Source organism: Mesoplodon densirostris, chromosome 5 (genome assembly GCF_025265405.1).
Source record: "Mesoplodon densirostris isolate mMesDen1 chromosome 5, mMesDen1 primary haplotype, whole genome shotgun sequence".
Classification (NCBI taxonomy): domain Eukaryota; kingdom Metazoa; phylum Chordata; class Mammalia; order Artiodactyla; family Ziphiidae; genus Mesoplodon; species Mesoplodon densirostris.
In genome coordinates, this window is record NC_082665.1 from 100,816,079 (window position 1) to 100,888,167 (window position 72,089).

The 72,089-nt window shown below is 37.6% G+C and overlaps 1 non-coding gene across 1 annotated transcript; it reads right to left on the reverse strand.

The window, feature by feature from the left end:
- Positions 1–25,713: 25,713 nt before the first annotated feature.
- On the reverse strand, positions 25,714–25,816 carry LOC132491538 (U6 spliceosomal RNA). Its single transcript, XR_009532744.1, has one exon. It is a non-coding gene; the product is annotated as a U6 spliceosomal RNA (small nuclear RNA).
- Between the last annotated feature and the right edge of the window lie 46,273 nt (positions 25,817–72,089).

A 72,089-nucleotide genomic window follows, 5' to 3' on the forward strand; every position in this document is an offset into this window, starting at 1 on the left:
CTTACACAGACAAAGCTTTGAAAGATTAGGAAAAGAAGGACGCTTTCCAATTTCTTTTATGAGGCAAGCACAATCTTGATATTAAACCTGATAGGGCTCTTGACTTCCGGGTAAGATGGCGGAAGAGTAAGAGGCGGAAATCACCGTCCTCCCCACGGATACACCAGAAATACAGCTACACGCGGAACAACTCCTACAGAACACCTACTGAACGCTGGCAGAAGACCCCAGACCTCCCAAAAGGCAAGAAACTCCCCACATACCTGGGTAGGGCAAAGCGGAGAGATTCCCGCACAGAGGATTGGTGCCGAGCGGCACTCACCAGCCTGAGAGGTTTGTCTGCTCGCCCCGGCGGCGCTGGAAGCTGAGGCTTGGGCTTCGGTCAGAGCGCAGGGAGAGGACTGGGGCTGGCGGCGAGAACTCAGCCGGAAGGGGGCTAATGAGCCACAGCTAGCCGGCAGGGAGTCCAGGAAAACTCTGGAGCTGCCGAAGAGGCAAGAGACTTTTTCTTCCCTCTTGGTTTCCTGGTGCGCAAGGAGAGGGGATTAAGAGCGCTGCTTAAAGGGGCTCCACAGACGGGCGCGAGTCGCGACTGAAAGCGCGGAGCCCAGTGACGGGCGTGGGACGCTGGGGCTGCTGCTGCCGCTGCCAAGAAGCCTGTGTGCGAGCGCAGGTCACTGTCCACACCGCCCTTCCGGGAGACTGTGCAGCCCGCCACTGCCGGGGTCCCGGGATCCAGGGGCGGCTTCCCTAGGAGAACGCACGGTGCGCCTCAGGCTGGTGCAACGTCACGCCGACTTCTGCCGCTGCAGGCTCGCCCCGCACTCCGTGCTCCTCCCTCCCGCCCGCCCTGAGTGAGCCAGAGTCCCCGAAGAGGCTGCTCCTTTAACCCTGTCCTGTCTGAGCGAAGAACAGACGCCCTCCGGTGACCTACAGGCAGAGGCGGGGCCAAATCCAAAACTGAGACCCAGGAGCTGTGAGAACAAAGAAGAGAAAGGGAAACCTCTCCCAGCAGCCTCAGAAGCAGCGGATTAAAGCTCCACAATCAACTTGATGTACCCTGCATCTGTGGAATACATGAATGGACAACAAATCATCCCAAACTGAGGAGCCAGGAGTCAGTGCTGTGCCTCTGAGGTGGGAGAGCCAACTTCAGGACACTGGTCCACAAGAGACCTCCCAGCTCCACATAATATCAAACGGTGAAAATCTTCCAGAGATCTCCATCTCAACACCAGCACCCAGCTTCACTCAACGACCAGCAAGCTACAGTGCTGGACACCCTATGCCAAACAACTAGCAAGACAGGAACACAACACCACCCATTAGCAGAGAGGCTGCCTAAAATCATAAAAAGTCCGCAGACACCCCAAAACACACCACCAGACGTGGACCTGCCCACCAGAAAGACAAGATCCAGCCTCATCCACCAGAACACAGGCACTAGTCCCCTCCACCAGGAAGCCTACACAACCCACTAAACCAACCTTAGCCACTGGGGACAGACACCAAAAACAACGGGAACTACGAACCTGCAGCCTGCAAAAAGGAGACCCCAAACACAGTAACATAAGCAAAATGAGAAGACAGAAAAACACACAGCAGGAGAAGGAGCAAGATAAAAACCCACCAGACCTAACAAATGAAGAAGTAATAGGCAGTCTACCTGAAAAAGAATTCAGAATAATGATGGTAAAGATGATCCAAGATTCTATTTCCCAAATCCAAAATCTTGGAAATAGAATAGACAAAATGCAAGAAACAGTTAACAAGGACCTAGAAGAACTAAAGATGAATCAAGCATCGATTAAAAGAACAATAAATGAAATAAAAATTACTCTAGATATGATCAATAGCAGAATAACTGAGGCAGAAGAACGGATAAGTGAGGTGGAAGATAAAATAGTGGAAATAACTGCTGCACAGCAAAATAAAGAAAAAAGAATGAAAAGAACAGAGGACAGTCTCAGAGACCTCTGGGACAACATTAAACGCACCAACATTCGAATTATAGGGGTTCCAGAAGAAGAAGAGAAAAAGAAAGGGACTGAGAAAATATTTGAAGAGATTATAGGTGAAAACTTCCCTAATATGGGAAAGGAAATAGTTAATCAAGTCCAGGAGGCACAGAGAGTCCCATACAGAATAAATCCAAGGAGAAATACGCCAAGACACATGCTAATCAAACTGTCAAAAATTAAACACAAAGAAATCATATTAAAAGCAGCAAGGCAAAAACAACAAATAACACACAAGGGAATCCCCATCAGGATAACAGCTGATCTCTCAGCAGAAACTCTACAAGCCAGAAGGGAGTGGCATGACATAATTAAAGTGATGAAGGAGAAAAACCTGCAACCAAGATTACTCTACCCAGCAAGGATCTCATTCAGACTTGATGGAGAAATTAAAACGTTTAGAGACAAGCAAAAGCTGAGAGAGTTCAGCACCACCAAACCAGCTTTACAACAAATGCTAAAGGAACTTCTCTAGGCAAGAAACACAACAGAAGGAAAAGACCTACAATACCAAACCCAAAACAATTAAGGAAATGGGAATAGGAACATACATATCGATAATTACCTTAAATGTAAATGGACTAAATGCTCCCACCAAAAGACACAGATTGGCTGAATGGATACAAAAACAAGACCCATATATATGCTGTCTACAAGAGACCCACTTCAGACCTAGAGACACATACAGACTGAAAGTAAGGGGATGGAAAAAGATATTCCATGCAAATGGAAACCAAAAGAAAGCTGGAGTAGCAATTCTCATATCAGACAAAATAGACTTTAAAATAAAGACTACTAGAAGAGACAAAGAAGAACACTACATAATAATCAAGGAATCGATCCAAGAAGAAGATATAACAATTGTAAATATTTATGCACCAAACATAGGAGCACCTCAATACATAAGGCAAATACTAACAGCCATAAAAGGAGAAATCGACAGTAACACAAGCATAGTAGGGGACTTTAACACCCCACTTTCACCAATGGACAGATCATCCAAAATGAAAATAAATAAGGAAACACAAGCTTTAAATGATACATTAAACAAGATGGACTTAATTGATATTTATAGGACATTCCATCCAAAAACAACAGAATACACATTTTTCTCAAGTGCTCATGGAACATTCTCCAGGATAGATCATATCTTGGGTCACAAATCAAGCCTTGGTAAATTTAAGAAAATTGAAATTGTATCAAGTATCTTTTCCGACCACAATGCTATGAGACTAGATATCAATTACAGGAAAAGATCTGTAAAAAATACAAACACATGGAGGCTAAACAATACACTACTTGATAACAAAGTGATCACTGAAGAAATCAAAGGGGAAATTTAAAAATACCTAGAAACAAATGACAATGGAGACACGACGACCCAAAACCTATGGGATGCAGCAAAAGCAGTTCTAAGAGGGAAGTTTATAGCAAAACAATCCCACCTTAAGAAACAGGAAACATCTCGAATAAACAACCTAACCTTGCACCTAAAGCAATTAGAGAAAGAAGAACAAAAACATCCCAAAGTTAGCAGAAGGAAAGAACTCATAAAAATCAGATCAGAAATAAATGAAAAAGAAATGAAGGAAACGATAGCAAAGATCAATAAAACTAAAAGCTGGTTCTTTGAGAAGATAAACAAAATTGATAAACCATTAGCCAGACTCATCAAGAAAAGAAGGGAGAAGACTCAAATCAATAGAATTAGAAATGAAAAAGGAAGTAACAACTGACACTGCAAGTGTCAAAAGATCATGAGAGATTACTACAAGCAACTCTATGCCAATAAAATGGACAACCTGGGAGAAATGGACAAATTCTTAGAAATGCACAACCTGCCAAGACTGAATCAGGAAGAAATAGAAAATATGAACAGACCAATCACAAGCACTGAAATTGAAACTGTGATAAAAAATCTTCCAACAAACAAAAGCCCAGGACCAGATGGCTTCAGAGGGGAATTCTATCAAGCATTTAGAGAAGAGCTAACACCTATCCTTCTCAAACGCTTCCAAAATATAGCAGAGGGAGGAACACTCCCAAACTCATTCTATGAGGCCACCATCCCCTTGATACCAAAACCAGACAAGGATGTCACAAAGAAAGATAACTACAGGCCAATATCACTGATGAACATAGATGCAAAAATCCTCAACAAAATACTAGCAAACAGAATCCAACAGCACATTAAAAGGATCATACACCATGATCAAGTGGGGTTTATTCCAGGAATGCAAGGATTCTTCGATATACGCAAATCAATCAACGTGATACACCATATTAACAAATTGAAGGAGAAAAACCATATGATCATCTCAATAGATGCAGAGAAAGCTTTCGACAAAATTCAACACCGATTTATGATAAAAACCCTCCAGAAAGTAGGCATAGAGGGAACTTTCCTCAACATAATAAAGGCCATATATGACAAACCCACAGCCAGCATCGTCCTCAATGGTGAAAAACTGAAAGCATTTCCTCTAAGATCAGGAACAAGACAAGGTTGCCCACTCTCACCACTCTTATTCAACTTAGTTTTGGAAGTTTTAGCCACAGCAATCAGAGAAGAAAAGGAAATAAAAGGAATCCAAATCAGAAAAGAAGCAGTAAAGCTGTCACTGTTTGCAGATGACATGATACTATACATAGAGAATCCTAAAGATGCTACCAGAAAACTACTAGAGCTAATCAATGAATTTGGTAAAGTTGCAGGATACAAAATTAATGCACAGAAATCTCTGGCATTCCTATATACTAATGATGAAAAATCTGAAAGTGAAATCAAGGAAACACTCCCATTTACCACTGCAACAAAAAGAATAAAATAACTAGGAATAAACCTACCTAAGGAGACAAAAGACCTGTATGCAGAAAATTATAAGACACTGATGAAAGAAATTAAAGATGATACAAATAGATGGAGAGATGTACCATGTTCTTGGATTGGAAGAATCAACATTGTGAAAATGACTCTACTACCCAAAGCAATCTACAGATTCAATGCAATCCCTATCAAACTACCACTGGCATTTTTCACAGAACTAGAGCAAAAAATTTCACAATTTGTATGGAAACACAAAAGACCCCCAATAGCCAAAGCAATCTTGAGAACGAAAAATGGAACTGGAGGAATCAGGCTCCCTGACTTCAGACTATACTACAAAGCTACAGTAATCAAGACAGTATGGTTTTAGCACAAAAACAGAACGATAGATCAATGGAACAGGATAGAAAGCCCAGAGATAAACCCACGCACGTATGGTCACCTTATCTTTGATAAAGGAGGCAGGATTGTACAGTGGAGAAAGGACAGTCTCTTCAATAAGTGGTGCTGGGAAAACTGGATAGGGACATGTAAAAGTATGAGATTAGATCACTCCCTAACACCATACACAAAAATAAGCTCAAAATGGATTAAAGACCTAAATGTAAGGCCAGACACTATAAAACTCTTAGAGGAAAACATAGGCAGAACACTCTATGACATAAATCACAGCAAGATTCTTTTTGACCCACCTCCTAGAGAAATGGAAATAAAGACAAAAATAAACACATGGGACCTAATGAAACTTCAAAGCTTTTGCACAGCAAAGGAAACCATAAACAAGACCAAAAGACAACCCTCAGAATGGGAGAAAATATTTGTAAATGAAGCAACTGACAAAGGATTAATCTCCAAAATTTATAAGCAGCTCATGCAGCTCAATAACAAAAAAACAAACAACCCAATCCAAAAATGGGCAGACGACCTAAATAGACATTTCTCCACTGAAGATATACAGACTGCCAACAAACACATGAAAGAATGCTCAACATCTTTGCTCATTAGAGAAATGCAAATCAAAACTACAATGAGATATCATCTCACACCAGTCAGAATGGCCATCATCAAAAAATCTAGAAACAATAAATGCTGGAGAGGGTGTGGAAAAAAAGGAACCCTCTTGCACTGCTGGTGGGAATGTGAATTGGTACAGCCACTATGGAGAACGGTATGGAGGTTCCTTAAAAAACTACAAATAGAACTACCATATGACCCAGCAATCCCACTACTGGGCATATACCCTGAGAAAACCATAATTCAAAAAGAGACATGTACCAAAATGTTCATAGCAGTCCTATTTACAATAGCCCGGAGATGGAAACAACCTAAGTGTCCATCATCAGATGAATGGGTAAAGAAGATGTGGCACATATATACAATGGAATATTACTCCACCATAAAAAGGAATGAAATTGAGCTATTTGTAATGAGGTGGATGGACCTAGAGTCTGTCATACAGAGTGAAGTAAGTCAGAAAGAGAAAGACGAATACTGTATGCTGACACATATATATGGAATTTAAGAAAAAAAAATGTCATGAAGAACATAGGGGTAAGACAGGAATAAAGACACAGACCTACTAGATAATGGACTTGAGGATATGGGGAGGGGGAAGGGTAAGCTGTGACAAAGTGAAAGAGCGGCATGGACATATATACACTACCAAACGTAAGGTAGATAGTTAGTGGAAGCAGCCTCATAGCACAGGGAGATCAGCTCGGTGCTTTGTGACCGCCTGGAGGGGTGGGATAGGGATGGTGGGAGGGAGACGTAAAAGGGAGGGGATATGGGAACATATGTATATGTATAACTGATTAAATTTGTTATAAAGCAAAAAAAAAAAAAACAAAAACCTGATAGGGATGTTCCAATAAAGGAAAATAATGAATTAATATCTCAAGAACAGAAATGTTAAAATCCAAATGAAATATTAGCAGACCAAATCCAGCAATATATAAGAGGATATGACATTATGAGCAAGTTGGATTTGTTTCAAGAATATGTTTGATTTAACATTTGAAGTTAATCAATTTAAACCCATTAATGGAATGAAGAAGAAAATAATTGAATTAGCTAAATAGAATGAAAAAATTTGATAACATTCAATAAATATTTTATGATATAAAACATTACAAAACTAGAAATAAAAGTTCACTTCCATAGTATGATACAGGGAATCTACCAAAAACAAACAAACACATGATGAACTTCATACTTAATCATGAAATGTTTAGTTTTCTTTTGGATGTTGTGGAGAAGACAAGGGTCCCTGCTATCACCACTTTATACAACATCACACTGGAAATCCTCAGCAAGACTTAGTGAAGTAAAATACTTTCTAAAAATCGATGGAGTAAAAAGTAAAGGTTTGGGCACAATTTGTCCAATAGAGATATCAAAAAATAACATAACTATGAAAAGTTGGAAAGTATGGGAGAGAGATTGTATTTCAAATTAGAGAGTCAACAGATATTGTATTTAATTAAATAAGTAAGACCATTGAGACTAACAGAACTTATCATTAGTCTTAGAAGTAAAACCAAAGAATGTAAAGTTGACTTTAGGGTGGAAGACTGGAGTGGGGGGAAGGTGGAAGGTAATACTGTGCTTTCATTAAAAGCTCTTTTGAATTTGTTCATTTTATAATGTTGAACTTTTTATTAAAATTATTTTAAAATCACATAATCATGGTATAGCTGAAAGTGTGCATGCCTTTGAAACAAGTAGCTCTGGATCCAAATCCTGCTCTACCACTTATTAATTGTTGACATTTACTATGTTACTTAAACTTCTGAGCAGAATTTTTTTTTTTTTTTTTTTTTTCGGTATGCGGGCCTCTCACTGTTATGGCCTCTCCCGTTGCAGAGCACAGGCTCCGAACACGCAGGCTCAGCGGCCATGGCTCACAGGCCCAGCCGCTCCGCGGCATGTGGGATGTTCCCAGACCGGGGCACAAACCCGTGTCCCCTGCATTGGCAGGCGGACTCTCAACCACTGCACCACCAGGGAAGCCCAGAATGTTGTTTTTATAAAGGTTATTTGAAATAAGTATTCAGAACCTGTTAGTATACCTCATGTATTTTATAATCTTCTTTTACTTAACAATACTATATAAATTATTTCTTTGTCAATAAACACAATTTTAGACATTGTTTTTAAGTGTCAAAGGAATAACCCATTATATACAATTCAGAATTTGTTCATTCAATACTCTAAGTTTAGTGACATATTTAGTTTCCATTATTTTTTTTTTTGCAATTATAAAAAATGTCATAAAAAACATTCTGAAAAATAATTTTGGTTTATATCTTAGGAATATTACTTCAGGACTAAGCATTAGAACTGGAATTCCTAGACCATATAATGTGTGCATTAGTAAGGAGTTTATTTCGGGGAATTCCCTGGTGGTCCAGTGGTTAGGGCTCTGCACTTTCACTGCCGAGGTCCCGGGTTCAGTCCCTGGTGGGGGAAGTAGGATCCCACAAGCCGCGTGGCCAACAAAACAAAACAAAACCAAAACTTCAATGAGGTATCACCTCACATTGGTCAGAATGGCCATCATTAAAATGTCTACAAATGCTGGAGAGGGTGTGGAGAAAAGGGAACCCTCCTACACTGTTGTTGGGAATGTAAGGTGGTGCAGCCACTATAGAAAACAGTATGGAAGTTCCTCAGTAAACTAAAAACAGAATCAGCATATGATCCAGCAATCCCACCCCTGGGCATATACCTGGACAAAACTATAATTCAAAAAGATACACCCCGATGCAAAAAGATGCACCCCGATGTACATAGCAGCACTATTCACAATAGCCAAAACATGGAAACAACCTAACTGTCCATTGACAGAGGAATGGGTAAAGTAGATTTGGTACATATATACAATGGAATACTACTCAGCCATAGAAAAAACAAAATAATGTCATTTGCAGCAACATGGATGCAACTAGAGATGATCATACCAAGCAAAGTAAGTCAGAAAGAGAAAGACAAATACCATATATTACCATTTATATGTGTAATCTAAAATATGGCACAAATGAACCTATCTACAAAATAGAAACAGATTCACAGACATAGAGATCAGACTTGTGCTTGTCAAGGGGGAGTGGGGGAGGTAGAGGGATGGACTGGGAGTTTGGGGTTGGTAGATGCAAACTATTACATTTAGAAAGGATATACAACAAGGTCCTACTGTAGAGCACAGGGAACTGTATCCAGTCTCCTGGGATAAACCATAATGGAAAAGAATATTTAAAAAATGGATATATGTGTATAACTGAGTCATTTAACTATCTAGCAGAAATTGGCGCAGAATTGTATATCAACTGTACTTCAATAAGAAAAGGAGTCTATTTCATATTGCCAAAATGCCCTCAATATATATTGTAAAAATGTTCCCTTCAATATCGATGCTTAAAAAGTGCTTTTATTTCTATAATATTAACACACTGAGTATTATATTTTTATATATTTTGCCAATATCATGAGTTTAAAAATATTTTCTCTTTTGAAAATTGTAAAGCACTATGGAATTTAAAGAATCATTCAATAAAAAAATTAAAAATTAAAAATAAAGTAATTAAATTAAAAACATTTTTCCCATATTCATTTATCTGCATAATTTATTTTGGCATGTCAATACTTTTAATTTTTATTTTATATTATGTTTTAATATACAGTCCTCATTTATCAATCTTCTCTTTCAATATATTCTTGACTATTCTCAATAACACTGACAAAAATAGTATTAAGTGCATCAGGCTTTCATTAATTCATTCACTTATTCCATCAGCCATGTGGTTTGACAGGAAGATGTAGTGGTGGTGTGGGTGGCTGTAGTATTTCCCAATAATGGATTAAATTTCTCTAATTATTGCAAGTATGCATAGGAAAAGGTTGAGCAGATTAAATAATAGAAATCTAGAACAAAATATATATTGGGGTATATTTTTCTAGATCTTGTATATTATAAAATGTGCTTCTATTACTTTCATACTTGACAAATTTATTGTTTATGAAATTCTTGGGTCCCAAATCTCATGGCCTTAATCCCTTATCTTCTAGTATTTAGAACAATGTTAGTTTATATCCTCTGGAAAGCAGATGATGAGATAGAGTGAAGAGAGCAAGGGGTTTATTGGTAGGTAAACCTCTGAAGATAGAAAGAAGCAGAATTGGGCAGGGAAAGTATTCAGATCATGATATGGATGTGAAACTTGTGAAAGGAAAGAAGGAAGGAAACATTACTGAGCAGGGAAAGCCTCAGACTGTGATGCATCTGACAAAGTCTTGGCCAACTCAGTATGACGCTCTAGAGCAAACAAATCCCATTAAAGGAGTCCCAAGCTGGGCAGAAATGGTCTTTTTTTTCCCCCTCCATCTGTGGCTCATCTTCTCATTCGCTTAACACGTTCTTTTGTAGAGCAATAGTTTTTCATTTTGATAAGGTCTTTCGTTCTTTCTTTCTTCCTTCCTTTCTCCCTTCCTCTCTTCCTCCTTCCTTCCTTCCTTTCCCTCTCTCTCTTTCTCTCTCCCTCTCTCTTTTTTTATTCTATGGACCATGCTTTTGGTGTTGTATCCAAGAACTCATTGCCTAACCCAAATGCTGCAATGATTTTCTACTGTGTTTTCTTATAAAAATTCTATATTTTTTCTTTTATATTTAGGTCTATGATTCATTTTTACCTAACTTTTATAAAGGTGTGGAAAACGGGTCCAGGTTCTTTTTGTTGTTCTTGTTGCTTTTTTGGCATATGGATGTTCGATTGTTCCAGCAATTACCCAATTTTTCTCCAACTAAATTTTTCTGTCCTATACCAAGTTACCATATATGTAGGTCTGTTTCTAGACATTTTTTTCAATTTTATCATGCCAATAAAACACTATTTCTTTTATCATAGCTTTATAATGTTTTGATATTGTAGGGCAAGCCCCCATCTCATATTTTTTCTTCAAAATTTTTTTGATTCTTCTAGATTCTTTACTTTTCTCTTTGAATTTTAAAACCATTTTGTCATGTACCATAAAAATGTCCTCTTGGGCCTCCCTGGTGGCGCAAGTGGTTAAGAGTCCGCCTGCCGATGCAGGGGATACGGGTTCGTGCCCCGGTCTGGGAGGATCCCATATGCCGCGGAGCGGCTGGGCCCGTGAGCCATGGCCGCTGGGCCTGCGCATCCGGAGCCTGTGCTCCGCAACGGGAGAGGCCACAACAGTGAGAGGCCCACATACCGCAAAAAAAAGAAAAAAAAAAAAAAAAAAAAAATGTCCTCTAGGAATTTCTGTTAGTCTTAACCCAAAGATGTCACAATTACAGATACTTGTCACCACATAGTTGGTATTGATTGGAAACATTTCCTGAAATGGGGCAGAAATGCATGTTTCTTTCCATGTAATTTAGGCATAGTATTATAAATAAATAGTTGGAAAAAACAATTGAATTTTAATTTGATTAATTCTCTTTAATTAATAGTGTGTGGGAATTAATATCACTATGATAATGAGTTTTTCCATCCATGAATTTTATGTATTTTCCATTTATTCAGGTCTGTTTTATGACCTTCAAAAGTTTGAGAATACTCTCCCCAAAGGTCTTACATATTTTGGTAGATTTATTTCTAGATATCTTGCAGTGTTGTTGTTGTTTGTTTTTTAAATGTCAGTCAAATCCTTTTTAAGGTTTCATTTTCTAAATGATTATTGACAGTGTATAGAAACACTATTAATTTTTATGTTCATCTTGTATTCAACAATACTGGAAAATGTTCTAATAATTCATTCTAGATGCCTATTGATTTTCTAAGTTGATAATCTTGTTTTCATGAATATTCACATTTTCTGTACCTCTCCTTTTCTTATTTCTTTTGTCTACCTCCTGATCCTCCCCCTCCTTCTGTCAAATATTCTAGTAAGATGTTGCTTAATAGTGACAGCAAGAGACACAGTTTGTCCTTGACATTAGTAGGAAAGTTGCTAAAATTTCAATATAAGGCATGTTCTTTACTATATATTTGATTGATACCCTTTAATAGATTAGGAAAGTTCTCATCTATTACTTGTTAGGAGCTCGTTGGTTTATCACGAAAAAATATTAAATAATATCAAATATTAAATCAACATAGTAAAACAAAATTTAATTATATTTTTTGTGATTCCTGACAGACTTATTTCTATACTGTGTTTTTCTATTTTCCTTTAAAAGGATTTTTGTTTTCTTTGTAACTGATATATTCCAGAGCCCATCCTGGGCCTACTGAATTGATAGCTGTTTAAAGGATGAGAGGTGGAGCAGGAATCTGTGTTAAGAAAGAGAACCTTTCCAGGTCAAGTTGATGATAAGAGAGGTTATGAAACTACATCTGCAGAATGAAGTCCAAGCTCCTTGATCCTTAAAAAGAGAACAATCCCTTCATAAAGGCTTTTGCTTATTTCTCCAAGTTTCATTGCTTGCCCTTCTATCCCATGTTTTGTGTTCCTGCAATGCTGAACTGCCTTGGTATATGCTGTCTCTCAGTCTAAATACTATTGCTTTATCAGTGCTCCCAAGATATGGCTGATATCTACAGATCTTCTTCCTCTTATGATGGGCTTATGTTCGGAAAAACCCATCAAAAGTTGAAACTATCCTAAGTCGAAAATTCATTTAAAACACCTAACCTACCCAACATCATAACTTAGCTTAGCCTACCTTAAATGTGCTCAAAATATTCACATTAGGGGCTTCCCTGGTGGTGCAGTGGTTGAGAGACCACCTGCCGATGCAGGGGACACGGGTTCGTGCCCGGTCTGGGAAGATCCCACATGCCGCAGAGTGGCTAGGCCCATGAGCCATGGCCGCTGAGCCTGTGCGTCCGGAGCCTGTACTCCACAACGGGAGAGGCCACAACAGTGAGAGACCCGTGTACCGCAAAAAAATAAAAAATAAAAAATAAAAAAATATTCACATTAGCCCACAGTTGGGTAAAGTCATCTAACACAAAACCTGTTTTATAATAAAGTGTTGAATATCTCATGCAATCAATTGAATACTGTACTGAAAGTGAAAAACAGCTGGTTGTCTGGGTACAGAATGGCTGTAAATGTATGGGTTGTTTCCCCTCCTGCCTGGGAGCTGCCACTTGCTGCCCTGCCCAGCATCACAAGAGAGTATCTACTGCATATACTTGCCAGGCAAAAGAGCAAAATTCAAAGTTGGAATTATAGTTTCTACTGAATGCATAGAGCTTTCACACCATAGTGAAGTCAAAAAATCATTAAGTTGAACCATTGTAATCGGGGACAATCTCTAGTCATCAATTAATGGGCAACTCAGTTGAGTCAGCTCAGGTTAGGCTGAGAATGAATCCGTCTTCTGTCTCTCTATCACACCACAGGACATTAGAAATCCCTGCTCAGGGACCCTGTGATTTCTTTGAGGGAGGGACTTGTGCCTATTCTCCAGTGAGCTCCCAGTGCCTAGAGTAGTGTGGACACATGGTCACCACGCAATGAAAGCTTCTGAAATGGAACCAATTCTTCCAACACAGAGTGCTCAGAATTGAACTCCTTTTTTCCTGAGCCCTCATCTGTACTATCTGGGCATGCTCCAAACTCTGACTATGACCCTGGGTCTTTTCCAGTGCTCTTTGGTAATGCCAAATGCTTATTTGATGTACCAGCACAATTTTTCCTCAGAGGGAGTTTGAAACATACCTCTGAAGTCAGTTAACTGTTTCATTGCAGCGAAATCTTTGAGTGGGAACACATTCATAAGCCAACACATATCCTTTCCACAGTGGGTGTGTGTGGAGGTGGGTGAAATGGGAGAATATATGTCTCTGTGTTTTTATACATAGAGGTACTGAAACACTGTTTTATTTTTTCCTGTTATATCCTGTGACATCCATTGACAAGCATTTTGAAAAGTAGTCATATATAAAAGAATGTAACTTTAGAAAAGTAGAAAAATGAAAAGTGTGTGGGGAGAATTTTAAAGTGTTTTTAAAAATTATCAATATTTGGCTACAGATGCCCAATTTCTATTAGGAAACAAAGTACAACTGCACCCTTATTATTTCCTAGCTCTCATTCTGAGTTAGTGAGCCTGGCTGTTTGTGCTTCCTGCTCCATTCCCACCATGGTGTGAGGTTCTGTAAGCAACACATGCAATTCTCTTTGTCTTCATGAATAAGCTTTTTTTAGACACTCACCCATAGCAATATATGAACATGCACAGCAACATATGAACATGACAGTGATCAGTCACATTTAGTCATTGTGGTTCATTAAGTCCTAGCAAGTCATTAAAATAGGAAATCTGCTCTTTAAAAGGTTTGATATTATTTGGTCAAGCACTTTTCAAAAAGACACAGAACTAAAGCCATTAAATAAATAACTATTGTGGCTGATGAAAAGATTTCCCAAATCAGGACCAAGAGGGAGTTTCAAATACTCACTGTTGGCCCTGCTTTCAGGAGCAGCTTTGACATTTGCTACTCTTAGCAATAATAAAAATTCCTTAAAGTTATATAGATCTTTGAAATTTACAGATTGCTCTAACATACATTTTCCTGGGTAATTCACTCAACAAATTTTTGATGAAAGCAGTTTTCATTATTTCCATTTATGCAAGTACATCTTAAGCCACAGGAACGTAACTTGGCCAACTTGACTCAAAAGTTTTAGTGCTACGGTGCAAACTTGGGCCAGGTGAGCCCTGCACTGAGACCCTTTCCATTGCATCACCACTGAACCCAAGCAACTCATGCTGTGGTAGTGGTAGTAAACTCTAAAGTTTTCAATTTTAGATACTGTAGGATAATATACTCTAAACTATTGGTGAGAGGGTGGAAGCATGACTCACCCAACTCTTTCTTACCCTGTGATCTGTCTTGGAAGTTTCACAGACCAGCATTCGTATAACAGTTGAAAACAAACAACATGTCTCTATCAAACTCTATTCACAAGAAGAAGAATATGACACTAAGGACCGTGCTCCTTAACGGAGACTCTGAGACCAGGATGAGAGCCTTATATGTACTCTGCACCATAACAAGGAAAATAGATTTACTTAGAGTTTTTGATCTCGCCTAAAAAAAAAAAAAAAAAGATTTATATTTCCGCTACGAGCAACATTCTCTCTGTGTACTAGCTCTATCTCACATTTATTTTATTGGCAATGCATGCAACTTCTGATGGGAACATTTATTTCTAGAATTAGTTTGACCAAATTATAAATGCCTCCAATGGAACAGCTTGTACTAATAAATAGATTTCCCCTCACTTCCAAACCTACTGCTACAAGGTTTTTAAAGAGCATTTATCAGAAACCCCCAGACAATCCTCCAACTTCAATTGAACCAATTAATTTTATGCAATGAAAAATCTGAAGGAAGTCTCTTGACTGCCTCTTTGACACTTTATATCCTGTGATATTTTATTTTTAGCAATAAGTGATTGAGAGCAATAGACATGACTGTTTTTTAAAATGGTATGTGGGACTCCAACCTCCTTTTTTTTTTTATTTGTTAGCAGTATTCTTCTGCCTAACACCCACTCACACTTTGAAATCTTACCTCATTGTGTCATAACAATGACGTGTCATTCTTCATTTTAAAAATCTGAGAAAGAAATCAAGTTATCTGGAGAAAGTGATTAAAAATACATTTTACAGAGTAGAGTTCTGGGATATTTTTATTAACACACCTTAGCCACAAGCATCTTATTCGATTGGGAAGACAGACTTTAAAACTTAGAATAAAATGTAGACTTTTTTTTTTCATTATGATGTTGACCCTCAAAGTACATAAGACCATTTATTTTTTTCAAGAATTTTTTTTAAAAATTACAAAAATGTAGAGCTTCCCTGGTGGCACAGTGGTTGAGAGTCCGCCTGCCGATGCAGGGGACACGGGTTCGTGCCCTGGTCCGGGAAGATCCCACATGCCGCGGAGCGGCTGGGCCCGTGAGCCATGGCCGCTGAGCCTGCGTGTCTGGAGCCTGTGCTCCACAATGGGAGAGGCCACAGCAGTGAGAGGCCAGCGTACCGCAAAAAAAAAAAAAAAAAAAATATATATATATATATATATATATATATATATTCGTCATATAAATATTATATTTCTGGTTCCAATGGGTGTCAGATGATATAAAGGGTACTCTTCCTCCTCTTTGCCTTCTGAGAATGGAATGCCTGCCATTATTTTTATTATTATATTATTATGCAATTGTTACTCAGCAACTCCTCCATTTTGCTTTCAGCTCTTCAGAACTTACTTTATAAAAACCATGGAACATTTAAAATCAAAACTTTAAGGAGGCAGCAGGATACTATCTAAATACTCAGCCCTATAAAAATTTACAATAAACAGTTACAGTCATCTGAGTTCATACCCACGCTTACTGCTTTTGCTCTGTTTCTACAGAAGAGGTGTCTGTCCATCAGTGTTAGACTAATTCCTCCATCTGGGTCTGAATCACATTTCTTCCCACTAAAACTAGCCCCAGCACATTTTCTCTCCCATCTTTATTTCTTCTTACTAAAATTTTCATCAACTGTCTTCAGCATATTTAAATTTCTCCTTAACTAAAGCCAAAAAAGGCAATTGATTCATTTTCTCATTCTGGTCCACCTAACTTTCTCCTTTATTTTATAGCCAAGATTCTCGAAAGAGTACATTATACACTCTTTGCAGTACCTCATATATCATTTACTGTTTGTTAACACATACAGTTTTGTAGCTGATTTTTTCCAGCTTTATTGAGATATAATTGACATAAAAAATTGTATAAGTTGAAGGTGTACATTGTGATAATTTGATACACTTTTATATTGAGAAATGATTACCAGAGTAGGGTTAGTTAACACCTCTATTATCTCACATAATTACTTTTTTATGGTGAGAACATTTAAGATCTACTCTTAGCAACTTTCAAGTATATAGTAAAATAATATTAACTATAATCACTATCTGTAAAACAATTTATTCATCTTATAACTGGAAGTTTGTACCCTTTGACTGACATCTCCCTATTCTCCACCCCTACACCACAGCCCCTGGCTACCACCATTCTATTCTCTGTTTCTAGGGGCTCAGCATTTTTTAGATTCCACACGTAAGTAATAGCATACAGTATTTGTCTTTCTCTGTCTGACTTAATTCACTTAGCATAATGCCCTCAAGGTCTATCCATGCATCCATATCACAAATGGCAGGATTTCCTTCTTTCTCATGGCTTAATAATATTCCATTATATATATAGTATATATATTATACACTACATCTTCTTTATCCATTCTTCCAGTGATGGACACTTAAGTTGTTTTAGTGTCTTGGCTATTGTGAATAAAGCTTCAGTGAACATGGGAGTGCAGACAGCTCTTCAATATTCTCATTTTATTTCCACTGGATATTTACCCAGAAGTGGGACTGCTGGATTATGTGGTAGTTCTATGTTTAATTTTTTGAAGAACATTCATACTGTTTTCCATAGTTCCATTCCCACCAACAGTGCACAAGGGTTCCCTTTTCTCCACATCCTCAACAACACTTATCGCTTTCTCTCTCTCTTTTTTTTTTTTGATAATAGCCATTCTAAGAGATATGAAGTGATATCTCATTGTGGGTTTTTTTTTAATTTTATTTATTTTATTTATTTTATTTTTGGCTGCGTTGGGTCTTCATTATTCCATGTGGGCTTTCTCTAGTTGCAGTGAGCGGAGGCTACTCCTTATTGCAGTGCGCGGGCTTCTCATTATGGTGGCTTCTCTTGTTGAGAGGCACGGGCTCTAGGTGCATGGGCTTCAGTAGTTGAGGCATGCGGGCTCAGTAGTTGTGGCTCTCGGGCTCTAGAGTGCAGGCTCAGTAGTTGTGGCTCTCGGGCTCAGTTGTTCCATGGCATGTGGGATCTTCCCAGACCAGGGCTCAAACCCATGTCCTCTGCATTGGCTGGCAGATCCTTAACCATTGTGCCACCAGAGAAGCCCATCTCATTGTGGTTTTAATTTGCATTTCCCTGATGATTAGTGATGTTGAGCATCTCTTCATGTACCTGTTGGTCATTTGTATATCTTCTTTGGAAAAATGTCTATTTAGTTCTTCTGCCTGTTTTGTAATTGGATTATTGTCGTTTTATTTATTTGCTTGTCTGTTTGCTATTTAGTTGTATGAGTTTCTTATATACTTTTGATATTAACCCCTTATCAGGTACATGGTTTGCAGATATTTTCTCCCATTTCTTAATTTGCCTTTTTATTTTGTTGATTGTTTCTTTTGCTGTGCAGAAGCTTTCTAGTTTGATGTAGTCCTACTTGTTTATTTTTGCTTTTGTGTCTTGTGCTTTTTTGTCATATCAAAACCTTTTGCCAAGATGCATCTTGAGAAGCATTTTCCCTGTGCTTCGTTCTAGGAGTTTTATGGTTTCAGGTCTCATGTTTAAGTCTTCAACCTATTTTAAGCTAATTTTTGTGAGTGGTTTAAGATAGGGGTCCAATTTCATTATTCTGCTTGTGAATATACAGTTTTCTCAACACCATTTATTGAAGAGACTATCCTTTTTCCATTGAGTATTCCTGGCCTTTGTCAAATATTATCTTCAACTATCTTCTAAATTGAATAAAATAAAAGTGTTTTATATTTATGCTCATTTTTACCATTTTTAGTACTCCTCTTTACTTTGTATAAATCTAGTTTTTTATAGAACCAAAACTTCTGCCTGAAGAACTTCCTTTAATGCTTCTAGCACAGTTCTGTTGGCAAAGAATTATCTCTGCAGTCGTTGGTATGAAAAGAAAAAAACTTATTTTGTCTTTACTTTTGAAAGGTAGTTTTATTGGGTGTACAATTCTGGATTGACAATTTCTATATCTTTAAACACTTTTAAGATGTCACTCCATTGCCTTCTGCTTTGCTATATTCTTATCTTTGTTTCTTTGCATGTAATGTTTCTCTTTTCTCTGCCTTCAAGATATTTTATTTTTCTTTGGTTTTAAGCAGTTTGACTCATATATGTGTGTGTGTGCGTATGTGTGTGTGTGTCCTCTGATTCTTAGATCTGTGGCTTGTTTTCTTCCTTTAATCTTGAAAAATTCTCATTACCTTTTTAAATATGTCTTCTACCACACTCTGTCTCTCTTCTTCTTTTAGGAGAAGGTGCATGATACATGCATATTAGGCCAACTGATATTGTACCACAGCTGTTGGATACTCTTTTCTCTTTCTCTCTTTTTTCTTTTCTTCTTTCCTTCCCTTCCTCTTTCTTCCTCCCTCCTGTTTTTCCTTCCCCTTTCTTCTTTCTTTCTTTCTTTCTTTATTTCTTTCCCTCTCTCTCTGTTACTTCTATTTACCTTTCATTTTGGATATTTTTATTTACCTATCTTCTCATTCCCTGTTATTTTTCAGTAGTATCTGGTCTTCTGATAAGTTCAGTGAAGGAAATCTTCATCTTTGATGGTTCTTTCTTTTTACTAGCATGTACTCAACTTTTAAAAAATAATTTCTTGGGCTTCCCTGGTGGCGCAGTGGTTGAGAGTCCGCCTGCTGATACAGGGGACGCGGGTTCGTGCCCCGGTCCGGGAGGATCCCACATGCCGTGGAGTGGCTGGGCCCGTGAGCCATGGCCACTGGGCCTGCGCATCCAGAGCCTGTGCTCCGCAACGAGAGAGGCCACAACAGTGAGAGGCCCGCATACAGCAAAAAAAATAAATAAATAAAAATAAATAAATAAACAATAATTTCTTTCTCTCTGCTATTATTTTTATCTGTTCCTGTATGTGATCTATCTTTCTCACTAGATACTTTAACATATTAATCATGACTATTTTAAAGACCCATCTGGTTGTTCAAATATCTGAGTCATGCCTCTGGTTCTATTAATTGCTTTAACTATTGAAATGGATTTTTTTCTTGTTTCAGTGTGTGTCTTATAGTTTTTGACTAAATGATTAACGTTGTTAAAAAGAAATATAGAATCTGAGATAAATAGCATATATGCCAGTAAATGGTAAAGAAAGCCCCCCTCCCCCCACCTTTCTTTTTTTTTTTTTTTTTTTTTTTTGCGGTATGCGGGCCTCTCACTGTTGTGGCCTCTCCCGTTGCGGAGCACAGGCTCCGGATGCGCAGGCCCAGCGGCCATGGCTCACGGGCCCAGCCGCTCCGCGGCATATGGGATCCTCCCAGATCGGGGCACGAACCCGTATCCCCTGCATCGGCAGGCGGACTCTCAACCACTGCGCCACCAGGGAGGCCCCCCCCACCTTTCTTTACTTGCCTTTTTTTCAGTAAAGCTCTAGGTGTGGGGAGTAGATTTCCATAGCTGAGCTGGGCTTGATAAAGCTGTTCCTGGTATAGCACAGGCTTCAGGTCTTCCAGTGTTTGGCTTCCATTAGCTTGTATTTAGTGTGGTACCTGGGAAGTTGGAAGTTCTTTCTCAGTGTTCAAATTCTAGTCTCAGGTTTTGGTAGTCCCTGCCACTAGATTTCTCGTGGGGGTAGGGCATTTTACTTTCCTGGTCAGTTTTAGGCAGGTTTGTGTGCTTGGGTCTCTGTGGTTTGGCTTTTTCTCCATTCCTGCTCCTTTATTCAGTATTCTTAGGCAGAGGTTTTCTACCTTTCCTGCAGTAATAGCAGATCTCTTTTTTGAAGAGTGTAGGATGCTAGGTTCAAGGAGAAGGAGTTTTGCTTCTACTTGTAACTCAGCAAGAATGGATCTCTGGTTGTGTCCTTAGGATGATAGGCTCCCCTACCCCTTTCCCAGAGGCAGACAGGTTTTACATCTATTCCTACCTCAGAAGCAATGAATCTCTACTCATGCCCTGGGAGGAGAGAGTTTATTTTCCCACAATAGCAGATTAAGGCTTTTGTTTTGTAGGAAAGAACACTTCAGTGAAGTAGGCACAGCCTTAGCCTGGTCATTTGCAGCTGCTGTTCACCACCTTCACATCTGTGCCACTGGCGGGGCTCTACCTCATCACTTGCACTGCCTCCATTTTTTTCGTAAGCCCCTGATGGAGGTCTGTGGAAAAGAGGGTATGAGTGAATGTGAACTCCCCTTGTGTCTCACTCTACCAGCTATTCTTAACTGAAATGCAGAGTCACACTTGGTATTAAGAATTTGTTAAATTTAGCTGATTTCTTTCTAGCCACTTGTTTGGTGTATGTCCCATACTCTGCCTAAGGTGAATAAGTTTGTATGTCTTGGCTTCTTTTGGATGAGGCTTCTCCTTATTTAGAATTCAACTTACTTGATTGTCTTGTGACTTCAGCTCTCTAATGAGCTCAAGAAAAATGATTATTTTGTATATTATATGGCTTTTCTCAGGGTTAGGGAAGGAGTGCTGTTTGGATCTTTCAACATCTTCAAGGAAAAGTGAGCTTTCAGCTAATGCCATTACAGTGGGAGGTGCATAACAAACTTTCACTATTTCCCTAGCCCCCTCCTCAAGCTTCTACTACCCTTTTATTTTACTGTCTTTCCAGTAGCTATGGAGCAACTGGCTCATAGTAAAGGTAGAGTAAGGCTGTGGGCTGGGAAAGGCACTAAGTTTAAAATCACTTAAATTAATTTTATTAAAATTCTAAAGATATAATGTTTTCTTTGTCTTTTGAACAATATGGTAGATAGCTAGAGTATCAATCAAATAATAAATTAGACAAGTGTGAAAATAGAACAGATGGAAAAAAACAGGAAAGATAGATGCTGACTCAAACTAACTTAGATGAGATAGAAGAGTTTGGGAAATGAAATTTCATCAGGTTAGGCAACTCTCTCTCTGTCATCACCTTGGCAAGTGTTAGAAAAAGGGGTAGTTTGATAGAATATGTCTCCAACAACAATATATAACAGCTTTGAAGATTAAGATATCTGATATCCATCTCCACAAATGTGGTGATATGTATAAGTGACATTTAACCCTCTTAATAACATAAATAACTCTCACAAACATGGAGCCAGATTTTCTGCTGAAAATGTAAGTTTTGGGTTTTACATGGATTTGTTAACTCTTTGCAACTAGACATGAAAGGCAATTGACTTTCCAGGCAATATACTAGAAATATGAATCCTATGTCTGTCAAACCTGTTTGAATTGTGTGTCTTGTTTTGGATCTCTCTGCTAGATCATTTGGCAACTCCCCAACAATTTTTAAATCTTGTAATGCAAGACTCAGGTAAACATTAAGCTCAGCCTGAAAACAGAGATTCTGAATTGCAGCAGGAAGGCTGAGAGGGCTCTATAGAGAGGAAGAGGAGGTGGTCCTACTTCTTCTCTAAGAAGATCATATGCATGGGAACTTCAGGTCACTTTTCACACTGACTGGGACAGACTTCAGCTTCTTTTCTGGTAGCCAGACTCAATCACTGCCCCTTCAGGTGTACTCCCTACTTACAACCCCTTCCATATAAAATGCTGGGACTACATTATCATCACACTTTCTATATTCTCATTTAGAAAGATCTACTTGTGTTAGAGCAAAACAACTTCTATAAAAGAACCATCAATCCAAGAACACAGGTGTGAGCAACTTCTTCTTGGCGAAGTCTTTTTTAATCACCAAAATATTCCAGAGAACTGATTCCTTTTCTAGGAATGTTCTGAATGTAGGCTCATAGGAAGAGTTCTGTGTCTTTAAAGTGGAAAGGATGTTATTGATCTTTTAGTCTATGCACTGGCTGAATATCCTTAGGAATCTCACTCAAGCTTTATTTTGATATATCTTGTTATAAACTGACCTAAACCAATCTGGATATACAAATATTTAGGCTTCTTTGGGTAGAAATCAATAGCCAATAGTTGTAAGCAGGAGAAGGTTATATACTGCTTTCGTGGCATCTTTCTAAGTAAAGAAAGCAAACTTTCTAAGTAATTAAAAATGAAATTCTTCTGCAAATATAGTCATTTAGTAACCAGCATACACAAAACTGTCCGATAAACTCTACCACTCCTCGGCTTTATGTTTTTCCTTTAGGGTGCTAAGACTATACCTAGGATGAAAGATTCACTGGACAATGCAATATTATAGCAGTAGGATTCAGCTGACTACCTCGTCAGACTTGGGTCAACAGTAGTCTTCCAAACTAGTGTTTAGACAGAGGCCTCTGTAGTAATCAAACGTAGGGGTCCCTTCTTAAAGGGAAATGTTTGGTTAGACTTTTAAACTATAGTCTATGGCAGAGTAAATGTTTCTAAAATATTTTATATTTTTATTTTTTTATATTTGCCAATATAACATTTATTGATGTTTGGTATTTTATTTTCCTCTACTAGCATCTTTTATAAGAATAAAAGTGTATAAATTAAATGGTTTTTTGTAACCAGAAATACTTGCCACACATTAACTCCTAAAAAGGCCCCAATTTTCTATTAATTTTTAAAAAATATTTTAGTCTCTATTTTGAAAATCACTAATTTAAACAATAAAATCTATTTCTAAATTTATTTTGCTAATCTATAAATTCTATAGTGTTTATTGGCTAATAAAGACACCCAAAGCACTTGTAATAGCCATTTCTGGTGTGTGTCTCTTTGATTCTGTCTTCACTCTTTCCCACGTCAAATTATTCATCCCTCTGTTTCAATAAATGTATTTCAATGAAAATAGTAAAGGCGCTGGATAATGTATACAGGGAAGGATGATGGGTGTCAGTCTAGGCAAAGGGAGATTGAGGTCAACTGTTCAGAGTGGGACTTCACTGGCTTCTGTGTGAAAACTGCACCTTTATATTTTTCCTAATAAATGAAAAAGTTCAGATTTTTATTATCTCTGAACAATCTATAGAGTTGTAAATACATTTTTTCCTCGATATAAGGGAATATCCTGTATAAGCAGAAATAATGGTAATAGTTCTTCAGCCTAAAATTCCATTTGGAGGGAGAGGAGCTTAAAGTACTATTCAATTGTATAATTGTCTTCCACAGACCAGCCTCCTTGAATCAGTCTCACAAAAAAGAAAAAACAGGGGCTTCCCTGGTGGCGCAGTGGTTGAGAGTTTGCCTGCCGATGCAGGGGACATGAGTTCGTGTCCCGGTCCGGGAAGATCTCACATGCCAAGGAGCGTCTAGGCCCGTGAGCCATGGCCGCTGAGCCTGCACGTCCGGAGCCTGTGCTCCACAACAGGAGAGGCCACAACAGTGAAAGGCCCACATACAGCAAAAAAAAAAAAAAAAAAAATTTAAAAGAAAAAACAAACAAAAAAAACCCCCAAAACAAAAAACACCTTCAAAAGGAAAAAACAAAAAAACAGACAAACAGCAAAAACAAAAAACTGAACTAGACCTGGAACTGTTTTGGTGCTTTATTTTAAAGCAAGTGACCATATGAGGTCCTATGAAAGACTTGGTCTAAAGAGCCACTTTTAATTTTTTTCCTGGCCTCTATAAAAATTCAAATCAATTTCCTGTATGATCCACATCTACAAGGATATACAGAAGTTAAAAAAAAAAAAGAAAACACTCAAAGAAAGATTTAACTGTGTTCATTACACTAAACTTACATAAACCAGGATGTGGTTATTTATCTATTCTGAAAGGATTTTCAGCATTAAAGGTTAAAACAAAAAGAAGCCTCTAGTTAACCTTCAATTAACCTTAGCTGCCTGGCACTTTCGTATTAATCAAGATTTTACTCTTCTCGCATTATTTTTATGACATTCAATTTTATTTGGTTTCTTCAATATATTTCTCAGAGGTAAAATAGCTCTATTTTATGGGTGAAAATCGAATCAAAACGTGGAAGTCTTCCTGGGTGACCTTCATAAAGTCATCTCCCTTAAGTTCTTTTCTTATTTTTAAAATGACAATAATGAGGTCTTCTCCACTGTGCTGTGGAAGAATGGAATAAAATTGTGCAGAGAAGGAGGATAGTGTTGAAAGGACTAAAAGTTTGGGGGCCAGATAGACGTAGTTTCCATCAGGTATGGGCTTCCAGACACTGGGCAAGGTATTAACTTCTTTGAGCTTCTGCTGCCTCATCAATAAAATAAAAATATAAATCCTAAATGGAACACTGCCATGTTAGATAAATTAATGTATGTACAGGACTTGGTATATAAAACACACACAAAAAAATAGCTGGTATGTTCTGAATGACTGTGTCTTCCCAAAGTTCATATGTTAAATCCTAATGACCAATCCTAATACTATTTGGAGGTGCAGTCTTTGGGAGGGTAAATTTTAATCTTTTAAAAAAATAATCCTGATCAGGAGTAAAGTTAGGATCTGCAGGGTCTCACCACACACTTTTTGTTTCTCTCAGAGAAATGGCAAAAGAATGTGGGTGTTAGGAGGGAAAGTCATAGTTATATTCTAAAGCAGTGATTTCCAAACCACTTTTCATCAAATTCACCTGGATAGCTCTTTAAAATTCCCAGATTCAGGATCCCAACCTCTGATTCAATAAATCTGAAATATATCAATGAAATTTGTGTTGTCCAGTGATGTTTTTGTAATTGTGGTAAAATATACATAACATAAAACTTACCATTTGAACCATTTTTAAGTGTAAAGTTCAGTGGCATTAGGTACATTCACATTTTCATGCAACTATTCCACCATCCATCTCCAGAACTCTATTCATCTTGCAAAACTGAAACTCTATACCCATGAAATAATAACTCTTCATTCATCCTTCCTCCAGGCCCTGGCAACTATTATTCTATTTTTTGTCTCTATGAATTTGATTACTCTAGCTATCTTATACAGGTGGAATCATAAAGTATTTGTTCTTTTGTGACTGGCTGATTCCACTTAGCATAATGTTTCCAAGATTCCTTCATGTCTTAGCACATGTCAGCATTTCCTTCCTGTTAAAGGCTAAATAATATTCTATTGTTTGTATATATTACATTTTGCTTGTCCATTCATCCATGATTGGACAATTCCCCAAGTGACTTTTTAAAAAATATAGAATTCTTTACAAATGTGTGTGTCATCCTTGCCCAGGTGCCATGCTAATCTCCAATTGTTCCAATTTTAGTATGCTGTTGCCAAGCTCAGAACTCCAAGTAGTTTTGGACAGTACCAATAAGGCAGTTTTTTTTCAGCTGCACGTTGGTGGAACATTAAATCAATTTAATTGAGTGACCAGTATTTTACAAAGACACAGAATAGAAGAAAATAGAACAAGAAAAATGGTAATAATAATTAAATGTGTTATTTCAAAAATTTTGTTTCTTAACTGTATGTGTTTGCTTCAAGGGAGGGTGGTGAGTGTGCCACGTCAGGACATGAAATATATTTCTTACAGCTGCTTTCAATCAAAAAGATGTGAAAGCCACCTGTCTAAGGATCAGAATATAGAGTATGATTGTATGATAAGTAAGTTAACACAATGTTCTCAGCTTGAAAGTTGCTATAGAATTACAGTAGCCATGATTTTACTTTGAAGAGAATGTGAAAAGAAAAAAAGATTGAGAAATGTCCTCTGTGAATTGATTTGGACTCCACAGTTCATCACAGAGGTCTGAATATTGCTTATTAATGAATCATTTTCATAACACTGTATCAGGAGTTATATATGAATTTGGCGTCTCTCTGATACACTAAGGTTTTATAGACTCCAGAAGTAGATAAAGAATTGCTAACGGCAGTAATGAAGAGGTGTGAATGCCACCAGCAATTCAGGGTTCTGTTCCAGCTCAGGAAACATGCCACCAAAATCAAAATTAATTTTCCCCCCTTTGGCATTTTTCTCAGCCATATGTGGTTTTTAAGTTATTGTGGTGACTTCTCTCACTTTATTGAAAATATACAGGTTGCATTTATCTAAGATAAATATGATTTTACTTAGTATGTTTGCTGAAATAATGGTATGCAATATGCATCAGAAAATAAGGCAATTATATAATAACTGTTTGTGAATTGTATTTGGTTCTGCCAGAATTTATGAAAGATATATGTTTAACAGATGTAAATGTTTATATTAGATCCTATGGAACATAATCATTCATCTGTCTTTTAAAGAAGTCTGGAACTCCTGTTCATCACCAGGAGAGTTATTTCTATGTTGCCTTAGATGTTCAGTATACTACTCCACCTCAGATCCTCTGTGAGTTGCCTGATGCTGACACTGGCATTATAATACAGGCAAACATGGTATTCCCAAGTAACCAAAGTTCATGTTTTGTTTTAACTCACAGGGAAGGTGGTGGAATAGATGAATGAATGGAAAGAGATGGTTATATGATAGATAGATGGATGATAGATGTTAATATATAAAAATAGTACAGTCTAAATATACAATTAAACTTTAAAAAATATAATAAATAATAAATAATAAATACACAGGCTTTCAAACATAATGAGAACTATATTCAGAATTATAATACTTACTAGTGTATAAGAACACTTTATATCATGTATCTTCATTGATCCTCAGCGCTATGTGAAAAAGACCAAACTGTACACATTTTACAAAAGAGAAACCAGATACTGACATTAACTGCCTTGACAACTCACAGGCCAGGGATGCATCAGAGGCAGGAATCAATTCCTGGGGACTGGCTTTTAGTCCAGGTATCATTCAACTAAACTGCTGTGTGAAGCAAGCAGAATTCTTCACTACCGTTTATTTTGTTTTTAAAATCGCCCAATTTCAGGATGAGAAACTTCTGGCCAATTAGTTAAGCTCTGATTAAAAAGTTATTGATAATTACCACAAACTACTAGATAAAAAAATACAGAGCAAAAATAATTTTATTCTTTCTTATTTTGTAGACATGTTAGTGGAGGTTCCCAAACCCAAGTAAGTCTCAGGATCAGCTACAGGGCTTTCGGACAACACAGGTTCCTGAGTAGCACCTAGACTTATGTGTTGCTCAGGAATCTCAGTCTTCCTAAAGGTCCACAGCTGATTGTGATGCTCAGGTAGGTTTGAGAACTGCTGCTTTAAAAAAATGCTTTGGAGTAATTTTGGTGAAAAACCTATCAGAAAAATCAAATAAAAGACAATACATGTTTTACTTACATACCATAGTCCACAAGTCTGAAGAAAATGCTGGTTTTGTATAACCAGAAGTTTATAGAAATCAGGAGACTTTTTGTTTGTTTAAGAAAAATAAAACATAATTATGAAGACAAAATTACTTTTAAAAAGGAGTATTGACTTCCGGGTAAGATGGCGGAAGAGTAAGACACGGAGATCACCTTCCTCCCCACGGATACACCAGAAATACAGCTACACGTGGAACAACTCCTACAGAACACCTACTGAACTCTGGCAGAAGACACCAGACCTCCCAAAAGGCAAGAAACTCGCCACATACCTGGGTAGGGCAAAGCGGAGAGATCCCCGCACAGAGGATCGGTGCCGAGCAGCACTCACCAGCCTGAGAGGCTTGTCTGCTCGCCCCGGCGGCGCTGGAAGCTGAGGCTCGGGCTTCGGTCAGAGCGCAGGGAGAGGACTGGGGCTGGCGGCGAGAACTCAGCCTGAAGGGGGCTAATGTGCCACAGCTAGCCGGGAGGGAGTCCGGGAAAACTCTGGAGCTGCCGAAGAGGCAAGAGACTTTTTCTTCCCTCTTGGTTTCCTGGTGCGTGAGGAGAGGGGATTAAGAGCGCTGCTTAAAGGGGCTCCACAGACGAGCACGAGTCGCGACTAAAAGCGCGGAGCCAGTGACGGGCGTGGGACGCTGGGGCTGCTGCTGCCGCCGCCAAAAAGCCTGTGTGCGAGCGCAGGTCACTGTCCACACTGCCCTTCCGGGAGCCTGTGCAGCCCGCCACTGCCGGGGTCCCGGGATCCAGGGGCGGCTTCCCTGGGAGAACACACGGTGCGCCTCAGGCTGGTGCAACGTCACGCCGACCTCTGCCGCTGCAGGCTCACCCCGCACTCCGTACCCCTCCCTCCCGCCAGGCCTGAGTGAGCCAGAGTCCCCGAAGAGGCTGCTCCTTTAACCCTGTCCTGTCTGAGCGAAGAACAGACGCCCTCCGGCGATCTACACGCAGAGGCGGGGCCAAATCCAAAGCTGAGACCCAGGAGCTGTGAGAACAAAGAAGAGAAAGGGAAACCTCTCCCAGCAGCCTCAGAAGCAGCGGATTAAAGCTCCACAATCAACTTGATGTACCCTGCATCTGTGGAATACATGAATAGACAACACATCATCCCAAATTGAGGAGCCAGGAGTCAGTGCTGTGCCTCTGAGGTGGGAGAGCCAACTTCAGGACACTGGTCCACAAGAGACCTCCCAGCTCCACATAATATCAAACGGTGAAAATCTTCCAGAGATCTCCATCTCAACACCAGCACCCAGCTTCACTCAACGACCAGCAAGCTACAGTGCTGGACACCCTATGCCAAACAACTAGCAAGACAGGAACACAACGCCACCCATTAGCAGAGAGGCTGCCTAAAATCATAAAACGTCCACAGACACCCCAAAACACACCACCAGACGTGGAACTGCCCACTAGAAAGACAAGATCCAGCCTCATCCACCAGAACACAGGCACTAGTCCCCTCCACCAGGAAGCCTACACAACCCACTAAACCAACCTTAGCCACTGGGGACAGACACCAAAAACAACGGGAACTACGAACCTGCAGCCTGCAAAAAGGAGACCCCAAACACAGTAACATAAGCAAAATGAGAAGACAGAAAAACACACAGCAGTTGAAGGAGCAAGATAAAAACCCACCAGACCTAACAAATGAAGAGGAAATAGGCAGTCTACCTAAAAAAGAATTCAGAATAATGATGGTAAAGATGATCCAAGATTCTATTTCGAAGATCCAAAATCTTGGAAATACAATAGACAAAATGCAAGAAACAGTTAACAAGGACCTAGAAGAACTAAAGATGAATCAAGCATCGATTAAAAACACAATAAATGAAATAAAAAATACTCTAGATGGGATCAATAGCAGAATAACTGAGGCAGAAGAACGGATAAGTGAGGTGGAAGATAAAATAGTGGAAATAACTGCTGCAGAGCAAAATAAAGAAAAAAGAATGAAAAGAACAGAGGACAGTCTCAGAGACCTCTGGGACAACATTAAACACACCAACATTCGAATTATAGGGGTTCCAGAAGAAGAAGAGAAAAAGAAAGGGACTGAGAAAATATTTGAAAAGATTATAGGTGAAAACTTCCCTAATATGGGAAAGGAAATAGTTAATCAAGTCCAGGAGGCACAGAGAGTCCCATACAGAACAAATCCAAGGAGAAATACGCCAAAACACATATTAATCAAACTGTCAAAAATTAAACACAAAGAAATCATATTAAAAGCAGCAAGGCAAAAACAACAAATAACACACAAGGGAATTCCCATCAGGATAACAGCTGACCTCGCAGCAGAAACTCTACAAGCCAGAAGGGAGTGGCATGACATAATTAAAGTGATGAAGGAGAAAAACCTGCAACCAAGATTACTCTACCCAGCAAGGATCTCATTCAGATTTGATGGAGAAATTAAAACGTTTACAGACAAGCAAAAGCTGAGAGAGTTCAGCACCACCAAACCAGCTTTACAACAAATGCTAAAGGAACTCTTCTAGGCAAGAAACAAAACAGAAGGAAAACACCTACAATAACAAACCCAAAACAATTAAGAAAATGGGAATAGGAACATACATATTGATAATTACCTTAAATGTAAATGGACTAAATGCTCCCACCAAAAGACACAGATTGGCTGAATGGATACAAAAACAAGACCCATATATATGCTGTCTACAAGAGACCCACTTCAGACCTAGAGACACATACAGACTGAAAGTAAGGGGATGGAAAAAGATATTCCATGCAAATGGAAACCAAAAGAAAGCTGGAGTAGCAATTCTCATATCAGACAAAATAGACTTTAAAATAAAGACTACTAGAAGAGACAAAGAAGGACACTACATAATGATCAAGGGATCGATCCAAGAAGAAGATATAACAATTGTAAATATTTATGCACCAAACATAGGAGCACCTCAATACATAAGGCAAATACTAACAGCCATAAAAGGAGAAATCGACAGAAACACAATCATAGTAGGGGACTTTAACACCCCACTTTCACCAATGGACAGATCATCCAAAATGAAAATAAATAAGGAAACACAAGCTTTAAATGATACATTAAACAAGATGGACTTAATTGATATTTATAGGACATTCCATCCAAAAACAACAGAATACACATTTTTCTCAAGTGCTCATGGAACATTCTCCAGGATAGATCATATCTTGGGTCACAAATCAAGCCTTGGTAAATTTAAGAAAATTGAAATTGTATCAAGTATCTTTTCCGACCACAATGCTATGAGACTAGATATCAATTACAGGAAAAGATCTGTAAAAAATACAAACACATGGAGGCTAAACAATACACTACTTGATAACAAAGTGATCACTGAAGAAATCAAAGGGGAAATTAAAAAATACCTAGAAACAAATGACAATGGAGACACGACGACCCAAAACCTATGGGATGCAGCAAAAGCAGTTCTAAGAGGGAAGTTTATAGCAATACAATCCCACCTTAAGAAACAGGAAACATCTCGAATAAACAACCTAACCTTGCACCTAAAGCAATTAGAGAAAGAAGAACAAAAACATCCCAAAGTTAGCAGAAGGAAAGAAATCATAAAAATCAGATCAGAAATAAATGAAAAAGAAATGAAGGAAACGATAGCAAAGATCAATAAAACTAAAAGCTGGTTCTTTGAGAAGATAAACAAAATTGATAAACCATTAGCCAGACTCATCAAGAGAAAAAGGGAGAAGACTCAAATCAATAGAATTAGAAATGAAAAAGGAGAAGTAACAACTGACACTGCAGAAATACAAAAGATCATGAGAGATTACTATAAGCAACTCTATGCCAATAAAATAGACAACCTGGAAGAAATGGACAAATTCTTAGAAATGCACAACCTGCCAAGACTGAATCAGGAAGAAATAGAAAATATGAATAGACCAATCACAAGCACTGAAATTGAAACTGTGATAAAAAATCTTCCAACAAACAAAAGCCCAGGACCTGATGGCTTCACAGGCGAATTCTATCAAGCATTTAGAGAAGAGCTAACACCTATCCTTCTCAAACTCTTCCAAAATATAGCAGAGGGAGGAACACTCCCAAACTCATTCTATGAGACCACCATCACATTGATACCAAAACCAGACAAGGATATCACAAAGAAAGATAACTACAGGCCAATATCACTGATGAACATAGATGCAAAAATCCTCAACAAAATACTAGCAAACAGAATCCAACAGCACATTAAAAGGATCATACACCATGATCAAGTGGGGTTTATTCCAGGAATGCAAGGATTCTTCAATATACGCAAATCAATCAATGTGATACACCATATTAACAAATTGAAGGAGAAAAACCATATGATCATCTCAATAGATGCAGAGAAAGCTTTTGACAAAATTCAACACCGATTTATGATAAAAACCCTCCAGAAAGTAGGCATAGAGGGAACTTTCCTCAACATAATAAAGGCCATATATGACAAACCCACAGCCAGCATCGTCCTCAATGGTGAAAAACTGAAACCATTTCCACTAAGATCAGGAACAAGACAAGGTTGCCCACTCTCACCACTCTTATTCAACCTAGTTTTGGAAGTTTTAGCCACAGCAATCAGAGAAGAAAAGGAAATAAAAGGAATCCAAATCGGAAAAGAAGCAGTAAAGCTGTCACTGTTTGCAGATGACATGATACTATACATAGAGAATCCTAAAGATGCTACCAGAAAACTACTAGAGCTAATCAATGAATTTGGTAAAGTTGCAGGATACAAAATTAATGCACAGAAATCTCTGGCATTCCTATATACTAATGATGAAAAATCTGAAAGTGAAATCAAGGAAACACTCCCATTTACCATTGCAACAAAAAGAATAAAATATCTAGGAATAAACTTACCTAAGGAGACAAAAGACCTGTATGCAGAAAATTATAAGACACTGATGAAAGAAATTAAAGATGATACAAATAGATGGAGAGATGTACCATGTTCTTGGATTGGAAGAATCAACATTGTGAAAATGACTCTACTACCCAGAGCAATCTACAGATTCAATGCAATCCCTATCAAACTACCACTGGCATTTTTTACAGAACTAGAGCAAAAAATTTCACAATTTGTATGGAAACACAAAAGACCCCCAATAGCCAAAGCAATCTTGAGAACGAAAAATGGAACTGGAGGAATCAGGCTCCCTGACTTCAGACTATACTACAAAGCTACAGTAATCAAGACAGTATGGTACTGGCACAAAAACAGAAAGATAGATCAATGGAACAGGATAGAAAGCCCAGAGATAAACCCACGCACATATGGTCACCTTATCTTTGATAAAGGAGGCAGGAATGTACAGTGGAGAAAGGACAGTCTCTTCAATAAGTGGTGCTGGGAAAACTGGATAGGGACATGTAAAAGTATGAGATTAGATCACTCCCTAACACCATACACAAAAATAAGCTCAAAATGGATTAAAGACCTAAATGTAAGGCCAGACACTATCAAATTCTTAGAGGAAAACATAGGCAGAACACTCTATGACATAAATCACAGCAAGATTCTTTTTGACCCACCTCCTAGAGAAATGGAAATAAAAACAAAAATAAACACATGGGACCTAATGAAACTTAAAAGCTTTTGCACAGCAAAGGAAACCATAAACAAGACCAAAAGACAACCCTCAGAATGGGAGAAAATATTTGCCAATGAAGCAACTGACAAAGGATTAATCTCCAAAATTTATAAGCAGCTCATGCAGCTCAATAACAAAAACACAAACAACCCAATCCAAAAATGGGCAGAAGATCTGAATAGACATTTCTCCACTGAAGATATACAGACTGCCAACAAACACATGAAAGGATGCTCAACATCTTTACTCGTTAGAAAAATGCAAATCAAAGCTACAATGAGATATCATCTCACACCAGTCAGAATGGCCATCATCATAAAATCTAGAAACAATAAATGCTGGAGAGGGTGTGGAAAAAAAGGAACACTCTTGCACTGCTGGTGGGAATGTGAATTGGTACAGCCACTATGGAGAACGGTATGGAGGTTCCTTAAAAAACTACAAATAGAACTACCATATGACCCAGCAATCCCACTACTGGGCATATACCCTGAGAAAACCATAATTCAAAAAGAGACATGTACCAAAATGTTCATAGCAGCCCTATTTACAATAGCCCAGAGATGGAAACAACCTAAGTGTCCATCATCGGATGAATGGGTAAAGAAGATGTGGCACATATATACAATGGAATATTACTCAGCCATAAAAAGAAATGAAATTGAGCTATTTGTAATGAGGTGGATGGACCTAGAGTCTGTCATACAGAGTGAAGTAAGTCAGAAAGAGAAAGACAAATACTGTATGTTGACACATATATATGGAATTTAAGGAAAAAAATGTCATGAAGAACATAGGGGTAAGACAGGAATAAAGACACAGACCTACTAGAGAATGGACTTGAGGATATGGGGAGGGGGAAGGGTATGCTGTAACAAAGTGAAAGAGGGCATGGACATATATACACTACCAAACGTAAGGTAGATAGCTAGTGGGAAGCAGCCGCATAGCACAGGGAGATCAGCTCAGTGCTTTGTGACCACCTGGAGGGGTGGGATAGGGAGGGTGGGAGGGAGACGCAAAAGGGAGGGTATATGGGAACATATGTATATGTATAACTGATAAAAAAAAAAGGAGTATTTACTAAGAATGGGAAAAGTAATCATAACAGAAACATTTTACGAAAGCTTTAAACCACAAACATCTGCCTGACATAGTGCTGTGCTTAACAATATCCTGAAAATCCCTCTCTATTAGTTCATAAACATCTCCCTCATTCCTTTTAAATAAACGAATGTCCATTGTGTGGATGTTCCATAGTTTATTCAACAACTATCTTATGGATGGCATTTAGGATGTTTTCAATATTTTTCAATGACAGTGAAAACAATCTTGTGTATACATATTTTCATATTATTAGAGATATATCTTCAGGAAAAATTCCTGGAAGTGGGATCACTGGGTCAAAATGTAAACACATGTGTAAGTGCTTTAGATATTGCTGAATTTCATCCCCAAAGGGTTGTGTCAATTTTCTTTTGCACCAGCAATATGTGAGAGCGCCTGTGTCCCCACAGCCCTGCAAAAGAGTGTTGCTATTCTTTTTAATTTCTACCAATCTGACAAGTGAGGGGTGGCATCTTAGTGTAGTTTTAATTTTCATTTCTCATTTCTCAGGTGTAAAGTGAGCCTTTATTCAGATGTTTAAATGTTATTTTTATAGATTTCTTGTGAATTGATTAGACATCTTTTTAAATAAAGGACTGAAATATTCTACTTTTTCCCCCAAATGTGATAAATATACTATCAAATCCTGTATGCTGATTTTTAACTCCATAAAATACATTTCACAGTGACCATAAATAGTGCAATTATATAATTAGTCTACCAATAATGGCTTGTTAGTTTCTTACCGAATGATACATCTTAAAGGTATATATCTTAACTTTCATAATTCACAGAGCCAGTCCTAGGGAAGAAAAAAAAAATGAACCAATTCCATCAATAGGCATAGGCAATTCTTAATTAAGAGTATTTGCTAAGCAGTCAATCCTAAGTAGTGACATTTATTACAATATTTTTTAAACTGTTTTACGTATTTGGCCATTCTAGTATCACCATTTGAAATGACTTCTACAAAATCTAGATTTTTTGTAGTATTGTACTAATAGGGTCACAAAATAAATGTGTCACAAAATGCCATTCCAGTGTTCTGTAGTATTACCATTTACTTGTCTTTATTTAAAACTATTTTTTGTTTGTTATTTGTTAAAATAGTTTCAGTTCTAGTAATTGCATGTTTACTTTTGTGGGTACAAATGATGTTTTATGTTTTGTGGTGTGTGTGTGTGTGTATATGCTATCAAGAACCTAAATGTTTTCAGTCACAGATATTACATTGGTCAAAACTGATCTTGGAAGACTGGTTGTGGAACATGGAAGAGTAATAGTAAAATACTTTGTCTTTGCACTTAGAATAGAAATGGCAGTATACTCTCTTTGCCCATTTGAAAAAACATGTGGTGTCAAGCAAAGTTTTCTGCAATGCTCATCAAATGAAAAATCAAAGTGAATGATTTGAAGCAAGTTGTGTTTTTCTAGAAAGTATTCCACTGTCACAAAGACGTGATGGTAATTTTCTAATAATCATAGTAAAACCCCCCAGTTTTGTATTTTTATCCACTTTTTAAGTTTCATAAATGTAATTCATTTTATTGGGCAGGCCAGAGTTGCTTTTGTTGCTCCTGAGTTGGAAATTTGATATGAGCAATTACTTTTATTTTCCCACTATTCTGATCAGCAATTAAAATATTTATTGAAGAAATCACTTGATCTATTCAAGTTGTTTATTTGATGAGAGTAATTTTTTTGCTCATTTTGATCCATAATTTTTTATATAAGAAATAAAGATTTTGTAATGTCCTGCTGAAATGTAGTTCATTTACAAGGTCTTAATTTTCATTGTATTCAGCTATTCAAAAGTTCAACAGATTATTTCTTTGAAGTTTAAAATTTTTTCTTTACAAAATTTTTTCTTTTCTCAGCCCCATTGTATCTTCTACTTCAACCATAATTTGATGTATTAATTCACATTGATCTGAAAGATTAGAAAATAACAACATAGTTTCACTAAAAGTGTACAGAATATGAATATTTTTTCTTCAAAATGTAAATTAAATCAAATGCAAGAAAGTGAAAATTTCAAAGAATTTTTGTGTTTTCAAAGTAGCTCTTTACCACAAACTATTTAAAATCTCTATTAAAGTCAAAGACTAAATCATATTTAACGTGTATTAGAATTTTAAGTCAAAACAATTTTAACATCTGAATTTTATAATTTAATTACAAAATTTACTCTTGTAAAATACGTTTATAAAAATGAAACTATTGGCAATTCTATTTTCCAAGGTAAAGAATCAGTATCTCCATATGCGTATGCAAAATTATAACTACATAAATTGTCTAATATTGCAAAATGTTTTTCAACCACTATGTGCACCTGTTGCAAATGTCATGTTAATTTGTCAGTAATTTCAGAAATATGATTTGGAACACCAAGAGAGGCTGAAAAATGGACATTTGGCACTGCTTGGACACTGATTTTTCATTATCTAGAGCATTCAAGCTCTCTGAGAAGAAGGGTGAATTTGTCTTTTCTTTCACCTGAGGGCAGCCACCACTCAACTCTTTCTGGTTCTCTGAAGCAGTGTCTATCCCCTGTGCCTGCAGCACAGCACTCACTCATGGAATTCAGGTCTAACAGCTTTTCGTTTTGAGGACATGGGGAAGAGATGTAGAGAAGCACTTCCCTGGGGTCTGAGCAGCATTAGTTGCAAGAATGGCGTTTTATGGTGGTACATTTCTGTTGTACATTGCAGTCATGGGCCTCCCTAAAGTGTAGGGCTCAGAGCAGGGCCTCTTGCCTGGATCGAAGCCCAGTAATGGAGAATAAAGGGAAGAGAACATTCTCAAAATTATTTTGACTCCATATACTTGTCATAGGAGGTCTGGAAGAATTGCTCCTTCCTTTTCTGTGGAAGCTGCCTTTAATGGAACAGCAGGATTGTTCTCACCTGTCCATCTTCTCTCACTAGATTATATTCTTTTGGAAGATATGTGGGCATTTACTTTGAATATGTGAGAGGAAGAAATCACATTCAATAATCAATGTTTCTTTTTTTCAGATAATTAACACTGTAGTTTGGAACAAATATTTTATAGTATATTTTATTCGCTCAACAGAGCTACTTTCATGTCCTTGATCTAAAATGTTTATTAATTAGGCAATTTGTTTTACTTAAGGGTAAAAACAAAGAATTTAGTGATGTTTTATCTCTTTCAAAAAGTTCCCTGGCCCTTTAAGTAACAGCTGAAAGACTATTATTTTAAAGAACTCTGAAGGGAGAAAACTTAAAAAATTAAAAAACCTTCTCTATTTAACATGTATTCAGGTATCAGCAACCTGAAAAGAAAGATTAAAGCCAGTTAATTATTCTCCCAGGTGCTTTACACAGTGGATTTGTTGGTTAGGTTAAAAAACCTGGCTGGAGCTCATTTCTTTCATGTCTTTCCTTTCTAGAACTTCAAACTCCTAGTTAAACAGTTTCCACTTTTGGTGATATTTACAAATGAGTCAGTGCTTAAGAGAATTGACTGATCTTAAGTGGGAATCAGATCTCCAAGAGATCTGTCATTTCCACATTCTTAGAAACTGCCAACTCACTGGGGCTCAGTCACTAATACATATAATTATTTTAAATTTCTAATAATGTTCCTAATTTGAAAAAGTTAAGAATTATTCAGAATCCAAATGTGTACAGAACATCATTGTCACATTACCAGGCTCCTGCTGACACACTGAGGGCAGGGAATTGAGGCAGCAATGGAACCTAGAGTTAATATTTCTGCTGCGCTACTGGACAGAGATCAGGCGGAGTCAGTCCTCCCAGCAGAAGAAGACTCAGGGCATAGCTATTTGTTCTGCTGCTCCAGAGGCTGGCAGACTGATCCTAATGTGGGCTGAATCTTCGTGGGATTCCTTGTGGTCCCTAAAGTTTAGGACATAGGCCTTTATTAAGAAAATGGAGGAATATTTCATGGTATTGTGCCTGTCATTGTCTTCAGCTATCACAAAGCTAAAAGTCTGTGACCTATTACTGCTATAACAATAGTCTCCCATAAACCCACTGAATTTCCTCCAAATGTTGATTTGCAAGCCAAGAAGGAACTAAAGAGGCAACCAGTGTACCTGAGGTACATTTCAGAAGTAGCACGAAAGTGAAGGGTAGCAGAATATGCCATCCCAAAACATACCACTTTGGCATAAGGTTTATATTGAGCTGAAAGTAATTGAGAAGCAGATACAAGAAAAGCTCTCTGCACTCCCTCTATTTACCTAAAAGCAGGACATACATTTGTAAAGTTGTCTCCACTCCCCTCTCTACCAGAAGGGACAGAAGTTAATCGCTGAAGACAACCCTAGACTCTTATCAGCCCAGATACAGCACCAGAGTAATCTACATAACAGACCTTGCTAAAACTAGCCCTTACCTACCATTGTTTTCCCAATGTATTTGTCTTCCCACAATTTGTTGATACTATATCAGCCCAGGTTCTAACCACCCTTTGAGTCACTCATCACTAAATGCTCCCACGTGTATGCAAGATGCACATGTTAATAAACTGTTTTTCTCTTATTAATCTGTCTTTTGAAGTCTAATTTACAGAGTCCTAGCTGGAGAACCTAAGGTGGCAGAGGAAAAAGAATTTTTTCCACTGTTATGAAAGGCTCAGTAGGGTACTACTGATACATTTGAATATAGAAGAACTGGTCCAGTTCCTGACTCTGCCACTTAGCCATGTGATCACAGTCAATCACTCAGCCATTATGAGCTTGAGTTTCCTCATCTGTAAAATGGGAACTACAAGAGCTATTGACCTATCTGGCAGGATTATTGTGAAAGATGAGATTATGCACATAAGAATATTTTATAAACTTTAAGTGATAAGGTTAAGTGATTTTGCTTCCTCTCTGGAAGTTCCTTAAAGGCAGGAGTTATGGCTTATTCAATGTAAGGTAGCTTTATGGTTATAAGTAACTTTATCTTTGGCAATTCCAGTGTTTTGTTATCAATCAGACTCACTTTCTGGGACTATTGCACCTCTTTACCTTTGTGCTGGCTCTTCCCATCTCTCAAAATCTGCTTTTGAGAAATATACAACTCCAGCCTCTTGTATCTGCATCATAACACAGGCAGACTCAGGCTTGAGATGTGCTGGAAGTTCAGTGCACAGGTCACAGGGGAAGAAAAGGCTGAGCTGAACCTTTTCTAAGGAAAGTGACATAGCTGTAGATGGTGAGTCAGGCCTGGAATGAGTATCCAGTGATTAAAAGAGAGTAGCAAATTAGCCTTGCTTCAAATTAATATGCGTTGAAGAAGGTTCCAGGTAATAGAATATCAAAGTCTGGTGTGACAGTGATAACATTGCCAGATGATCCATCAGCCAGAAGTGGGAGGTTTGCTTTAGGAACCAGGTCATAAGGAACCCTAAGTTTTTCATGGGCCAGAGTTTAATTTTCAGAGTGCAAAGTTAACTGAAACGTTTTATTTTTAACTTAATGTTTTGTACAATTGCTTCTTGTCAACATGTTCTTAAGTTTCTAAATTAAAAAACTTGCTGGTATTTTATATGTCTTTAAAGTATTCATGGTTGCCTCTTTTCATCAATAACTTCTCAAATTTAACGATTTTTCCCCTTGATTTTTATATTTTATAAATTAATATCCCCTGTCCATTCTCTTCCTATCTGTGTTTAGTTGAGAAATATCTTAACCTTTCTTCTTTTTTCTCACATTAATTCTTATGCATTGTTTTATAAGAGGCATATGGTTTGATTTTGCTTTTACCCACTGTGTAAAGTTCTTTTGTGGGGGTGGCTCAGCCTACTTGCAATTATTATTATATCTAATATTTTGGTCTTAATTTGCTCATCTTTTCAAATGCCATATACCTTATATCTTTATTTTTTTCTTTTTATGTATGGATTATGTTTTATTTGCTTTTACTTCTGTAACTTCAACAGCAAGCTCTGTGTTTTATAATTCTGAAAGAAGGAGCACCTTTGTGTATTACAAATTTCCACATTTCTATAATAATTAATCACAAGGATTAAATGATACATTTAAAAATATTCCATAATGAAAATGAGGAATTGATTTCACTTTAGTTCCTTCTTACTCTCTTTCATTCTTCTACTGTGACTTCCTTTCCTCACTTTTTTAGTGTCTATTTATATAAATAGAACTCAGATGATTGGTAGAACATCATTCTTACATTACCTATCTTTTATTTTAAGAAATCCCTTGATATTTACTTTATCACCATATATTAAACTATTAATCAGTTTTAGCTCTATGTTTAACATGTTTGAGTGCTCATCACTCTCTTATCTTGCTCATCTTTCAGTAAGCTGGGATACACCTTCAAGAAATTTTTCTTTCAAGCAGGGCTGATAAGGGATCTATTTCCTGAATCTTTCTATATCTGAAAATGTGTCTATATTGTCTTAATCTATGAAGAGGAATTTAACTGCATATGAAATTCCTTGCCAAGAGATGTCTTTTTCTGCCTCAAATGTGAGTGCATATAATTTTATTTTCTTCTACATTTATTTTACTGAAGAAAAATTTGAAGTTTTCTTTCTTTTTTATGATAAGCAGTTTTTAAAGTATATTTTTCTTTTTTCTATTCACTTATTCAACAAGTATTTATTGAGCAACTCATATATGCCAGGCTCTTTTTCTTGTCACTGGGGAAATGCTGCAGAATTAAGTCGACAAACATTCCTGTTCTTATGGGACTACATTTTTTTTCTCTTAAATGCTTGCATGATTTAACATTGTAATATTGTTTAATTTTCCATTCTTGGATGTATCTTGTTTGACCTATCTTTTCAATTTTCCTTGGACTAAAGCTAAGGTAGCTTTCTAAAAATGGCAAAAACAAATGTATTTTCAAATTCTGGACGGTTCTTTCTACTTATGCCTCAATTTTTCAAATTTCCTCCTTGGAAGGACCTAGGACTTCTGGTTACATCTTTATTCTTTACTATTAATGTCATCTTTCCTCTAAAAATTTTTATAAACTCTTCATGTGCTTTTTGTGTTCTAAGGACTCTACAAATTAACTACTTTACATAACTTATTAGATTTCTGAGTACCAACTTTACTATTCAATGTTCCATATTCAGGTTTTATTTCTGCTTACTGTAGTTTTAGTTTCATTGCAATTTTTCATTTCACATTGAACCTTCTTTTTATCTCTTCCTATTGCTTTTTATCCTCTGCTGATTCATTAGTGATTTCTGTCCCTTTAAATGTTGTTATTGAACTAAAATATATATATATATACAGAAAAGTATATTTATCAAAAAATACATCCTGATGAATTTTTACATCATACACACACCTGTGAAACCAGCTCTAAGTGCAAGATTCAGAACATCACCAGCCTTCAGAAATACCCTTCGTGCTCTTTTCCAGTCACTATTCCCCTAAAAAGTCACTCTATGTAGCCTTTTAATTTGATGTTTTTTATTTCCTTATCATCTCTTCTTCTTTTTTTAATAGATTTTATGTCTTCTTGTATCCCAGGGAGGATGCAAAATATTATCCTAAAATTTTCTCCAGGTTCCTGCAGTCTTCAGAGATGTGCTCCTTTACTCAATTGTTGTGATGCTTTCTTTCCTTTTCATTAGTGTTTTATCATTGCCCCCCTCCTTATTTTAGGAAATGAGGAAACATCTATCCAAACTCACAGTTAGCTAAGATAAAGTATCTGGATTTACCATGGCTTTTCTCATTAGGAAACTGCCTGCTGGTTAAATCCATTTCTCGTCATCATTGCTGATCATCAACAGAATCTAGCCATCCTTCATCTATTGTTTTTTTGCCCTACAGGGGTGAGATTCTCTCATTATTCCCACTGCCTTTCTGTGGTGCTATGAACTAATAAAGGACTCAAAAATTAGAATCTCTGCTTGTACCCTGCAGCTCAGTTTTTAAAAATCCCACGTGTGTGGTTTGCTTGTTGGGTCCACACCCATCAGGGTGTATTCTGCCCCCTTCTGCCTTCACTTTCTATATCACCCAGCTTCTACATCCACTCCACCAATTTGCAGTCTTGAAATTAATGTAGAATGATGAGGTTCCTGAAATAATAGTACTCTGGGCACTGCATTTTCACAAGATGACTAGAATTCCTATACACATTAAAGTTTGATTAGCAGTGACCTAGGAAAGTTTTGAAAAATACGGTGCCTCGCCTTATCCTCGAAGTTTTTTTAGAGAGAAACCACCTATTAGTGTTTTATTACTGCCATAACAAATTACCACAAACGTAGTGGCTTACAACAATACTGATTTATTATTTCATTGCTCTGTAGATCAGAAGCCCAGCAGGCTCAGTGGGCTCCTCTGCTCCAAGTCTGCAAGGCCTATGTGAAGTTGTGGGCAGGGCTGTGTTCCTTTCTGGAGACTCTGGGGGGAGATGACTTCTGGGCTGATTCACATTGTTGGCAGAACTCATTTCCATGCAGCTGTGGAACTGAGGACCCTGTTTCTCTGCTGGCTGTGGCTGGGGATCATACCCAATTTCTAGGGGCCTCCTGCATTTCTTGGTTCTTGGCCTCGGTCCTCACAGCCGGTAATGATGGGTTGAGTCCTTCTGGTGCTTAAGTTCTTTCCGATCTCCATTTCTGCCTCATCTGTCCTGACTTCTCTTCTGCAGTGTGTCTCTGACTCTTCTGCCTTCCTTATCTGCTTTTCAGGGCCCATGTAATGACATAGGAACACATGGATTATCCAGGATAATCTCTCTATTTTAAAATTAGTTGATTGGTAACTAGCCTTAATTTCATCTAGAAAATCTTTTTACAACCATACTTACATTAGTGTTTGATCAGATAACCAGGTCATGGGAATGTTGTGTGGATATGTGTGTGTGTGTGTGTGTGTGTGTGTGTGTATGTGGTGGGGGGCATCTTTAGAATTCTACCTACGTCAAGCCATCTTCAGGGGTTTCTAATGTGTAACCAGGGTTGAGAATCACTAGTACAAACCTTGGATTTCTGATCTATGAAGATAAGCAGTAGGTATTTCCCCACCTTTCTTTCAGGAATGTTGGAGTGCTTTGTTTTATGAAGTTAAAAAAAAGAATATATATATATTCTGTTTTTTTTTTTCTCAATTAACATTGGCTTTATTTTTGGAAGGAATGTCTCCAGATGTTCTTTGTAGATGTTTTCATTTGGACACCATCACAGACTATCTGTGTATGGGTGTAAGCCTAATGGAAGTTGGGGAGAGGCAGTTATCAGGCTAGCCTGGTACCAAATTAAGCCATAAATCTCCACTCCTTATTGAAGCTGAGATTTTACTACTTTAATTTTGATTTTCCATTTTTCAACCAAGAAAGTCAGGACCTGAAGAGATTAAAGGCTTTTGCTAAGACACATGTATATCATGAAAGGAGTCATCTGGCCTGTTAAAACATCAGCCTTTAACATTTACCTTCTGGGGAAATGAGCTATATTTTGTGCAATCTACTTTTATTTATTTTCAATCTCTAATACATCATTTTAACTTGAAGGAGGGAAAATAAGTAATCCAGTCTAAAATATGCATTTCTGACAGAGCTTGTTAAATCCCTGTGAGAATAGGGGTGTTTGAAGGTGGTGAAGCCCTGTATGCACTTTGCAGAGTCGTTATTAGCAAAAGAGGGAAAGGTGATGTTTGAATCCAGTGCAAAAGTTCAGGGTATTGAGAAGTAAGATTTCATAACCCAGGGTCAGGACTGAGATATTCTAAGTCTCTGGATCTTAGAGACAGTATTTTAAGAGAATTATGTGTATTTTTACTTTTTAAGATCTTTGATAGAAAAATAAAGCCATTTTTCACGGTCCCCTTCTCCACTGGTAAGCCCTGTTTAAGTCATGATTGTCTCCATTTTTGCTGAACTACAAATTGGCATGAATAGTGCTAATTCTTAATTATCAGTGGTAACAGGGAAAGAGGGAAATTTAGACATTTAAAATCTCTTGATAATACTTTTAGCTACACACACACAAAATTAAACTGTTCCCTTCATTCCTGGTTCTTTAGACCAGACCTATTCACATGCCCAGCCTGCTTATAACTCACAAATGCTAGCTCATGACTTTGGAATAACTTAAGATACTTCTTCTGATTCTTTTATTTCTGGTTTATTTACCTTTACTCTTATCTCTATGACCCTGAAGTTTGATTTCACAATTTACTGTTATATTTCAACTTCTGGTCTCCCAAAGTTAAATGATCTTTCTGACCCTCTCTCTTGTCACCTTGGGCCTTGGCACTATTGCAGTTTTTACTTTTTTTTTTTTTTTTTTTCTGTACGCGGGCCTCTCACTGTTGTGGCCTCTCCCATTGCGGAGCACAGGCTACGGACACGCAGGCTCAGCGGCCATGGCTCACGGGCCCAGCCGCTCTGCGGCATGTGGGATCCTCCCGGACCGGGGCACGAACCCGCGTCCCCTGCATCGGCAGGCGGACTCTCAACCACTTGCGCCACCAGGGAAGCCCAGTTTTCACTTATTAATTTCTAATGCGTTAGTGTCTGTCTCTTATTTTCTTGGTGAGGACTTCAGACTCCACTTCTGATTGCAGAAGATCATCTCAGAACGGTGGCTTGGCTTGGCCAGCTTTAGCCACTGTTTGCAAAGTAAAAGTGAGGAGCTTGCTCAGTCATTACTGACCTGTCACTAGAATTAATAAAAAGGATCTGAAGTTTATCACTTTATTCCTGTTTATGCCTTCATTATTACACTTAGTTTAGAAAACAACAGTATGAATAATATCTATGTTGCATATTTGGCTATATTCTATCTCATAATTATAGAGATATATCCTAGGCTACCATTAGTACTGAATGTTAAAGTCACAATTTTAGAACTAAAAAGGGATTTTAGTGATTCAGTGACCTGGTCTAGTATTTGGTTCATGAGAGTTCCTTGAGATGCCCCACTCCCTAAGGAGCTACCACTGGAAGGTAAGGTAGGAGAAAGACAGGTAAATGAAGAGTGAACTAGGAGGGATGAAGAGCCCTCACTCCATTCCAATAGGAGCATCTCAGCTATTACCTCTTTTGCACATGTAAATTCCAAGGAAGATTTTTGTTTGAACAAAGGCTATCATGAATTAAAAATATTGACAACTATGGACCTAGTTTAATCCATCATTCTCCACTTGAGGAAATAGGACCCAAAGAAGATAAGTAGCTAAGATCATGAGAAGGCCAAAGTCTCTCAGCTCCTAGCCAGTACTCGTCTCACTGACCCACGAACTTCATTCTATCAAATGGCTTCCACAGGCAGTTGAATGATGGCAGTCATAATCCTCATGCTTCTCTGATAATAATAATATATGGAGTTCATATTTACAAATTGTTGAACAAATCTTCTAATTTCATGTTTATATAAGAAGCCCAGGGGCTTCCCTGGTGGCGCAGTGGTTGGGAGTCCGCCTGCCGATGTAGGGGACATGGGTTCGTGCCCTGGTCCGGGAAGATCCCACATGCCACGGAGCGGCTGGGCCCGTGAGACATGGCCGCTGGGCCTGCGCATCCGGAGCCTGTGCTCCACAACGGGAGAGGTCACAACAGTGAGAGGCCCACATACCGCAAAAAAAAAAAAAAGCCCAGAGTATTTTTGTCAATTCTCAGAAATAACATATATTTCACTGTTTCTCATTCCATAAAAATTTAGGTGCAAGGTGAAGAGAATACCAAGATAAAGGAAGTGTGTTTCCAGACTTTAAGTAGTTCCCTGTTTAATGACAGAATCTGTTTTGGAGGAAAAAAGTCACAGAACCTAAGAATCATAGACAAGGTTGTAGGCAGTTTAATATAATTTTCTTCAATACAATTTAATCAATTTAATACAATTTAAAAAACAAATATTGTTGCATGAATGAATGAATAATGTTAATATGCAATATTTCCACTTAGTTGATGACAATTTTTATAATTGTCTACAATAGCCTTAGACATGAAAGTATAAATATTTTAGGTGGTAAATGCCAGGATTATATACATTTCCATTACTGGAAACTATATCATATTTTCTTTATTCAACTTTTTCTGCATTTCCTTAAAATATTTATGAAAAATAGCATTTGATTGCCTCCAAATTGCATCTCATACTTCCAAATATATGAGGCTTAATCTTGAGTCACTTGCTATCAATAGGTAATTTATGTAGTTAATTCCTAAGTACAGTAGATTCACTTGGTGAAAGTTTTGTATATATTTGTATATATTCATATATATTATAAGTATTGCTATTACACTAATTCTTTTACTAATTTAACAAATAATTTACTCAGATTTTGCTGCTTCCTGTGCTAGGAACTAAGTTCTCTCCTCTCAAGGAGCTCACAACCTAGTTGCAAGTTCTTCTGTCCTATGTTTTCTTCTTCAGATGCAAATAATGAATTGTGCACTGGAAAAAAATATGGTATCAACAAATTATAAATGTATTAATACATAATGGAAGAAAACACTCTCATTATAAAGCAAACGTCATTCCAGAATAAAATACAACATGGATGCCTTTTGAATTAGAAAAGAAAATATGTTCTTTTGCTGTGCAAACATGTAGGGATAAACCCTACAAACTGATATAAGATATTTAAAGAGCCATTAAAAAGGTAACTATTATATAAAATGAAATCACATGTTGGATAGATTTACCAGTCACCAAGCTAAAGGTAAGAGCATCAGAATCTATAACTCAAAATGAAATCAACATATTTGCTTCTCAGTGAAGGTGGCAAAGGGAGCCTTACTGACTCATTTGCAAACTTATATATAGTAATTTCTGTTTTCATATTTGCTCTTTCTCACCTCCCTAATGCATCATCATCTAGATTGCCTCAAGGTAATCATGCACAGGAGACCACTTTGGGGGAAGTTATCAGGCCTCCAGTGAAGGGAATCAAACTGATCAAAGGAAAGGAAGTGATGCATTGAATTGTTTCATAATGACATTCATTTCTCAGTGACCTTCCACCATGCAATCTGATTTTTTTTTTTAAATCAGCACAATGTGCAACTCTCTCACTGAGTGTGGGGAGAAAAAAGAAATGAGGTGTTAGCAAGGAGGCTTTCAACATGTCGCCTGGCCAGATTTTTAGGTCATGAGAGTTGAAATAATTTTGAGCCTTGATGCCCTGCACTGCTATTAAACACCAGTTAGTGTGTAGATGTGTCCTCAGCTGGCAGATGAAAAGGTCTAAAGTTCAGATTGTTTCAAGAAGTCATAATGAAGCCACAAGATCCATGTTCTTTATGAGAGAAATGTCAGCTCTGGAAAGTCTCTTAAACTGTAAAGGATACTTCATTACAAAGAAGAACTGGCTTAATATACTTTGCAAATGACTTCATAACATTCAATTTTGAGAATTATTTCCATTCTTTTATTCACAGTACATAGGGAAATTAGCTGAAATATTTATCTTTGCTCTTCTCTAAGTTTTATAGCACTAGTCAAAAACTAATTAGACTCTGGCAATTAAATCCTGCATGCATGCTTCTCTTTTTTTTCTCAAGGAGTTTTACTTGTTATGCAACTTCCTCTATTGCAGAGTGGCCTATTTAGCTTAAAGGACTTCAGGGTTTTTTTTTTTAATGTCAAGCTTATTCACTTTTTTTTTCTTCAGTATTTGACAGGTACTTAGGAAAAGAGGAAATGGAGAGGGCCAATCACCAGAACAAGTAAGCATCTAATAAAACATTATCCACAGAATACTAGGAAGGAAGATTTCTCATCATGTCAGGTCACTAAACAGGTAGGAGCTCTCTCAGAGATGTCCCACACACCTTCTCTCTACCTGACAAGGCAAGGACTGCTGTGGGGCAAGATCAAGTATAATATTAATCTGTAAATTCAGGGCAAGTAGGTGTCCCTTTTCCCCTGACAAAGAGTTTCAAAGTGGGCATGTCTGCATGACTTGGTCCCCTTGTAGTTCTCCCTTTTGGAATTACTCCATCTTTTGTACGGTAGATGGGTCTTGGGCTACTTCCCAAAGGAGGGGACCTTTCTGTATTAGAAAGTCTCAGCAGTGTGAGAGTTAGTTTAACTGTTCTTAGCCCAAGAGAAAAATGCTTCCTTTCCTCTGATGCTTTTTTTTTCGTGGGGGGATTCCCTATGGCCATTTGTGTGGCAAGATCATCAGGGTCAAGATTAAAATGTGAGTCTGGAGACTTCCGGGTAAGATGGCAGAAGAGTAAGACGCGGAGATCACCTTCCTCCCCACAGATACACCAGAAATACAGCTACACGTGGAACAACTCCTACAGAACACCTACTGAACGCTGGCAGAAGACCCCAGACCTCCCAAAAGGCAAGACACTCCCCACATACCTGGGTAGGGCAAAGCAGAGAGATTCCCGCACAGAGGAGCGGTGCCGAGCGGCACTCACCAGCCCGAGAGGCTTGTCTGCTCCCCCGCCGGGGCAGGCGGCGCTGGAGCTGAGGCTCGGGCTTCGGTCAGAGCGCAGGGAGAGGACTGGGGCTGGCGGCGAGAACTCAGCCTGAAGGGGGCTAATGTGCCACAGCTAGCCGGGAGGGAGTCCGGGAAAACTCTGGAGCTGTCGAAGAGGCAGGAGACTTTTTCTTCCCTCTTGGTTTCCTGGTGCGCGAGGAGAGGGGATTAAGAGCGCCGCGTAAAGGAGCTCCAGAGACGGGCGCGAGTCGCGGCTGAAAGCGCGGAGCCCAGAGACGGGCGTGGGACGCTGGGGCTGCTGCTGCCGCCGCCAAGAAGCCTGTGTGCGAGCGCAGGTCACAGTCCACACCGCCCTTCCGGGAGCCTGTGCAGCCTGCCACTGCCGGGGTCCCGGGATCCAGGGGCGGCTTCCCTGGGAGAACGCACGGCGCGCCTCAGGCTGGTGCAACGTCACGCCGACCTCTGCCGCTGCAGGCTCGCCCCGCACTCCGTGCCCCTCCCTCCCGCCCGGCCTGAGTGAGCCAGAGTCCCCGAAGAGGCTGCTCCTTTAACCCTGTCCTGTCTGAGCGAAGAACAGACGCCCTCCGGCGACCTACACGCAGAGGCGGGGCCAAATCCAAAGCTGAGACCCAGGAGCTGTGAGAACAAAGAAGAGAAAGGGAAACCTCTCCCAGCAGCCTCAGAAGCAGCGGATTAAAGCTCCACAATCAACTTGATGTACCCTGCACCTGTGGAATACATGAATAGACAACAAATCATCCCAAATTGAGGAGCCAGGAGTCAGTGCTGTGCCTCTGAGGTGGGAGAGCGAACTTCGGGACACTGGTCCACAAGAGACCTCCCAGCTCCACATAATATCAAACGGCGAAAATCTTCCAGAGATCTCCATCTCAACACCAGCACCCAGCTTCACTCAACGACCAGCAAGCTACAGTGCTGGACACCCTATGCCAAACAACTAGCAAGACAGGAACACAACGCCACCCATTAGCAGAGAGGCTGCCTCAAATCATAAAAAGTCCGCAAACACCCCAAAACACACCACCAGACGTGGACCTGCCCACCAGAAAGACAAGATCCAGCCTCATCCACCAGAACACAGGCAGTAGTCCCCTCCACCAAGAAGCCTACACAACCCACTAAACCAACCTTAGCCACTGGGGACAGACACCAAAAACAACGGGAACTACGAACCTGCAGCCTGCAAAAAGGAGACCCCAAACACAGTAACATAAGCAAAATGAGAAGACAGAAAAACACACAGCAGGAGAAGGAGCAAGATAAAAACCCACCAGACCTAACAAATGAAGAGGTAATAGGCAGTCTATCTGAAAAAGAATTCAGAATAATTATGGTAAAGATGATCCAAAATCTTGGAAATAGAATAGACAAAATGCAAGAAACAGTTAACAAGGACCTAGAAGAACTAAAGACTAATCAAGCATCGATTAAAAACACAATAAATGAAATAAAAAATACTCTAGATGGGATCAATAGCAGAATAACTGAGGCAGAAGAACGGATAAGTGAGGTGGAAGATAAAATAGTGGAAATAACAGCTGCACAGCAAAATAAAGAAAAAAGAATGAAAAGAACAGAGGACAGTCTCAGAGACCTCTGGGACAACATTAAACGCACCAACATTCGAATTATAGGGGTTCCAGAAGAAGAAGAGAAAAAGAAAGGGACTGAGAAAATATTTGAAGAGATTATAGTTGAAAACTTCCCTAATATGGGAAAGGAAATAGTTAATCAAGTCCAGGAGGCACAGAGAGTCCCATACAGAATAAATCCAAGGAGAAATACACCAAGACACATATTAATCAAACTGTCAAAAATTAAACACAAAGAAATCATATTAAAAGCAGCAAGGCAAAAACAACAAATAACACACAAGGGAATCCCCATCAGGATAACAGCTGATCTCTCAGCAGAAACTCTACAAGCCAGAAGGGAGTGGCAGGACATACTTAAAGTGATGAAGGAGAAAAACCTGCAACCAAGATTACTCTACCCAGCAAGGATCTCATTCAGATTTGATGGAGAAATTAAAACCTTTACAGACAAGCAAAAGCTGAGAGAGTTCAGCACCACCAAACCAGCTTTACAACAAATGCTAAAGGAACTTCTCTAGGCAAGAAACACAACAGAAGGAAAAGAACTACAATAACGAACCCAAAACAATTAAGAAAATGGGAATAGGAACATACATATCAATAATTACCTTAAATGTAAATGGACTAAATGCTCCCAGCAAAAGACACAGACTGGCTGAATGGATACAAAAACAAGACCCATATATATGCTGTCTACAAGAGACCCACTTCAGACCTAGAGACACATACAGACTGAAAGTAAGGGGATGGAAAAAGATATTCCATGCAAATGGAAACCAAAAGAAAGCTGGAGTAGCAATTCTCATATCAGACAAAATAGACTTTAAAATAAAGACTACTAGAAGAGACAAAGAAGGACACTACATAATGATCAAGGGATCAATCCAAGAAGAAGATATAACAATTGTAAATATTTATGCACCAAACATAGGAGCACCTCAATACATAAGGGAAATATTAACAGCCATAAAAGGAGAAATCGACAGTAACACAATCATAGTAGGGGACTTTAACACCCCACTTTCACCAATGGACAGGTCATCCAAAATGAAAATAAATAAGGAAACACAAGCTTTAAATGATACATTAAACAAGATGGACTTAATTGATATTTATAGGACATTCCATCCAAAAACAACAGAATACACATTTTTCTCAAGTGCTCATGGAACATTCTCCAGGATAGATCATATCTTGGGTCACAAATCAAGCCTTGGTAAATTTAAGAAAATTGAAATTGTATCAAGTATCTTTTCCGACCACAATGCTATGAGACTAGATATCAATTACAGGAAAAGAGCTGTAAAACATACAAACACATGGAGGCTAAACAATACACTACTTAATAACGAAGTGATCACTGAAGAAATCAAAGAGGAAATTAAAAAATACCTAGAAACAAATGACAATGGAGACACGACGACCCAAAACCTATGGGATGCAGCAAAAGCAGTTCTAAGAGGGAAGTTTATGGCAATACAATCCCACCTTAAGAAACAGGAAATATCTCGAATAAACAACCTAACCTTGCACCTAAAGCAATTAGAGAAAGAAGAACAAAAACATCCCAAAGTTAGCAGAAGGAAAGAAATCATAAAAATCAGATCAGAAATAAATGAAAAAGAAATGAAGGAAACGATAGCAAAGATCAATAAAACTAAAAGCTGGTTCTTTGAGAAGATAAACAAAATTGATAAACCATTAGCCAGACTCATCAAGAAAAAAAGGGAGAAGACTCAAATCAATAGAATTAGAAATGAAAAAGGAGAAGTAACAACTGACACTGCAGAAATACAAAAGATCATGAGAGATTACTATAAGCAACTCTATGCCAATAAAATGGACAACCTGGAAGAAATGGACAAATTCTTAGAAATGCACAACCTGCCAAGACTGAATCAGGAAGAAATAGAAAATATGAACAGACCAATCACAAGCACTGAAATTGAAACTGTGATTAAAAATCTTCCAACAAACAAAAGCCCAGGACCAGATGGCTTCACAGGCGAATTCTATCAAGCATTTAGAGAAGAGCTAACACCTATCCTTCTCAAACTCTTCCAAAATATAGCAGAGGGGGGAACACTCCCAAACTCATTCTACGAGACCACCATCACCTTGATACCAAAACCAGACAAGGATGTCACAAAGAAAGAAAACTACAGGCCAATATCACTGATGAACATAGATGCAAAAATCCTCAACAAAATACTAGCAAGCAGAATCCAACAGCACATTAAAAGGATCATACACCATGATCAAGTGGGGTTTATTCCAGGAATGCAAGGATTCTTCAATATACGCAAATCAATCAATGTGATACACCATATTAACAAACTGAAGGAGAAAAACCATATGATCATCTCAATAGATGCAGAGAAAGCTTTTGACAAAATTCAACACCCATTTATGATAAAAACCCTGCAGAAAGTAGGCATAGAGGGAACTTTCCTCAACATAATAAAGGCCATATATGACAAACCCACAGCCAGCATCGTCCTCAATGGTGAAAAAATGAAACCATTTCCACTAAGATCAGGAACAAGACAAGGTTGCCCACTCTCACCACTCTTATTCAACATAGTTTTGGAAGTTTTAGCCACAGCAATCAGAGAAGAAAAGGAAATAAAAGGAATCCAAATGGGAAAAGAAGAAGTAAAGCTGTCACTGTTTGCAGATGACATGATACTATACATAGAGAATCCTAAAGATGCTACCAGAAAACTACTAGAGCTAATCAATGAATTTGGTAAAGTTGCAGGATACAAAATTAATGCACAGAAATCTCTGGCATTCCTATATACTAATGATGAAAAATCTGAAAGTGAAATCAAGGAAACACTCCCATTTACCATTGCAACAAAAAGAATAAAATATCTAGGAATAAACCTACCTAAGGAGACAAAAGACCTGTATGCAGAAAATTATAAGACACTGATGAAAGAAATTAAAGATGATACAAATAGATGGAGAGATGTACCATGTTCTTGGATTGGAAGAATCAACATTGTGAAAATGACTCTACTACCCAAAGCAATCTACAGATTCAATGCAATACCTATCAAACTACCAATGGCATTTTTCACAGAACTAGAACAAAAAATTTCACAATTTGTATGGAAACACAAAAGACCCCGAATAGCCAAAGCAATCTTGAGAACCAAAAACGGAGCTGGAGGAATCAGGCTCCCTGACTTCAGACTATACTACAAAGCTACAGTAATCAAGACAGTATGGTACTGGCACAAAAACAGAAAGATAGATCAATGGAACAGGATAGAAAGCCCAGAGATAAACCCACGGACATATGGTCACCTTATCTTTGATAAAGGAGGCAGGAATGTACAGTGGAGAAAGGACAGTCTCTTCAATAAGTGGTGCTGGGAAAACTGGACAAGGACATGTAAAAGTATGAGATTAGATCACTCCCTAACACCATACACAAAAATTAGCTCAAAATGGATTAAAGACCTAAATGTAAGGCCAGACACTATCAAACTCCTAGAGGAAAACATAGGCAGAACACTCTATGACATAAATCACAGCAAGATCCTTTTTGACCCACCTCCTAGAGAAATGGAAATAAAGACAAAAATAAACACATGGGACCTAATGAAACTTAAAAGCTTTTGCACAGCAAAGGAAACCATAAACAAGACCAAAAGACAACCCTCAGAATGGGAGAAAATATTTGCCAATGAAGCAACTGACAAAGGATTAATCTCCAAAATTTATAAGCAGCTCATGCAGCTCAATAGCAAAAAAACAAACAACCCAATCCAAAAATGGGCAGAAGACCTAAATAGACATTTCTCCACAGAAGATATACAGACAGCCAACAAACACATGAAAGGATGCTCAACATCTTTACTCATTAGAGAAATGCAAATCAAAACTACAATGAGATATCATCTCACACCAGTCAGAATGGCCATCATCAAAAAATCTAGAAATAATAAATGCTGGAGAGGGTGTGGAAAAAAGGGAACACTCTTGCACTGCTGGTGGGAATGTGAATTGGTATAGCCACTATGGAGAATGGTATGGAGGTTCCTTAAAAAACTACAAATAGAACTACCATATGACCCAGCAATCCCACTACTGGGCATATACCCTGAGAAAACCATAATTCAAAAAGAGACATGTACCAAAATGTTCATAGCAGCCCTATTTACAATAGCCCGGAGATGGAAACAACCTCAGTGTCCATCATCGGATGAATGGATAAAGAAGATGTGGCACATATATACAATGGAATATTACTCAGCCATAAAAAGAAATGAAATTGAGCTATTTGTAATGAGGTGGATGGACCTAGAGTCTGTCATACAGAGTGAAGTAAGTCAGAAAGAGAAAGACAAATACTGTATGCTGACACATATATATGGAATTTAAGAAAAAAATGTCATCAAGAACATAGGGGTAAGACAGGAATAAAGACACAGACCTACTAGAGCATGGACTTGAGGATATGGGGAGGGGGAAGGGTAAGCTGTGACAAAGTGAAAGAGCGGCATGGACATATATACACTACCAAACGTAAGGTAGATAGCTAGTGGGAAGCAGCCGCATAGCACAGGGAGATCAGCTCGGTTCTTTGTGACCGCCTGGAGGGGTGGGATAGGGAGGGTGGGAGGGAGACGCAAAAGGGAGGGGATATGGGAACATATGTATATGTATAACTGATTAAATTTGTAAAATAAAATTAAAAAAAAAAATAAAATAAATAAAATAAAATAAAAAGGAGGAGGGAAAAAAATAAATAAATAATAAAAAAAAATAAAAATTAACGAGGTAGCTGAAAAAAAAAATAAAATAAAATAAATAAATAAAATGTGAGTCTGTCATAGATCTTCCAAGGAGCCTCTTATTTATTTATTTATTTATTTCACCTGGGTTTTAGACTAAAGGCCAAATATTTTCACTGTGACTTTCCAGTCATTTTGTTCATCTTACCGGAGCTGGGGGGTTCCACAGAATGGTTTGTGGTGATAGTCACAGGAAGATATTTTGAAGTAGTGGGTCTTCTATTCAAATTTCCCATGGGAATCTGGTGGAGGAAGATACTTACTAAATATTGGAAACCTGGAATCCCAAACAGCTCTGACTTCTTCAGATATTTCAACAATATTAATTTTCCCACTTCAAAATAGGTGGAAACAATGAAAAAACATACTACAATAAACCACAGCTGGCACATGCTTGATTATTCTTAGAGTCAGTCTGTATCAGTGAGCTTAGGCCACTTGGTTATAAATACACATATATGTAGAAATTACATCTAAGTTTTATAATGAAACATATTAGGAAAGACAGAGAACACATTGACCCTGTTTTATATTCTTTTTAATGTTTATTTTTATACTATTATTAAAGGTTACTTTCCATTTACAGTTATTACAAAATACTGGCCTTATTCTCTGTATTGTACAGTACATCCTCGAGCCTACCTTATGTCCCTGTTTTCTGTATCTTTACAACCTATTCATAGACATAACTGAAGATAAGAATAGAGAGAGGCTGAGAAGTTGGAGCTAGAAACATACTCAAGTTTAGACAGTGCAAATTTTTACTTCTTCATTTAATCATTAATCAAATATTTTGGTGCCTTCTCTTTCAAGGCACGACTTGATCCTGTGAATGTTGTAGAGATAAATCAGATATGTTTCAAGGAGTTACTTGTCTATAAAGGGAATAAAATATTTACACAAATAATAAGACTACCATAAGGGAAATACAGATCAAGGACTGTGGAAGGAAAAAATTTGAACTAGACCTTGAAAGCTGGGTCAAATAGAAGAGGGGCATTTAGTTAAAGACAATGTGTGTAGAGCCTATTTGTAAATGAATAGCATTAGTAAATGTTAGCACTTTTTGAAATTTAGGAAGATCTGTTTGGTTTTGTGTGGTAGGCAGATTCCGAGATGGCCACCAAGATTCCTGCTTCCTGGGTTCATGCCCCATATAATCCCCTCCTTAGAGTATGAAAGGAGCCTGCAAATATAGTAGTTGTCATTCTGTGATTAGGTTACTGACATGGGAAAGGATGAAGAGATTTTTTTGCCAATGTAACTAAGGTTCTTAATTGGTTGACTTTGAGTTAATGTGCTGGTTTTCCTTTTTCACTTCCTTTTCCTTCTATTTTGACAGAGAAAGTTCAGTTTTCACCCATTCTGAGTCTTACTCTGGTAAACTGCCCTGAGGTGAAAATACTCTGAGGTGCCAAACAGAAAACAAAACAACTGTTTGAAATACTGCGGTCTGCCAGTAATTATGCCATGGTCAGTAGCAGTAGGATTCTCCATCTTTTCCCATCTTATACATATTTGGGTTAAGGCAAAGCTTGGCATTAGAAACAGAATATTATGGCCTGGGTCAAGGTGATAGGAATTCAGAAATTGGCCAACAGAATTGATGATGGCTCATTTTGTTCAGAAAACTAGCTTCTTCCACCTCCTAAACCTTGTCAAATACTACATTTCTCCGAGGATTGGTCCTGGTGGTAAGAAGTACTGACGGTTGTGGCATCTTTTTTCATCCAGCCAATAAACTTATGCCAGTGTTCAATATCTCTCTCTACCTTGGAATTAGAATAGTTAAGATTTGTAAAAAGCAAGCTGGTAAAGACCAATCTCTTGAGAGTGCTCTCGCTGCACTTTTGCCATTCTCCATCTTGAGAGCTTGGTAAGCGTTTTCATGTACCTGTGTTTCTCTCTGCATTTCAGGGGTGTATTCTGCATTATTTCAAAGAAAGAGAGAAAATGAAACTTTACTTCCAAAAGATTATTAAATATTTGAGAAAAGGAACACATATGGGAGGAAAATTGGTATGTTGTATTTCATTGAAAAGTTATTCAGAATCATAGAAGAGTATTGCCATCTACTTTGGCCAAAAAAAATCAGATTATTGAATACTTTAATATTTAATGTTTAATATTTTATGGTCACAAGGAAAACTATATATCTAAAGAGACAGGTAGTTGTGGCAGCAACATATAATGAAATGATCAATAAAAGACTTTCAAGCATAAAACTACATTAGGATAAAATTCTGAGGGAGAATAATGGAGATATGAGTTTAAGGAAAAAAGTGAGTGATGTAAAAATTCTGACTGTTAAAGAAGGTTATGTTTAAGTGCATTTTAAATGGGTTATGGTGATTATCAAATTATATTATTTAGATTTCATTGAATATATATACAGTAATATAATAATTATATAATAAACATTATTATAATGTTTATTAAAGACATAAATATTTAGAATTACATTTTTATAACAAGTTAAACTTGTAACAAAATTTTTTCAATACCAACTTAAAAATGTATAAGAAGGAGGAGCATCAAGATGGCAGAAGAGTAAGATGTGGAGATCACCTTCCTCCCCACAGATACATCAGAAATACATCTACACGTGGAACAGCTCCTACAGAACTCCTACTGAATGCTGGCAGAAGACCTCAGACCTCCCAAAAGGCAAGAAACTCCCCATGTACCCGGGTAGGGCAAAAGAAAAAAGAAAAAACAGAGACAAAAGAATAGGGACGGGACCTGCACCAGTGGGAGGGAGCTGTGAAGGAGGAAAGGTTTCCACACACTAGAAGCCCCTTTGTTGGGGGAGACTGCGGGTGGCGGAGGGGGGAAGATTTCCAGCCACGGAGGAAAGCACAGCAATAGGGGTGCGGAGGGCAAAGCGGAGAGATTCCCGCACAGAGGATGGGTGCCAACCAGCACTCACCAGCCCGAGAGGCTTGTCTGCTCACCCGCTGGGGCAGGCAGGGCTGGGAGCTGAGGCTCAGGCTTCGGAGTTCACATCCCAGGGAGAGGACTGGGGTTGCCGGCGTGAACACAGCCTGAAGGGAGCTAGTGCGCCACAGCTAGCTGGGAGGGAGTCCGGGAAAATGTCTGGACCTGCCGAAGAGGCAAGAGACTTTTTCTTGCCTCTTTGTTTCCTGGTGCACGAGGAGATGGGATTAAGAGCGCTGCTTAAAGGAGCTCCAGAGGCAGGTGCGAGCCGCAGCTATCAGTGCGGACCCCAGAGGCGAGCATGAGATGCTAAGGCTGTTGCTGCCACCACCAAGAAGCCTGTGTGCAAGCACAGGTCACTATCCTCACCTACCCTCCTGGGGAGCCTGTGCAGCCCGCCACTGCCAGGGTCCCGTGATCCAGGGACAACTTCCCCGGGAGAACGCATGGCACGCCCCAGGCTAGTGCAACATCATGTCGGCCTCTGCCGCTGCAGGCTCGCCCGCATCCATACCCCTCCCTCCCCACTGCCTGAGTGAGCCAGAGCCCCCCAATCAGCTGCTCCTTTAACCCCGTCCTGTCTGAGCGAAGAACAGACATCCTCAGGAGACCTACACACAGAGGCGGGGCCAAATCCAAAGCTGAACCCTGGGAGCTGTGTGAACAAAGAAGAAAAAGGGAAATCCCTCCCAGCAGCCTCAGGAGCAGCAGATTAAATCTCCACAATCAACTTGGTGTACCCTGCATCTGTGGAATACCTGAATAGACAACGAATCATCCCAAATTGAGGAGGTGGACTTTGGGAGCAATGATATATACATTTCCCCCCCAATTCTCTTTTTGTGAGTGTGTATGTGAATGCTTCTGTGTGTGATTTTCTCTGTATAGCTTTGCTTTTACCATTTGTCCTATGGTTCTCTCTGTCTGTTTTTTCTTGTTTGTTTTTTTGTAGTATAGTTTTTAGAGCTTGTTATCATCTGTGGATTTGTTTTTTGGTTTGGTTGTTCTTTCTTTCCTTCTTTTTTTTATTACTTAAAAATTTTTTTTAATAATTATTTTTTATTTTAATAACTTTATTTTATCTTCTTTCTTTCTTTCTTTCTCGTTTCTTTCTTTCTTCCTTTCTTTCTTTCTTTTTCTCCCTTTTATTCTGAGCTGTGTGGATGACAGACTCTTATGCTCCAGCCAGGCATCAGGGCTCTGCCTCTGAGGTGGGAGAGCCAAGTTCAGGATGATGGTCCACAAGAGACCTCCCAGCTCCATGTAATATCAAATGGCAAAAATCTCCCAGAGATCTCCATCTCAACACCAAGACCAAGCTCCACTCAACAATCATCAAGCTACAGTGCTGGACACTCTATGCCAAACAACTAGCAAGACAGGAACACAACCCTACCCATTAGCAGAGAGGCTGCCTAAAATCATGATAAGGCCACAGACACCCCAAAACATACCACCAGACTTGGACCTACCCACCAGAAAGACAAGATCCAGCCTCATCCACCAGAACACAGGCACTAGTCCGCTCCACCAGGAAGCCTACAAACCCACTGAACCAACCTTAGCCACTGGGGGCAGACACCAAAACAACAGGAGCTACAAACCTGCACCCTGCGAAAAGGAGACACCAGACACAGTAAGTTAAGCAAAATGAGAAGACAGAGAAACACACAGCAGATGAAGGAGCAAAGTAAAAACCCACCAGAACTAACAAATGAAGAGGAAATAGGCAGTGTACCTGAAAAAGAGTTCAGAATAATGATAGTAAAGATCATCCAAATCTTGGAAATAGAATGAAGAAAATACAAGAAATGTTTAACAAGGACCTATAAGAACTAAGGGGCAAACAAACAGTGATGAACAACACAATAAATGAAATTAAAAATTCTCTAGAAGGGATCAGTAGCAGAATAACTGAGGCAGAAGAATGGATAAATGACCTGGAAAATAAAATAGTGGAAATAACTACTGAAGAGCAGAATAAAGAAAAAAGAATATAAATGATTGAAGACAGGCTCAGAGACCTCTGGGACAACATTAAATGCACCAACATTCGAATTATAGGGGTCCCAGAAGAAGAAGAGAAAAGGAAGGGGACTGAGAAAGTATTTGAAGAGATTATCATTGAAAACTTCCCTAAAATGGTGAAGGAAATAGTTAATCAAGGCCAGGAAGCATAGAGACTCCCATACAGGGAAAATCCAAGGAGAAACACTCAAAGACACATATTAATCAAACTATCAAAAATTAAATACAAAGAAAGAATATTAAAAGCAGCAAGGGAAAAACAACAAATAACACACAAGGGAATCCCCATAAGGTTAACAGCTGATCTTTCAGCAGAAACTCTGCAAGACAGAAGGGAGTGGCAGGACATATTTAAAGTGATGAAAAGGAAAAACCTACAACCAAGATTACCCAGCAAGGATCTCATTCAGATTTGATGGAGAAATTAAAACATTTTACAGACAAGCAAAAGCTAAGAGAATTCAGCACGACCAAACCAGCTTTACAACAAATGCTAAAGGAGCTTCTCTAGGCAGGAAACACAAGACAAGGAAAAGACCTACACTAACAAACCCAAAACAATTAAGAAAATGGTAATAGGAACATACATATTGATAATTACCTTAAATGTAATGGATTAAATGCTCCAACCAAAAGACATAGACTGGGTTTATGGATATAAAAAACAAGACCCGTATATATGCTGTCTACAAGAGACCCACTTCAGACCTAGGGACACATACAGACTGAAAGTGAGGGGATGGAAAAAGATATTCCATGCAAATAGAAATCAAAAGAAAGCTGGAGTAGCAATTCTCATATCAGACAAAATAGACTTTAAGACAAAGACTACTACAAGAGACAAAGAAGGACACTACATAATGATCAAGGAATCAATCCAAGAATAAGATATAACAATTGTAAATATTTATGCACCCAACATAGGAGCACTTCAATACATAAGGAAAACTAATAGCCATGAAAAGGGAAATTGACAATAACACAATCATAGATGATCTGTCCAGTGGTGAAAGTGGAATTTAACACCCCACTTTCACCACTGGACTGATCATCCAAAATTAAAATAAATAAGGAAAAACAAGCTTTCAATGGTACATTAAACAAGATGGACCTAATTGATGTTTATAGGACATTCCATCCAAAAACAACAGAATAAACTTTCTTCTCAAGTGCTAATGGAACATTCTCCAGGATAGATCATATCTGGGGTCACAAATTAAGCCTTGGTAAATTTAAGAAAATTGAAGTCGTATCAAGTATCTTTTCTGACCAAAACATTATGAGACTAGATATCAATTACAGGAAAAACTCTGTAAAAAATACAAACACAATACACTATGTAATAACCAGGAGATCACTGAACAAATCAAAGGGAAAATCAAAAAATACCTAGAAACAAATGACAATGAAAATTCGATGACCCAAAACGTATAGGATGCAGCAAAAGCAGTTCTAAGAGGGAAGTTTATAGCAATACAATCCTACCTTAAGAAACAAGAAACATCTCAAATAAACAACCTAGCCTTACACCTAAAGCAATTAGAGAAAGAAGAACAAAAAAACCCCAAAGTTAGCAGGAGGAAAGAAATCATAAAGATCAGATCAGGAATAAATGAAAAAGAACTGAAGGAAACGATAGCAAAGATCAATAAAACTAAATGCTGGTTCTTTGAGAAGATAAAGAAAATTGATAAACCATTAGCCAGACTCATCAAGAAAAAAAGGGAGAAGACTCAAGCCAATAGAATTAGAGGTGAAAAAGGAGAAGTAACAACTGACACTGCAGAAATACCAAGGATCATGAGAGATTACTACAAGCAAATATTTGCCAATAAAATGGACAAACTGGAAGAAATGGGCAAATTCTTAGAAATGCACAACCTTCCAATACTGAACCAGGAAGAAATAGAAAATATGAACAGACCAATCACAAGCACTGAAATTGAAACTGTGATTAAAAATCTTCTAACAAACAAATGCCCAGGACCAGACGGCTTCACAGGTGAATTCTATCAAACATTTAGAGAAGAGCTAACACCTATCCTTCTCAAACTCTTTCAAAACATAGCAGAGGGAGGAACACTCCCAAACTCATTCTACGAGGCCACCATCACCCTGATACCAAAAGCAGAAAAAGCTGTCACAAAGTAAGAAAACTACAGGCCAATATCACGGATGAATATAGATGCAAAAATCCTCAACAAAATACTAGCAAACAGAATCCAACAACACATTAAAAGGATCATACACCATGATCAAGTGGGGTTTATCCCAGGAATGCAAGATTCTTTAATATATGCAAATCAATCAATGTGATATACCGTATTAACTAATTGAAGGAGAAAAACCATATGATCATCTCAATAGATGCAGAGATAGCTTTTGACAAAATTCAACACCGATTTATGATAAAAACCCTCTAGAAAGTAGGCATAGAGGGAACTTACCTCAACATAATAAAGGCCATATCTGACAAACCCACAACCAACATCGTCCTCACTGGTGAAAAACTGAAACCATTTCCACTAAGATCAGGAACAAGACAAGGTTGCCCACTCTCACCACTCTTATTCAACATAGTTTTGGAAGTTTTAGCCACAGCAATCAGAGAAGAAAAATAAAAGGAATCCAAATTGGAAAAGAAGAAGTAAAGCTGTCACTGTTTGCAGATGACATGATACTATACATAGAGAATCCTAAAGATGCTACCAGAAAACTACTAGATGTAATCAATTAATTTGGTAAAGTAGCAGGATACAAAATTAATGCACAGAAATCTCTTGCATTCCTATACACTAATGATGAAAAATAAAGTGAAATTAAGAAAACACTCCCATTTACCATTGCAACAAAAAGAATAAAGTTTCTAGGAACAAACCTACCTAAGGAGACAAAAGACCTGTATGCAGAAAATTATAAGACACTGATGAAAGAAATTAAAGATGAAACAAACAGATGGAGAGATATACCATGTTCTTGGATTGAAGAATTAAGATGGTGAAAATGACTATACTACCCAAAGCAATCTACAGATTCAATGCAATCCCTATCAAACTACCACTGGCATTTTTCACAGAACTAGAACAAAAAATTTCACAATTGGTAGGGAAACACAAAAGACCCTGAATAGCCAAAGCAATCTTGAGAAAGAAAAACAGATCTGGAGGAATCAGGTTCCCTGTCTTCAGACTATACTACAAAGCTACAGTAATCAATACAGTATGGTACTGGCACCAAAACAGAAATATAGATCAATGGAACAGGATAGAAAGCCCAGAGATAAACCCACACACATATGGTCACCTTATATTTGATAAAGTATGCAAGAATATAAAGTGGAGAAAAGACAGCCTCTTCAATAAGTGACGCTGGGAAAACTGGACAGCTACATGTAAAAGAATTAAATTGGAGCACTCCCTAACACCATATACAAAGATAAACTCAAAATGGATTAAAGACCTAAATGTAAGGCCAGACACTATCAAACTCTTAGAGGAAAACATAGGCAGAACACTCTATGACATAAGTCACAGCAAGATCCTTTTTAACCCACCTCCTAGAGAAATGGAAATAAAAACAAAAATAAACACATGGGACCTAATGAAACTTCAAAGCTTTTATACAGCAAAGGAAACCATAAACAAGACAAAAAGACAACCCTCAGAATGGGAGAAAATATTTGCAAATGAAGGAAATGACAAAGGATTAATGTCTAAAATTTACAGGCAGCTCATGCAGGTCAATATCAAAAAAACAAACAACCCAATCCAATATTGGGCAGAAGACCTAAATAGATATTTTTGCAAAGAAGATATACAGATTGCCAACAAACACATGAAAGAATGCTCAAAATTATTAATCATTAGAGAAATGCAAATCAAAACTACAATGAGATAGCATCTCACACCTGTCAGAATGGCCATCATCAAAAAATCTAGAAATAATAAATGCTGGAGAGAGTGTGGAAAAAAGGGAACACTCTTACACTGCTGGTGGGAATGTGAATTGGTACAGCCACTATGGAGAACAGTATGGATGTTCCTTAAAAAACTACAAATAGAACTACCATATGACCCAGCAATCCCACTACTGGGCATATACCCTGAGAAAACCATAATTTAAAAATAGTCATGTACCACAATGTTCATTGCAGCTCTATTTACAATAGCCAGGATAGAGAAGCAACCTAAGTGTCCATCAACAGATGAATGGATAAAGAAGATGTGACACATATATACAATGGAATATTACTCAGCCATAAAAAAAAACGAAATTGAGTTATTTGTAGTGAGGTGGATGGACCTAGAGTTTGTCATACGGAGTGAAGTAAGTCAGAAAGAGAAGAACAAATACCGTATGCTTACATATATATATGGAATCTAAAAAAAAAAAAAAAAAAAGGTCATGAAGAACCTAGTGGCAAGAGAGGAATAAAGACACAGACCTACTAGAGAATGGATTGAGGATGCGGGGAGGGGGATGGGTAAGCTGGGGCAAAGTGAGAGAGTGGCATGGACATATATACACTACCAAATGTACAATAGATAGCTAGTGGGAAGCAGCCGCATAGCACAGTTAGATCAGCTCGGTGCTTTATGACCACCTAGAGGGGTAGGATAGGGAGGGTGGGAGGGAGGGAGATGCAAGAGGGAAGAGATATTGTGATACATGTATATGTATAACTGCTTCAGTTTGTTATAAAGCAGAAATTAAGACACCATTTTAAAGCAATTATATTCCAATAAAGATGTTAAAAAATGTATGAGAATATACATGTTTTTATAACACTCTTCTAGAGGATCTGTGAACAGAAATTTCAAGACCAAAGGTGAGAGAGACAATGTTGGAAAGGTAATTTAGTGCTTAATTTAGCATGCTGAGGAAAAGCATAGAAATTGTATTCAGTAAGCAAGAGTGAGCGGAAGACAGTTTGAGAAATGTAGTGATAGTTTTCATTTAGGACACCCTGATTGAGTCCCTCATAGGTGTCCTACTCTCTGTAAGGCTCTGTGATCAGTGCTGTGCTTCAGGAGAATCTGGGTGATGTACAAATCAAACTTCATAATATAAGTAAATGTTTCACTATTGAATTGTTTTGGGATAATAAATTTTAGAGTCATTTTCTATTGACTATATGTTTGATTACCCCTATGGGTGTATCCAGCCGTTCTGAGCAACATTGAGGGCAATATTAGAGGCAAGTGCCATCCCAGGCCAACTTACCCAGGGAACCAGAGGAGTTAATGAGTACCCATTTACCCCAGTCCTGAATTTCTGGACACCCAAGCAGATAAGTAGAAGAGGCTAGATGTGGAGGAAAAAAAACCCAAAACTGTGTAACTCTGTTCCCATACTGACTTGACCACAATCAATGGAAAAACCAAGAGGTCACTAGTTCCCAGAGCTGAATGTTTATATTAACCCTTTTATACAGATGTCAAATTCTTATCCTTCATTATGTCATTCTTTGTGGCACAAACCTTTCCTCCACTTTTCCCTAGACCTTTTATCAAGGTGTTTACTAGATCAAGTATCTTACTGCCTCTTATTATGTGTTCATTTATTTGCATGTGTTCTTTTCTCATTATAATATCACAAATATTCTTCATCATAATGGATAAAGATCCCCATTGTCACTATCCTGGGAGGATAACATGAGCAGTTCATCTTCAGTTGGACTTTATGCTTCAAGAGATAAAATTTATGTTCTTAACTTGTCCTACTTTTATGATTGCAAACATTCTATGGTGTAACCTTCCTTATTCCGACTCGCTCTCCAACAGGTCTTATTAACATGTAACCTAGAATTCACTTTTACAAAATCTGTATTCTCCAAACCCCTTTCGCCTTTATCCAGTAATGAATTCACCTTTTGATAAAGATGAATTATCATTTTCCAATTCTGTAAAATGAAGATGACTATAGTAACAGTCAGCCAATTTATTAGAATGTGATCTACTCATCCTATCACTTTAAGAAGAGGTATACTGGTCAAGATCAAAGGAGGGATTTGGAAAGGCCTGCCAGTGAAGGCAAGTGGAAGCTGGGTTTCTCCATGAAAAAATGAGATAAATAAGTACAGTTCCCTTGGGTGATTTTCAAGGGTATGTTGCTACTCCCCATCGACCTGGAACCAAACCATGCACCTAGAGGTTGGAAAACAGCTGAGATCCTCTAAGGAAAAAAAAAATGTTATTTTTTTATGCGTGGTATCTTTCTCCCCAAATTCTATTTGTGCTTTAATATTGCAAAATGTTAAAGCATGGCTGACTCTTTAAATGTGGGTAAAAGATCTACTACTTATATAGGTCAGGGCTATTTCCTACACTGGATGATTTATCAGCTTGATAGATTGATTGCTCTCTGGCAGGCCCTCATTTGTCTCTTAATTTAACATGAGGCTAATCAAATATTGGTGTGTACCTATAAAAATACTTCATCAAAGGTTTGTAACTTGGTCACATTCAGCTTAGTAAGATGGAATTCTGTGGCATAATTGGTTTGTTTCATCACAATTAGATATTCTTCAGAAATTTTCAGTGTTATTTGTTGTTCATCTTTCTATTTAAAGATGCACTGATTGCCTTGTTTGGGGTTGTGTGCCTAGATATTCAGAAAACAAAAAGAAAGAATAAGGTTATTATCACAATCGAGTCACCATTTACTGCTTTGAGTATCGTTTTCTGACATTGAGATCCTAAAAGTATTGCCACACAGGATATAACTATATTACACACGTGTGGGTGCTTTAAAAGAGGTGTCTATGCTTCACACAAAGACAGTTTAAAATAACGGTTTATTAAAGGAAAATGCAACTTTTAGCAGAATGCGTTGTATATAGCCGCAGATTTATATAACCTTTATTTTTCCTTGATGATACTAAGTAATGGATTGTATAGTATATATTTTGATGCTTCTGTTAAGAAGATAGATTTGAATTATTCTCAGTTACTAGTTCCCTAAAGTTTTATAGCATAATCTTCATTAGAAAACTGGAAAAGCTAGTTACACTTGATATATCTTTGTCATACCAAAATCTGTTTGCTCTCATAAAATGGACTTGTCTTCCTGTTTCAAATTTAATTTTGTGCATATTGTGGATCAAAGTTTTGCATTTTAATTGCCTAGTTATAATAGTTGATCGACTAAATAAATTCTCCCCAAAAATCCATCCCACTAATTACCTACTTTCCCGTTTGTATAAAAGTGTATACACTCATGTTGCTGTATGAATACAAAAAGATCTACTTTCTACCCATCTGACATAAATTTGCAGCAAATATAGTTGAGTGAAGATTACAATAAATATTTTATTTTCTAATTCTAAAATTTAATTTGTCATTTGAAGAAGAAACATTTTAGAATGGATTTCCTTACAGACTTAATTAGGGAAAAAAGCCCAGGATTTAAAAAGAAATGTCGAATAATAAATTAAACCTTAAAAATTGATCAGTAACAATTATTTATTATTAATTATTTAAGAAAAATTTTCTTCAAACTATAGGAGAAATTTTATAAATGGAAAAAATTGTCAAATTCCAATATAATGTGATGTAGGATGACACATACATTAGATATACATTAGAATGAAGTTTTATTATAATGCACGTAATGTTGAAAATTATACCAATAATTCTTGGATGCATGTGTTGAAACTGGATTTATCAAATGCAAAGGAAATCTCAAAGTCAAAGATGGTATGCAAGGAGAGCAATAGTTTTGGTACCCTATTATGATTTTTTTCATTGGGTCCTAGAATCTTCTGGAGGGACATATCAGGATGGAAGAGGGAAGGAGACTTAAGAGCAATTGCTGCTTGTCCCAGGTAATAGATGATTACTTAATCCTTTCTTAAAAAAATAAAAGAAGAAGAGCATGTTGCTCTTAATTAAAGAAGACCCTTTCTTGTAGATATAAACCAACATTTTCCTGTTGTGGTCAGAACTATGTTTTATGTATGTATGTTAATTATGTATTTCCCCCCAAATTTTGAATTATAAGGGTACACAGACAGCATAAGATAAAGTTAGAAGTAGGTACAATTTTTATTTTATTTACTTCTGTACTATTTGAAAATTCAGCAAGAAACAAATATTACCTTTATAACCAGTAAAAATAAAGATACTAGCATTTCTAGGAAATAAAAATAGTAATTGCTGCTTAATGGAAAAATGGACCTTTAAGCACAGGCTAGCTGAACTTTCCTCTCTTCTGTGCTGAAATGAAATAATATACCATTTGTTATTTTCTCTAGAGATAGCAAATGGTCCATGGACAGAGAGCAAACACTACTTTCACAGTCATATTCATTGTAAACAGATGCAGAAAATATTTATTACAGATCACACCTGCATAATGTTTTATTTTTGTTAATTTTTTTTAAATTAAGCAGTAAATACTACTGGTGAACTCGTTGTTTTATAGTGACTAGTAGCACTTTGTGGGTAAGAGTATTTTCTTTTAGAAACCTAAGTATGTTTCTAAACCTAAGTATGTCATATATTTTTTTTTTAGTTAGAAAAATATCGCCAATGAATTTATGTTCTAAATAATAAAATAGCTGTCTCATTCTTTTCCTGTGGATTGACATTTTGGAATTATCATCATCAAATAAAGACATAACAATGTAATTTTTATATTTTCTTCTGCAATTATTTGAATGTATGGCATTTGCAGATGGATTAGCTTGTGAATAGATTACACACAAATATTCTAAAATAGCTACTTTTCTTATGTGTGGATTATTTCAATATTTCTTAGTCTTTTTATGTCACATAGCCTGCTAGGTGAATTAATGTCCACAGATTTTGGTGTGTGAGTGATAGATTTTAGGGGCTTATGTTCTGGGCAAAATTCGAATTTTTGGAAATAAGACAGATAATTAAATATACCTAGTTATTTTTATATTTAATACAAATATAAAAGCTTTACTACTTAAAAGCGTAGCTTCCTTTTAAGGAAGATGGGTCCTTAAATAAAATCTAAATGTCATAGCTGACTGGGCTGCTAATAGAGCCCCTTCATGTAAATACTTGAGTCAGTTTGGGATATTCAAAGGTGTTCCTGGAGCTAAGTTCAAAAGATGGGTTCAAAGAAAGATGAATATTATAGTGAGGAGAAGATGGATTTAGGAGCAGTCTGGGAGGGAAGGAATGGGCAAAGGAGAGAGGAATGAGGACTAAGAGAGAGGGGAGCCAGCAATATCACAAAAGCCTATATTCTCTATGGGGTCATTTATCTGATAGAAAATTCCCAGTTATTGGATAAATTAAAGGGCTTCTGGAACAGGAAAATCTAATGTTCAATCTTCAGTTCTTGGCCTTGTGTAGGTAAATCCCACTTTGATCCATTATCATTTTATAATAACTTATGTTCACACAAAAGCTTTCTATGAGTTATGTTTGTTTGCTTGTTAGCTTCCTTTTTTACTAATGACCACGATCAAGTGCCCTGATGTGTTGATACAATGAAGAAAAGGTATAGCACACACAAGACAGCCAGACAGTTCTTAAAGTAATTCTGTAGAAGCAAGGGCTAGGGTTAGAGGTGTCCATGAGAAACAAGCTCCCTAGAAGTTTGCAGAAATCTTTGGTGGGACATTAGTCTTCTCTCAAGCCACCAACAGGGAAAGGGCTCGAGGAAATCACCATTTCTTTTAAAAAGTCTGGCAAATGCAGTTGATACTTGTGTTTCATAAGTATTTAAAATCATAAGGAATCATGACATAAACAGGTTTATGAAGTTTGAATTCTACTCTCTGCAGAAGCTTCAAAAATCACTCATAGAAACCTTCCAAAACTGGTGTCTTGGCATCTCATGTTAGTACTTTTCCTATTTGAAGTATGCATTCCTTCATCTGTTTGTTAAATAACTATTATGAACCTACCCTACACGAGACACTGTGTTAGGCCCTGGAAATGAAACACAAATAAGTTGTTGCTATCCTCATAACGTTCATGGTCAATTTAAGAGAAAAACATGTACATAATTATAATGCAATGTGACAGAATATAAATAGAGATATGAAAAGTTTTAGTAGGATTCGGGAAATAGAAAGTAATTGTTGCTGGGACCATTGGCAAAATCTTCTTCAGATTAAAGGTTAAATTTAAGGGAGACTTCAGGTTCAAGTTGAGGGACTGAGCGCATACCTTTAGCACTAATCTGTTCTCAAATCTCATTGAAGTGACGTAAGAAATCCATAGTAATTCTGAAGAACGGGGAAGGATGCCATCAGTAGATCACAAACTCTGAAAGAATTAGAAAAGAAAAACAGATGTGTTAGGATTGATTTTGGAGGGAGCTGTAATAGTTGAAAGACAGTACTGGAAAGGTGAGTGACTGTTGCTTTTCCTAAGAGAACAGTGAGAAACTAAGATTAGAGTAAAGTCTGCTGTTAAGCACAGGAAAATTGGCAGGTAAATCACTGAAAGATTTTTAGTTCACCATTCTTTCCAGAGTGTCTAGATTAGATTTTGCCTCCAGATTAGAGCTAGCAAATATAGATCTCTAAATAAAATAGAGTTTGCAAAAGTGGACTCCCTGTCTGGGCATTAGGGCTGGAGAACTAATCAGGACTGGAAACTCGTGGCTTTTAGAATTCATGTCAAGAAAGTGTCTTGAGCATGAAAGGAAGCTCATGTCTGTATGTTCCCTTTCCCTCCTGCCATAGTGCTCATGCAACTTTGAGGCCTATTCACTGACAAGAGAAAAATGATTCTTCACAAATGCTAAGGAAACATAGGCTATTAAACTGATTAATTCTAGATGTTCATAAGTAAAATGAAGAGATAAGCAAAAATCACTTGAAGGGAAAGGAGGTAGTAATGTAAACAAATAAAAGATCTAATCTCTGAAAAAATAACTAATGCAGGAAACAAAACCTTAAATAAGTCTATTTAATATTCTTGCAGTGTTTTATTGAGCTTTTATATCATCCATAGAGCAAGAATAGGCTGCTGATATGAAAGTGGGGAGGAAAATTGGAGAACAGAAAAACTTTTGGGAAATGTAAAACATATTATTATTTAAAGAGGTCAATAGAAAGTTTGAATTGCAAAAGGGACATGGCTGACAGCTAAACTATTAATCTGGAAGCGAATGTATTGAGTACTAGTGTAATATTAAACATGTTAAATTTATGGAAAAAGAGACAAAGGACAGATCTAAAATATCTGATATCAGTTTAATAGACATTCTAGAAGAAAATATGTAAGGAAAAAAATAGTATATTAGAAGAAAATTTGCCTACATTGAAGAAATTCAAGTCTTTTTTCAAACTGAAAGAGCTCTTCAAACATTTTAAGATAACATTGTTAAAGAGGAAAATAAGACACAAATCTGATAAATATTGGTAAAATTTTTGAATTCCAAAGTGCAGAGAAAATCTAAGAGAAAGAGGAAAGAACAAATGAATTATTATTTGTTAAACTGAATGCTAAAGGATTATGGAGTAATGTCTACAATTTAATAAAAGAATTTGATCATAGAATTTTATGCCAAAATGGGTAAAAACTAAAATCAATATGTTACATAGGTACTTACTGGAAAAAAAGTTATTCAATGTAATATTCCAGCAAAACAATAGCAAAAATAAATGAATTCAAGGGGAATACCTAGGATATAAGAAGCAGTGGTGAGGGAGAGAAGAATCCAGTAAAACTTTAATTAAATGTAAGTAGTTGATGATGATATGGCTATGAAATTTAAAATTATAGCTAAGAAGTAACTCATATATGAGGCAAAATAGACAGTAAAATTACAATCAAAGAAGAGTTAGAATTCTACATGAATTTAACAAAATAT